At 41.8% G+C, this 72,089-nt stretch overlaps 1 protein-coding gene across 3 annotated transcripts; it reads left to right on the top strand.

The window, feature by feature from the left end:
* Positions 1-42,629: 42,629 nt before the first annotated feature.
* Positions 42,630-66,795, top strand: LOC147443840 (uncharacterized). Of its 3 annotated transcripts, none has more exons than XM_086526643.1 (6): positions 42,632-43,147; positions 43,290-43,387; positions 43,522-43,546; positions 65,470-65,590; positions 65,675-65,809; positions 66,208-66,795. In XM_086526643.1, the coding sequence occupies exons 1-6, from the start codon at positions 42,820-42,822 to the stop codon at positions 66,437-66,439; spliced, it is 939 nt and encodes a 312-aa protein (XP_086382769.1). In that variant the 5' UTR covers positions 42,632-42,819; the 3' UTR covers positions 66,440-66,795. The 3 variants fall into 3 exon arrangements, with proteins under 3 accessions (XP_086382771.1, XP_086382769.1, XP_086382770.1); XM_086526644.1 differs by having other exon boundaries at positions 42,641-43,147; positions 66,229-66,795; XM_086526645.1 differs by lacking the exons at positions 43,290-43,387; positions 43,522-43,546 and having other exon boundaries at positions 42,630-43,147.
* The last annotated feature ends 5,294 nt before the right edge of the window (positions 66,796-72,089 follow it).

Raw genomic sequence — 72,089 nt, 5'->3', positions numbered from 1 at the left:
TGGGTTATAAAAACCCAGTGTATTTCCGTCGCTAACAGCGTCACAAGAGCACACAACCTCTTGTAGTGCAAGCGACGCATTGCGCAATCCTTCGATTTATGATTAGATGGAACCTCAAGGCCAAGGTACTTGAAGCTATCTACCACTTCAAGTTGCCCATTGTTTGTATACAATGCATGGATTTTCGTCATTGAGGGTCTTTACAAGCATCTCCTTGGTTTTGGATACATTCATGATCAGCCCGATATGTATGCAAAAGCGTTCCAAGATGCTCATAAGCTTTTGTGCATCTTCTAAAGTATGTGCCAAGAGCACTATATCATCTGCATAGAGCAAAGCATGATCACTGCATTTATGGTCTTAACCTCTTTTATGCCTTCTTGCTACATAAAATCAAGAACCATGCATTCCAATTCATCAAAGAGTAGCCCAAAGAGGGTTGGGGAAAGTGGGCATCCTTGTTTGATACCAATGGTGCTTGCAAAAAATTCTGAAATTCCATCTCCCATACGTAGTCGACATACCACTTTTTGGTACATGCAAAAGACTGTGTGCATAAATTCTATCGGCACTTGAAGGCTTTGCCTACGTCTCCAAAGATTTCCTCGCGGTACCATGTCAAAAGATTTCTTGAAATCCACAAAGTAACAATACAACTTTTTTCCTTTCAATTGAGACGCTTTCATAAGAACTCGAAGAGTGACAAGGTGATCAATAGTGCTATGATGCTTTCAAAAAACCTGCTCGGTCAAGTGCACGTTTGCCATTCTTTTCAGTCCATTCACTTATCTTCATCTCCATGATAACTTTGCCATCAAAGAGCCAACCATTATAGTGCGATAGTTGTTCACATTGTTTACATCTCCTCTTTTGTGCAAAGGTTTGATCCAATTTGTACTCCAATCGTGAGGCATGCCATTATGAAGTGCAAGGTTAAATATATCGCGTATCCAATACCGTGTTTTCTCCCTTGTTCATTTAATCATTTCAGCCTTGACACCTTGAAGGTCCCCTACCCTACGAGTAGCAAGTTTCTCAAGCGCGCGGCATACATCTTCAATGGTAAAGAAGGAAGGCATAAACGGAAGGGAGCTACAACACTCCATACTATCAACATTAGGTTGCTCATAGAGGTTCTTGTAATGCATATATATATCCTCAAGATTAAGTCACCAAAGCTCTCACCAAAGATACACATTTGCCTTTTAGATTTTGCCAAAACTTGCCACATGCATGTGCTTTCTTTTGTGCTAAAAGAAGTTGTTTTTTGACTTCCCACCTTCTCCTCTTTTTTTGGACAAGTGCTTTGTATGTGTGTGTAAACTTCCTTGTCTTTGATTACATCCAAACTTAGCAAGTGTTTTTGGGCTTGACTACATTCCATGCCAAACCATTTCTTCTTGGTGCTACCCTTCGTAGACCTTTTGCAAGACATGTGTTTCACTGAAAAGCATTCCTTCGCACAAGAGAAAAATACTTCTTTGAAAAATTTCTACTTGCTTTCTAATGTTGGGCTCTCTTGATGCTCTGTCATTCTTAACATTTGGTCCACCATATCAACACATATAAGTGTTTGTTTGAAGTCTAGACATAGGTACAAATGATTCACATCATGATTAGAGGCTACATGGTCGGGTCTTTTACCGCACTTGAGGTCAATACATAACATCCTATGATCCGATTCTAGATTCCATTCACCAAGTGTAAAGCTTTGTATGCATTCTAGAGTGGCTTCCGAAAACAACATATAGTCAATCATGCTATCACCATTGCGCTTTCTACATGTAAAGTCATTGGTGCCTTGCCATAAAGACACACCATTTGCAATGAGCATTTCGATACTATTGCACATATGTAGAAGTGACTTTCCATAGTGATCCAATTTTTTTGCATCATTAGAACTTCGATTATACATGTATGAGTCATCCATTCTTCTTGAAACATGCGGCATGTCAACTTGTTGTGTATTGTGTTGTAACGTATTTGTGTGAGCATTCATGTTTCCAAAGACAATGACTTCACCGTGGTCCTTGTAATGAGCAATGTCTTCCTCTAGTTCAACAAAGGGCTGATCTCTATCCATATCCAAGCAAGCATAAAAGTTGGAGTCATAGTGAGGAATGTAGCAAACAGCCTCAAACATGAGTTGACCATTTGGTGGGCCAATTTTCAGCCATAAGTAGTGTTTATACTTATCATCTTTGACAATGAAAATATCTTTCAAACCCTTTTTTATCATACATGCTACGCCTCCTTGGCCTCTACGTTGCTTTGCATTTTTGGCCCACATCAAAGAATGCACATTGTATTTGTCAAATCCAAGAATTTGTTGCGCATCATGCTCCCATGTTTCGACAAGAAGTATCACATCGGAGTCATTGGTAAGCTCATCAATGCCAATTCCCGCATTCCATGGATACCCATTACAATTCCCAAAGCTTATTTGCAAGCGTGAGTTGGTCTCATAGATCATGTGTCCCTATTTGTTGGGTGGACTTGCATCCTCCTCAAGTGACTTTTCTTCTTTACATGACACATTATCCTTCTTGCTTCTTTCCTCATATGCTTTGCATGTGCATTTTGTTGCATGAGAGTGCGATGCTCATGTACATTACAACCCGTTCCTTTGAGATAGATCCAGCTATTGTCAAGGATGATCTTTCTCTTTACCTCATTAGCCATGGTACAGACAATAAGTTTTTCTCCCGAGCGAGGGACTCCTTGTTTTCCAACTTGATGTGCACCATAAGCCATGATTCTAGACATGCCAAAGTATATAGCGAAAAACTCTTCAATATCAACCGCAAGAGATTGAGGTGTTTCCATGCTTTCCTCCTCGATTCCACGAATGACGATATTCTTTGAGCCGTTGTTATAGACCATGTGGTTGGATTAGCATACAAATAGAATTTGCATTATTCTCCATGATGAGTGTGGATTTTCCACCCTTGCGAGTTTTGTCCGACATTGCCTTCAAGTCAGCAAGGAAAACGCAAAGTTTTGACAATTTGTTCAATTCTGAGATGCTATCACAGCAAAGCCTTCCATTAATTAGAATTTTTTTGTCTTTACATCAATGCGTAGAGGGTGTCGTGGTCTTCGATTGAGGCTATAGATCACCTAAATCGGAGTTTGGATGAAGAAGTTATGATGAAAAGAGAGAGAGAGAGAGAGAGAGAGAGAGAGAGAGAGAGAGAGAGAGAGAGAGAGAAGGGGGGGGGGGAGATATATATATATATATATATGAGATGGAAGAGAGAGAAAGAGATAGATAGAGAGAGGAGGGGAGGAAGGGACAGAGAGAGAGAGAGAGAGAGAGAGAGAGAGAGAGAGAGAGAGAGAGAAAGCTCGCTCCAAAAAGCTGATTTTGGAGCAAATCAAGCTTTTTTTTTTTGCTCGATTGAGAAAAAATCTTGAAAAAACTCCCTTCCAAAAGCTCCCTTGGAAACTCAACTTGAAACCTATCCATCCTTGATTTCCATGCAACCAGCTTCTAATATGATCTGAGGTACCTGATCTAGTGATGATTTAAAACTAGTCTTAGCATGATTAATGACAGAGCCACTGGCCAAACATAATGTATCCAAACATACTCAAATGTGCTCCACTGAATCTCTGTAATTGGACATTAAGGAATTAGTATCATCTGCAAATTTTTACAAAATTAAATCTTTAGTTGCACCAGGGATCTTGATGCCTTTCATGAGACCCTTTTTTGCACTAGCCAACCCAAAGAGTTAGAACATATGGCATATAGGAGAGGGGCAATTGGACAGTCCTGCCTAATTGATCTCCTTAAGGGAAAGACATCTGAGAGGGCCCCATTAATAGACACTCTTGCACAAGCATTTCCAAATAGTAGTTGTATGTATTTAATGAAGTTCCTACCAAAGCCAATGTCGAATAGGGATTGGAAGATGAAGTGCCATTCCATCCTGTCATAAGCCTTATCAAAATCAATCTTAAAAAACATAAACTCCTGCTCACTGATCTGAACAAAGTCAATGGCCTCCCAAAATGTAATGATAGCATCAAGTATAAATCTTCCTTTAATGAACCCTTTCTGCTTTGGTAAGATTATGTGATGCATAAAGGGACTTAATCTTCTAGCTAGAGACAAAGAGAACACTTTATATGCAGTAGTTAGACAGGAGATAGGCCTCCAGTTCCCTGGTCGTCTTTATTGTCCCTTTTGTGTATGAGCCTAATAACACCAGTATTCATAGAGGTAGTCAGAGCTCCTACTCTAATGGTCTCATTCCATATGGACAAGAGATAGGTAGCCATGAAGTCTTTATACAACTTAAAAAATTCATTTGGGATACCATCAATACCAAGTGATTTACCATCTTTTAGAGAGGTAATACTAGCATCTTTTAATTCCCCCTTTGAGAGGGGATGTTCCATCAATTTAGTACAGGCACACTTTTCTTTTTTATTTTGGCAATAGTGGCTTTGGTAGTAGTATGGACAACCCCCTTTTGGGAGGGGAAGAAAAAATATCCAAAAAAAAAAAATCTTAGCTACATTCATATTTTGTTGGTGAGAACTCACTATGCGTACTTCCTTATTTTTAGAAAGGAAATAAAATCCTTAACCTTCTTTTTCTTAAGACGGTTGAACATGTATTTAAAAGGTTTATCGATTCTACTAGCCCAAAAGTATTTTGTCCAATGGATTAAGACCTTAGCAGCTAAGAGCTCTTCTTCTCTAAGCTTGGCTTTTAGATTCACTAATTGGGGGGTGGGAGGACTTCCAACGACCAGGCATCCTTCTATATCATCTATTTGTCTCCTTATCATCATCCTTTTGCTATTTCTAATGTCTCTAGCTTTCCCTTTATACTCTGTTAGCAACTTTTGAGTTTGTTTAACATCTTGATCCCAAGATTTAAAAGTCGAAGAATCATTATTATTAGAAGACGAAGCAAAGATCTCTTTAACTTTCTCTTTGACAACTCCTAAAGACAACAGAGACTGATCCAAATGAGGCCATCTTGCTTTGTACATACATACTTCCTTTTAGAGTTCAAACACAATAGGAGCGTGATCACAAAACAGAAGAGAGTTTTCCTTATTACAACTTACCTGCCAGTAATCTTGGAGAAGGCCATAGCTCATGTTGTTGGAATGTGGGTTGCAAGGAAACACACATAGCTCGGAGAAGATGAAGAAAGCTCAAGGCACACAACAGAGAGTATATTACTTAGTGTATAATGGAAAGATAAGATAGCCCTAGAGTGATGGGCGTATATATAATGCACGGGGCAAAAAACCTCCTAGTGAGGGAAAAAACCTCAGCTGTCCTAAGTGTGTTCACACACATCACTACCATATGTATATGGTAGCAAATCCCCCCTAGGAGTGATGTGTGAATGAGAGTTGGCACATAGAGTATAGAGAAGTGCCATGCCCTGAGGATATGGTCAGTCCACAAAGGGGAGTAAGCCTAAAGCTTTGTGAAAAGCTTCAAACTTTTGATGAGACAATGCCTTGTGAAAAGATTTGCAATGTTGTCTTGTGTTGGCACATAAGCCAAGTTGATCTCTCCTATTGAGAGCCTCTCCCTAACATAGTGGTAATGCACCTCAATGTGCTTCGTGCGAGCATGAAAAATGGGTTCCTCGCAACTAACAATGCACTTTGATTGTACCATTGTCGTTGATCCTAAGTCGATAAATAGTACTTTGGCATGGAATAGAAGCCTTGCTTTGCGGTAAGTCTGTCAAAGCACTTTGCTTTGCACAGCAGAGAAATCTTTTTCAAATGATAGGTTAAAGAGAGAAAAACAAGTAGAACTTGAAATTGGCTAACCTTGTCGCCCCTCTAAGATCAGTTGCCTTTGCTCGAATCTTGCTCATAGCTACGTTGATAAATTTAGAGCTGTCAGATGTACCCTGCATGCCCTTGTGTCTTCGTTCATACCAATAAGAAAAAATTAGGTAGACATGTTGCCAAGTTTCCCCAAGTTTTTTTGCTAATATCATATTCCAAACTTTGGAAGCTTCTATGCAATATGCCCTAAAGTGGCATAAGTTCATCAACAAAAAGATGAGACAAAATAAAGCATGAGTGATCATAGATAACATGTGCTCATGTTGACACATAGATGTCAAAGAAAAATAAAATGGACCTTGTCGAGTTGTATATCTTATTGAAAAAAGGCATAAAGTACCTTAAAATGCCCAATGCAATCTTTGCTTGCCAAGCTCTCTTGGAGAAAAAACTACAACTTTAGGAAGTGCAACATTGTAAACTTACTTAAGTCACTGCGTTTGGCATTGGAAGGCATATTACAACAATTGATCAAGTCAAGCACATAAAAACTTTGTCAAGAAACATGCCCATCGGCCCTAGAAAATATCTTGCACTCATGATCAAAAATAGCAATAGGCCTTGCCTTTGCATCAAAATTTTAACTTTCAGAAACCCATCCATAGAATCCTGTGAAATAAAATCATATACGGATTAAGAAACCCACATAAATGAAATGGCATACCTGATGACCATGTTGTTACTGGAGTAATCAACAAAATGCCTCGCATATCATCATAATATTGATTCCCTTAACTTGAATTCTTTACCGGCTTCAATCAAATTGCTTGCAAATGCAATCTCCTTACTACAATCATGAGGAAACCACTCCAACTCATTTCCCTCGTCGGTGTAGCCTTGCTAAATGTCACTTATTTTTGCCAAAATGGCCATGCTAACACAACTTACTTGAGAGCCTTGTTGAATTTGTGAAATGTCAATGACCTTGCCGATCCTATCAAACTAGACATGGGCTAACATCACCAACCTTGCTTCACTGGCCCATGCATGCTCTATATTCTCCCCCACTTATGTGCAAGTTGCAGTCATGGAGTTGTGGAGTTCTATAATTTTAAAAAATTTAGACATCCTGCATGCCTTGCATATAATTTTTTTTTCATGCCTTGCATCATTTCCCCACAAGCTAGACTCAAGGCAGCTGCTGTGTACCTTGTAGCTTGCATGGGATTCAACTCTTAGCAGGGGAGGGTGCGGGTGCGGGTGCGGGTGCTCAAAATAGGGTGCCCTTTTAGCTATATATTCAAGAGTGTGAAAGGCCAAGCTTCACCATGGCTCGGCAGTGTGAAGGTATCACACATGAAGAGAAAAAAGCTCACACCTGCCTATATGGTCTATTTTTTCCATGCGTACAAAAGCAAAGTGTTTTGCTCATGCCGAGGCAACCCAGTTTGGTACCATTTATACCTCAAACTATGCAAGTTCCTACTCTATCCTCCTTGTGTGCGCGTGGTTGCTCCCATGGCTAACGGCTATTGAATCATCCTCCTTGATTGAAGGGGTCATGTCCATGTTGTAGCATCGAGAGGAGGATCTCCTCCTCATGGAGCTTTCCCCAGAGAGAGAGAGAGAGAGAGAGAGAGAGAGAGAGAGAGAGAGGTTCACTATGTGTAAAACTACCATATCACGTGCGGTCAAGACATGTTTGTAAAACCTCTTATCTATGAATTTTGTTAAGAATATAATGTACCCTTTTCTTTTAAAATCTGTAAGTTTTTTTCAAATTTGAAGAAATAATGCCCTTTTGTATATATATTTGTGTAAGTTTCAAGAACTTTAAATACCCTTCTGTTGAACTTACGTGATAGGTTACATTTTTATTAGGTGACCTACCCGAGAGATAGATAGATAGATAGATAGTTCTATAATCATCCTCGAAGGTCAAATATGACCTATGGGACCAAATGAACATGTCACGTGGTGTGAGTGGAGGTCATAAGTGACTCTCGATGCTAAAAAATGGTTGAAATGAGTGTCGCAATAGAGAGTCCACATCGTGGTTGGGAGAGGAAGGTATGTAGGGAGAGCTCGTGGCTGAATATATGGGGAATTATCATGGAGAGAGAGAGAGAGAGAGAGAGAGAGAGAGAGAGAGAGAGAGATTGAATTATCATCCACGGAGGTCATATATGATCCATCGGACCAAAAACACAACATTACAACAATTCCTTCTCCGTGCGGGCTGATACATATCAGTTAAGGATTGAGGGTCCATCAAGAGGGTAGAGGAGAGAAAAGGAGAGAACAAAAACCTAAGAAGGGTCAGCTGAGGGGAGAGCCGGTTTGGGATGTCAAAGTCCTGGATGATTGCTTTGCCACCTCGATAGACTTCCCATTTGCCTTGCTTACGTGCTTAATGCATCTTCTTGAGCTTGTTCGCTTTACTCTTGAGTTGATTCATGGTCAATTCTTCAGCAATCCAAAGCTTTTTTCCCTTGAGAAGTAGAGATTGACATAGCAGCTTCATATGCTCATCTTTGAGGCCAAGAGATTCTTGTAGCCGGAATTCTTGTAGGGCCGCATGTATCTTGGTGTCAATCTTCTTATGTGTTGCTTCATGTGATTCTTTCTGCACTGCCATGACAGTTTTAGTGAGTGAGGCTTGGACTGAGTGTGCTTTCGCAAGCAGAGATTGGCTCTCTACTTCCTTCGCATCTTCAAGCTTGCATAAATGTTCTTTGAGTCTCTCATTCTCCCCAACGAGTCTTGAATATGAGCCTCAAGGGCTGTGATTCGTGCTTCTTGGCGGGCGGCAGGGTCTTTCCTTGGTGTTGCTGCCACCACAAGAAATCTCTTGCATGCAATAGGGTACCAAAAGACAACATCATGCTACAAAAGGAAATTCCTGTTGAAACACACAATGGTGCGTGAGATCAAGGGCTTATTTTGATTTAAATTTTTGGAGTGGAAGCATTAAGTCATGCTCTATGTAGGCGGGATAACAGAGAATGAAGTTTTTGACGAGCAGAGATGAGGCTTAGGTTTTGATGGGTTGAGAGATAGGGGGAGAGAGAGAGTCTCTTGAACCAAATCAAACTTGTACGCTGACGAACAAGTCGTAGTAGGGTCAGTCACAGGTCGCAAAAGAGTCATACTTGGCATGGGGCAGGGCTCGTGTATTAACGCCCCCCACTAGGCTGCCCTCACCCAGGGGAGACACACAGAGTATGAGGGCTAGATTTCAACCAGCAGAGACAATGCTAGGTTTCAACGAGCACAGAGAGAGAGAGAGAGAGAGAGAGAGAGAGAGAGAGAGAGAGAGAGAGAGAGAGAGAGAGAGAGAGAGAGAGAGAGAGAGAGATCATGTAGCCATGCTTCTCTAAGCCAGTTCTTCTCCTCCTCCATGGCTGCCCTACTCCACCTTGCTCTGATACCAATATGAGGAATGAGGAACTACAACATGCTTGTCTCTGATCAACCTTGCCCTAAATAGAGCCTTGGTCCCTATTTTATGAAGGAACTGTGCAGGAGAGAAGAGGAAGGAGAAGAGCACATGACACAGATATAGGTGGGGAGACTCAATCAGTGAGCAGCCCCCTATACACTTATGCTATGTATAAGGTATACAAGTCAATGGGCGCCTAGACTCTGGGTGGCCGGGCAAGGCACAGGCGCCTATACCCCAACAACCTCCCACTTAAAGGCGATTGTGCCTTTAAGCAAGGGAACCTAGTCTAAAGACTACAAAAGGCGAGAGAAAATCGCTCTCAACCGATGCCCACTGGCTGGCTGTGATCGTGTGCATCTGGCTGTCCTGCTCCCGTGTAAGTCCATACACCACCAGACGTACCGCACACGTACTACAAGTATGTACGCAATACCTGCATATCTCCCTCGTGCACTATGCCATCATCAGTCAACAAACGACTAACAACCCCAACTGCAAATGCTCCCACTGTAGCTACGATATCCAGTCTCAAGATCAGCATCTCATACATGAGACCATCGAATTGCTAGCGGGCCCTGCTAGCTCTACGGAGCATGCATCAACATATATATCTCTGGCAATAGGCATCTCTGACTAACAAGGCATGTCAGCCACATTCATCTCCTGACTGTCCGCAAAAGACGCATCAACCTATCGTGCAACCTCATAGCAAACCAGCTGCTCTAGGTGTCTGCTGGAAGACCTTTCTTCCACAACTATATCCCCGTGCTCACTGTCGAGCATAGAAAGGAATGATTGCATAATCGCTGACGTCTCAGCCTCTTCTACAATCATCCACTGCAAACATGACCACTCAATCTGTTGTGACTCACTAGAGCTCTCATGCTCTAACTCCTTATGCATAGACTCTTGCACAACTTCCTCCTGTCGTGACTCACTAGAGCAAGACCGCTCTAGCCTGTCTATCCTGCATAGAAGTATCTCGCACAACTGACTCTCTGCTTTGCTCAGTCACTAGCAAAGCATGCATGTTTGACTCTGTCACCTCTCTATGTGACTGCTCAAGTTGTGCCCCAACTGTGTGCACAACGAGCTCACTACTCCGCACTCCATGCAAAGCACCCTGCAACCCATGAGCAAAAGAGATTGTCCGGGTCTCTCGCTCTCTGCATGGCTGTAACAAGATTGAGACTTGACCATCTCGCACCAGTACTACGTGCAATATACCATGTGCCAAATCTAGCACCTCTCGCAATCACTAGCGAACCCAAATGCAATGCAAAAGATCGCTCAAGCAGTGATACCCGACATCCACTATCCCTGAGCTGACCAACAGAGATCAAACTCATCATCAAATCTGGCACATGACGCACAACTCTGAGCACGTACGATGCACCACTCGGTAATGACAGTCTCACATCTCCTGAACCAGCAATCTCATGCAGTGACCCATCTGCCAATCGCACACTACCATGCACTCTGCTAGAATAGCTACTGAGCCGGTCACGATACGGAGTGACATGAAAAGTAGCGTCCCTGTCTAGAACCCACTGCAAAAGAAGTGCACTATCCTCATACGTCAAAAAATCAGGAGTAATACAGGAAGCAAATGTGACCTCACTGTCACTAGGGTACTAAGACATTGTATCTGATCCTGCAACTCTCAAGTCAATGGAGCCTATAGCATCTACTGCATCCTTGAGACTAGCCTGTCTCATGTGCTGTCTCATACGACGAAAGCATCGCCGTCTAATGTGCCCTGTGTGACCACAATGCCAACATCTCAAGTGTCGACACGAACGAGAACGCCGTCTCTCATGAGTCATTGTCCCAGACTCGAAAGTCTCACACATATTGACTACTATAAGTGAATGTCACAAATAACCAAGAGCTGTAACTCTACTCTAGGTACGGTAGCATTGAAATGCACTCAACTAATTTAAAAGAAGCAACCTGCAACGAGAAAATTCTCTCAAAAAAAAGAGCTCACCAGCACTACAATGCTCATGCGAATCCACGCATAAAATCTCTCGCAGTAGTGTAACCACACTGTGCTCCACAAATGGCAATGATGCAAATCCCAAATGCCAAGTGTACGAGGCTCCTATAGAGAAAACCAATCTCCTGTATGGCTGTAAAATATGGCTGCAAATCAGCCCCAAAATTCGGCTCTTTAACAATTGCATAAACAAGTCACAAACGTGTCCCAGATCAGCCTACAACTGAGCCATACATGGACACCGCAAAGAGGAAACAATGGCTGAAAATTCAGCACCCAAATAAGCCCTCAAACCTGCCTGCAAACTTGTAAACCTGTAGCTGAAACCTGTTGAAAAACCTCAAGCCATTAGTGCTCGAATCCGGCTACCTAGCTCGTAGCCACACAAGCATACATCACAATATTCACTCCTGTGAGTGTGCCAAGATAACTGTACGCCTGTCAAACCGTGAGATAATCACCAAGCCCACACTGTGCGGTATCGATGCATACACACGCACAAATCTCCCACATGCAGAGAACACCGCACGCAAACTTTGAGTGTAACCAACACTGTCAAAGCCAAAACTGAGTGCCAATCGCAATCACAACCTGGATCGCATCAACTTATGCACATAAAACTCCTGGGAAAATTTCACCAGAGTTTCGACGCACAATGGCTATCAACACAAAATAACCATTGTCCTGCAAGCTCAATATAATGAGCAATCAATGCGCATCAAGCTACACTCAACATACATGCATAAGCTCTGCAAACCTGTGTCCAACAAATGCTCACAAAGACTACCACAGGTGACCATACATATCATCCACAACCAACCTCTGCACTTGCTCACAAGGTCTATTGCTCACCACATAAGCATACATAGAGCATTACCCGCTCAAAGACCATGTATGCAAGCCACAACACTGCAGAAGAACCACTCAACTGCAACTGGCAACACCTGTGGGAGTACTAGACTCAACCTGTACCTGGGAGTCAAACCTGATCTTGTAACACCTGCAAATGCTCACAATCGAGCAAATCAAACCAATTCACCTCTTGCTTGCCAATCTACACAAGACGGGTTTCTTTGCGGCTGAAAGCTATCTTCTGATGTAGTGCTCAGAACAAAATTCTGAGGGCATAAACAACTTCGAAAGGGGGGTAAAACCCTGGGCCGCCTATTGGAAATGCTCCCGAAACGCCGTGTGTGACTTTCCAAGCTCCGGATCTCGAATCTGCCTGAAAAGTGCGCGTGCGTGCGATTACGCAAAAACGCACTGAACTTGGCTCTGATACCAATTGAAGGAACTGTGCAGGAGAGAAGAGGAAGGAGAAGAGCACACGACACAATATGGGTGGGGAGACTCAATCCGTGAGCAACCCCCTATACACTTATGCTATGTATAAGGTATACAAGTCAATGGGCGCCCAGACTCTGGGCGGCTGGGCAAGGCACAGGCACCTATACCCCAACATTTTAGGAGCCCCCTAAATTGTGCATACGTAGATTGGGTGGTGCTCACCTGAGTGCTACCTTAGGCCTGGCAACGATGCTAGCTTTGTCTCCAGAATACCCATATTCTAGCACCTTGTCATCTTTAATCGCAGATAAGTCCATTGCCATTTCTTTTTCTGCCTACTTTCTCTTTGTCCTGATGAAATTTGCACCTTTTGGTAATGTTTGTCTGATATCATCTAACTCGACTGTGAACTTTTGAATGCGTTCACATACCTTGACATAAAGTTTTTCCTACTCATTGTTGGTGTGTAAAGGCCGTGTGGCCGGCTTCCTAGGCACCCCCTAACCCCACTAACTCTTACTAACCATTTCTCTAATGTATACATACACAAATAACTAGATGATTCATTAGGTGTGTTCGCATCGAAATAAGATTGAGCAAAATATTGGAAACTACATATGCCATTTCAATACTTCTCAAATGAAAAAAATGATTATTTGATGCTATTAATTATGTCTAAGATATTTACTCGAGAGAGAGAAAATGAATCACACAAAGATAGAGAGAGAGAGAGAGAGTTTTCATCAAAGCGTGTGAATTTTTTTACTTGAGAGTGTGTTTGGGATACTGATTGTCGTGGTTCAAAGATGTACCTTGCAGAAATGGGATACCAATCGTAGTGCTTTAGAGGGGTACCTCACAAAAAACCACAAGGAGGGTTAGAGTTTGTCAAGCTCAATGTTCATGATCAAACAAGATGTCTATGTTATTAATTTTTTGTTGTTCCATTTTTATGTTTTAAAAAAAAAAAAGAAAACATGCAAGTCTCCTTGCATGGGGGAGTTTGCATAGTCCTCCCCAATATTTATAATACGAGGGAAAAATGCCATTTCCACGACAGCATGCAATTTTCAATGCGTTCATTAACTGCGTTCTCACTGTCATAAGTCAAAAAATGATAATGCTTACTCACCATACAATTTAATGTCTTCCGTCGATGCACTTCCTTGCATCAAGGATGTTGGCCATCTCCTACACTTAGCCTGCTACAAGAGAAGACATCCCAGGGAGAATGCCCTTCAAGAAGTTTTCGTGCTATTGTGAGGACACCACATTTGGTATACATATCGATCAAACCACCACCAACAATGACATTGTACTCCCAACAACCCCTGACTTAGTATAAGAGGTTATGTAAAAACAAATCAAGAGCTTTCTTGCAACAAGCATATTGGGCATATCTTGCAACCAACATGTTGCAGGTGATGACATTCTAGAGAGAATGCCAATCAAGAACTTTTCATCTTTTCATGCTTTTGTGATAGTACCACATTTGGCATACATATCAACCAAGCACTACCAAGCATGACATCCTTCACCAATAACGCAAGACCATGTATCTTCTCACTAATTCTCTCACCCATGTCAATGGCTTGCATAAGGTCATTAAACTTCAAGGTGCAAGCGTAGGTGAATTCATTTGGAGAAAAGCCTTCTATTTGCATCTGCTTCTAGAGCTACCCCGACGCAATGAAGTTGGACATATCCAGCAATCAATGCAGTTGAGGTGATACATTCTAGGAGGGAAGCCCATCAAGAGAATTTTTTGCTTTAGTGGGAGCACTACATTTGACATACAGGTAAACCAAAGCACCACCAAGTACAGTATTTCTTCACCAACAATCCCTTATCAACAATCTCAGTTGAGAAACCCTCACTTTGCATTTGTCTAAAGCAGCCTAGGGCTATAAGAACACTCCAAGAGACTTTGTCTCACAAGAATCCCTCACTTCGCATCTGGTAAAAGTAGACCATATCTTTTTTGCCATATATCTTGCAATCAACAACCCCTAACTAGCAAGCACATCATGAATTCTAATACCCATGTACTGAGCACAACATCTTTTTTCAACAAACTCTGATTAACAATATAATTGTGATTTTTTGTGCCCATCAACGTCTTGCGTAGACATGCCTTCAAGATGCATGCATAGGTGATTGCATCTACTAAAAAGAGACTAGAGCTTTCTCTTGTGGGGAAAATCCAGCAATCAATGCACTTCAAGATTCCACACTTCGTATAGGAAGCTGAAAATTGCCTTTCTGGCAATGATCCTGTTGTGTGTATCCTGTGACTAGTGCATTCCAATGCTTTGCATCCACTAAAAATAGCCTAGAGCTTTCTAGCCCTGCTCTTGTTGCACACATCCCGCAATCAATGCATTCAAAGAGGCGACATTCTGGGCAAGGAGCTCCTCAAGCACTTTTTGTACTTTCTCAAGTGCACCACATCTGGCATACATATCGACCAAGGCATTGCCAAACATGACATCTTTTTTTGTCAACAGCCCCTAACCAACAATATCAACCTGAATTTTTGTGTCCTTATCAACATCTTGTGTAGAGCTACATGCCTTCAAGATGCACACGTACGTGATTGCATCTGGTGGAAATAATCTAGAGCTTTATCGTGTGGCAAATCCTACAATCAATGCAATCCAAGAGTGCTGAAAACAGCCTAGAGCCACATGCCTTCAAGGTGCAAGTATAGGTGATTGGCAAGGAGCTCCTCAAGCACTTTTGGTGCTTTCTCAAGCGCACAACATCTGGCATACATATCGACCAAGGCATTGCCAAACACGACATCTTTTTTTGTCAACATCCCTAACCAACAATATCAACCTGAATTTTTGTGTCCTTATCAGCATCTTGTGTAGAGCTACATGCCTTCAAGATACACGCGTACGTGATTGCATCTACTGGAAATAGTCTAGAGCTTTATGATGTGGAAATCCTACAATCAATGCAATCCAAAAGTGCTGAAAACAGCCTAGAGCCACATGCCTTCAAGGTGCAACTATAGGTGATTGCATCTAGAGAGAGTCCTTTGCTTCACTTCTGGTGAAAACAACACAAAGCTTTCTTGCCACAACCGTGATGGCTATATGTTGCAATCAACAAAACACGCCCATCAAGAACTTCTCGTGGATTCGTGAGGAGGATGTCACATTTGGCATAAACACTCACCAATGTGCACCTTATATAAATATATGTATTTTTGATACAATCCACTATTGTGAAGCTCAAACTCTATCCTATGTCTGACTTGAGACAAATCCTTAATCCTTCTTATAAGCACATGCTTTAAGTCTGATCTCAAAATAAAACTCGCTGCTTCCTTGCCACAGTAATGTTGGGCATACCTTGCAATCAACATGTTCCAAGGGATGACATTGCAGATAGGAAACCCATCAAGACTTCTCATGATTTCATGAGGATACCACATTTGGCATACATACTCACTAATGTGCTCTCAGAATATTATGTGAGACTCAATGCAAATTTGGGGAAAACCCTTGTGGGGACAATTTCAGTTCAAGATCTTGTAGCTTCAACTATATCTATCTGCTTTACAAATGCTCAGTATCTCCAAACACAAATAATCGAGTCTCCCCACTTGCATTAATCGAGCAGCCAAGTCTTGGTTGATTCCGAGCACCATTCTCGATTCTCATGCATTCTATGTTTTGTGTCTCCTCTTGCATGCCAAAAGCTGCATAAATGTTACTCATTAACACATATGTTGTAGCATTTTAATTATATTGCATGCTCAAAGGTCCATCATCTAAGATCGAGGATCCCCCATTCTTGACAGACACCAAGAAGGGCTACCTAAACTTGAGGAGAATATCATATGATGGAATTGTCTCGATTACACTCATATCTTTGTGACTTGCCTGACTAAAAAGATCATTAAGCATGTACTCTTTGTCCTGTATAATGCCAAATATTTCCGTCATGCTATCCACGTCATTCCAAAAACCACAGTGATAACATGCATTGAGCATCTAGAAAGAGCCCTTCCCTTTGTATTTGATGAAAAAAGCAGAAAGCTTCCTTGCCACAACCATGTTGGGCATATCCTGTAATCAAAGCGTTCTACAAGATGATATTTCACAGAGGATGCTCATCAAGAACTTTTTGTGGTTTCTTGAGGTCACAAAATTTGGCATACATATCAATAAAGCACTGCCAAGCATCCCATCTTGAATCCTCTCACCCATGTGGAGATCTTGCGTACAACCATAGACCTTCAAGGTGCAAGCATAGGTGAATGAATTTGAAGACAAGCTCTCCCTTCGCATTTGGTTAAACTAGCCAAGCGCTTCCATGCCACATCTATCTTAGGTGTATCCTGTAATCAACATATTCACCAAGATAAATGATTTAATGAGGGCACCATATTTAGCTTACATATTGACCAAATCACCACGAAGAATAACATCTTTCTTCAATTTCCACGGACTAGAAACCTCATCGTGAATTCTCTCACCCATATCAATGTCTTGCGTAAGGCCAGCTAATTGCATCTGAAGTGAGGCTTGTCCTTTGCATGTACTGAAAGGCCCTCCCTTTGCATTTGATTGAACCAACCAAGAGCTTCCATGCCACAACTATCTTGGGTTTTTTTTCCAATCAACACATTCATCAAGAAAAATGCTTTAGTGAGGGCACCATATTTAGCTTACATATTGACCAAAGCACCATGAAGAATGACATCTTTCTTCAATTGCCCCAGACTAGAAATCTCATCGTGAATTCTCTCACCCATATCAATGTCTTGCATACAGCCATCTCATTGTGTTTCAACTGAGGCTTTTCCTTAACATATATTGAAAAAAACAATGAGTTTCCTTATCACAACCATGTTGGGCATATCTAGAAATCAATGTGTTCAAATTTTAGATAGAAAGATTATCAAGAAATTTTGGTGTTTTTGTAAGGGCACCTCATTTGGTACACATCAACCAAAGCATCACCAAGCACAACATGGTTTTCCAACAACCCCTGACTAGCAATCTCATCATGAATTCTCTCATTCATATGAAGGTCATGTATAAGGCCACATGTCTCCAAGGTGCAACGAAAGGTGAATGCATCTATGGGTCCTTCGAGGTGCAAGCATATGTGAATTCATGTGGAGAGAGGTCTTCCCTTCACTACTACAACTTTCAAGAACTTTAGTGCTTTTGTAAGGGCAACCATTCTTGGACAAAAAGATAAAGACGACAGCCATGTTGGGAATATCCATTAATCTCCGTGTTCCATAAGACGACATTTTTGGACATCAATCTTGACAACTTTTAGTGCTTTCAAAAGGGCACCACATTCAGCATACATTTTGATTGAAGCATTCCAAAGCACAACATATTTTTCCAACCGCCCCATACTAGCTATCTCTTTGTGGATGTACTTACGCATGTGAAGGTCTTACGTGAGACCGTAGGCCTTCATGCTGCAAACATAGGTGACTATATTTGGAGAAGGCCTTTGCTGCTTTCCTACCCACAACCATGTTGGGCATACATTGCCATCAATGCACTCTAGTATTTTGGATAGGATGCCCATCAAGAACCTTTTGTAGCAGACCAAAGTTCCTTGCCACAACCATGTTGGGCATATCCTGCAATCAACACACTCCAACATTTTGGACATAATGCCTATCAAAGAGATTTGGACATCGAGCAAAGCAATTCCATAAGTGATTGCATTTGGACAACTGGAAAGAGGCCTTCATGTTGCTTTCGGTGAGAACATCAAAGTGCTTCCTAGCAACAACCATGTTGGGCTTATCTACAAGAGCGATGAAATTCGGACATGAAGTATATCAAGAACTTCTCATGCTTTTGTGAGTTTGCCTTGGCTAGGGTGCTTGCACGTAGTGGTGACCCTGACAACAACAAAACAATAGCGGGCTGTTTTTAGCATGCCAAGATGGGCCACTACCATTGAAAATGCCAACCACGTGGATAAAGGAGGTGAGAGATTTTTGAATATGAGTGTATCGCTAACAAAGTAAAGAATTCCACACATACTGCCTCCTTCTAGTGTGTTGAATTTCCCTAAGACAATGTCTCTCTCCTCTCCTCTTCTTCTTATCCATTCATGCATGCACACATGCATGGGGATCCATCCCCATAATTGGTATCAGAGCCTTGTCGACGATATCCTGAGCCGGATTCGTGCTCCCCATCACTGTGTGTGCAACCCCCCTTGCATCCTTCAATGGGATCTTTGAGAGAATGAATATCTACACGTAAGCATGAACCAAGTAGTAAGGGGGATCTCTGTGGAGTGGGAGCAATGAGCATCTTGAAGCAAGTGAGCATTGATTGGGTGACAATTGAGCAAGCATCAAAATTGAGTTATAGATCTACAATGAGCAGAGCTTCAAGAGCATTAAAGGTAGGACAACAACTACAAAGCTTGGAAACTTTGCAGATGAATGGAGTGCAGTCGAGTCGAACAAGGGCTCTCTCTCATATATATATATATCTATGTGTGTGTGTATCCTCTCTCTCTCTCTCTCTCTCTCTCTCTCTCTCTCTCTCTCTCTCTCTCTCTCTCTCTCTCTCTCTCTCTCTCTCTCTCTCTCTCTCTCTCTCTCTCTCTCTCTCTCTCTCTCTCTCTCTCTCTCTCTCTCCATTCTATTACACAACCTCCCCTCTAGTGTTAGAAAAAAACCGGGGTCCAGTAACCGGGTTAAATCCTAAAATCCCAGTTAGATTTTGACCAAGAAAACTGGGAAAATTTTAACAAGTTTTAGTGTAATTACCGGTAGAAGCTTCAAATTTTAACCTAAAAATCGGGAGAATCCTTATTTTCTTTGGTTAGGAAAAATTACCAAAAAATACCCCTCAAATTTCAAAAATTCCCCAAATTTTGTTGTTTTTATTTTTGTTGGATTGTTCAAGATCTTCTAATCTTTATTCCTTTTTTAGTGTTTAGCATGTAATTTGTCACAAATACCTCGCAAAAGAAGGCAATTATGTCTAAAAATAATGAATCAATTCATCTCCAAAGCCTACCAGATCAACTCAAATTCTAGTTTTAGCATCTTGTATGATAGACAATCAGTCTTCTTATGGAAGATACAATTTTTTTTTTTGGAGAAACTTACTCTCACAACCAGGGGTATTTTGGGAATTATGGAAAATTTGAAGGGCGGTATTTTGGTCATTTTCCCAAAAATGTATTTTTATAGCCCTCCGAGTCCTCTCTCTCTCTCTCTCTCTCTCTCATGTTTAAGTGGGCGCTAGCGCTCTGGCTCTCTGTGGAAGATCCCTTTGGGGCCCTCAACCGCCTGGATGTACGCCACAATTCGGCCTCCACAGAGGTTCAACCTTTGCCTACCGCAGAGGTTCAGGTGTGGCTTGCGGCAGGGGGCCTGGCCTTGCAATGCATGGCAACTATTGTTATTCATTGTATGAAAAACATTGGAATTCCTACATGAGAAAATTTCTAAATCTTCGTGTGACACTCAACCCTACACACATTTCTGGAAAGCATTTGATCACAATACCAAAAATCATAATCTCTCACCCAATAGAAACTCACATAGTATTATTGATCACGGTGCTTCAAATAGCACTCAAAACGGATAAGGTTGCACCCAAATATTTGAAGAAAACAATAAAGAAATTCAATGACTGTTTCGCTTCTCATAGACAAGAGATTACAAGAGGAAACACCCTAAAAAGGATGGATTAAAGCATGAGATAGCTCCAATTCCAACACTACAAATTTACTTTAAATTCCTCACTCACTCACTCACTCAAGTTAAACTGGCAGTATTAGAAGCAAAAAATGGTGAAAATAAGGCCTATATATAGGTGTTCCTTTCCCTAATATTTTCCAACAGGTTCGTACTCTCTTTGTTAGTTGCTTGTAGTCTAGGATGAAGTCCTTGAACACTGCTCTCAGCCTGCTCGAATAAGTTTGTTGAATGCATTGAATCATGTTAATCTATGTTCGTCTTGCATTCTTATGCTTTGCATGGACGTTTTTGAGCGAGCTAAGTACCGCTGTTAATCTATGTTTGTCTTGCCTGCTTATGCTATACATGGACGTTTTTTAGCGAGCTAAGTACCGTTGTTTATTCCGCACATTTATGGTGTCTTTTTGTCTTTTCCTTTTTTGCTAATCATTAAGTATATGGTTCCTTCTCCTCAATGGCATTTTGTTTGTCCTAGTTCATCGAGGGACTTGGTTTGAATTTACAATATGCATGCATTAATTACTTCATGTTTGCAAAAGTCAGTAATGATCATATAACATGTATCCGTTGTTTGACATTCTGCAGTAACATAGATATTCTTGTTGATCTTCTAGTTCTCCTTGACTTCACTTTATACCTTTCTTTTTCTCCATGAAGCTTGCATGTGTCAGATTGTCATTTAGTCATTGAATTTAGTTTTTGTCCTCTATGAATGTATTTTACCTCCTCCCTTCATGCTTGAATAGTTTGTGTGCATTCATTCTACATGAAGCATGCATGCTTGGATGCACAAATCAAGTAATCATCTGTGATTTATGTTTGTTTCAAGCCGTACATTGCCTATGTTATCATGGGTGTTCCTTAAATCGAGTTATACAAGTGGATTATGCTGAGTTGAACGCTTACAATATGTTGGAAGCAGGTTAGGCTTAAATCGTGTACTTTTGATGATTCCATTTGTTGAGAGCAGGGGGGTTGATTTAGCTTGTCCAATTCTATCTCAAGTGTTTAACTACCACCCTTCTTTGACCAGGAGGTGGCTTGGAATGAAGGGACACACACACACACACACACACACACTCTTATGGCTAGTTCTGGCATGATTGAAACTTCCTTAATATATATTTTGCTGGGACTGTTGGCCGGGGGTGCCCTTGGTGTATTATCGACTTGGATTTTTTTTTTGGGGCCTTATGGTATCTAAACCTTGGTGTAAAAATGGGTGTACCTTTTGCCCTGCTGGGATAAGCTTTGAACATTGGGGAAATGAAGGCTTGAATTCACTAAAAGGTGGCACCTAACCCTTGTAGTTAATAGGGGTTATGTGATTGTGGCGGGATTCATGGCTCGCATAACCTTTCATTCTCCGCTTTAACCCATGGTGGCTCCCTCCTGGAAGGTCTATGCTACTGTTCTATCTCATCCCCCTTTTCTCTCTCGCTCTCTCCCCCTTCTCTATACAAGGCGACGCTGGTAACCTCTACTTCTTAAGAATGGGCCCATTGTACTATGCCAGTGGTAGGCTTCCACTTGCTCGAACGTGCCCCCTCTCTCTCCCCCCCCCCCCCCCCCTTCTCTCTCTCTGTACCTGGCAGCGCTGATGCTCCAGTCACCTAATGAGGTCGGGCCCGCTTTACAACCATGAAGGAGGTGCTACCTACTCCAAACCCTATAAAGTGAGCTTTTCTAGCTCACTTAGCATTGGTAGTGTATGTGTGTGTACTTGGGTGTATAAGTCTGCATATTAGGACTATGTACGACCTTTCCTACTAAGAGGTAGTGTTAAGTATTGGATCTATGGAAAAGGGCAAGGAGAAGCAAGCCATTGTGGAGATGGCTGCTCTGACTCAATCTCAGGTGAATTTTGGCATTAAAATGGACTCGTGTCCATCTGTATGATGGTTTGTTATTCTTTGGTTGGTTTTCTCATGCATATGCTAGTAGAGGTACTTGTATGGCAACTTATGCTAAATCTTTTCAGTATTTACTGTTGTCCGAATGATAAGGTTTGATTCACTTGAAGTTATGGTGCTATTCCTCATACTTAGATTGTAGTGTCACTTATATTGAGCCTTTTACATGTATGGCTTGGTTGGTTTATTCACCCTTAGGAAAGCTTTCAATTTATTGTTGAAACATTAAGGTAGAAACTTTTGTATCTGCGGCCTTGGTTTGTGATTTCCTTTCATAAGTGCAGGATTTTTTGTCGATACACATCTTTGGTCCTATCTTTGGCTTGGGTGGTTTTAACATAGAAGGGGGACTACAACCTGTAATGTTGGGTGTTTGGTGCCCTATAAAAGCTTAAAAATAGGAGTGAATGTCTTCTTAACACTTGGTGAAGGAACCTATATGGTAATGGGTTGACCTACCTAATTGGTGAGTAACTTCGGCCTGACATAGATATGCACCAGTCATAGGTATGGTTTTTTTAATATTTCCTCTTGCAATACTGGAGGTTGTTACCTTGGACCTTTGTTTAGGTTAAAATATGATGAGTGATGTCATTAACACTTAGCGAAGGAACCTACTTGATGAGGTTGACCCTCTGGTGGATTGAAAACCGCTACCTGCTGTTAGTTTGTGTGTTTTGAATAAAATGCCGCAGTAGTTATTCCACTATTGATATGTTTCTGGGTTGGATGCCGCGCTCACTATGCTTGCTCTAATAAGGTCGATTCCGTCTGAGTATGGTGGTCTCTTGAAAAACTGCTCAACTTGGCAGCCCTTGGTTCGAACTTCGTGTTTGGTTGTGAGCTTACTATTCTTGCTCTATTAGGACTTTGATGTATGAGGACTGTGTTCCCTTGGAAAGCTGCTCAATTTGGCCGTATATAGTTTGAGCTAATGGGATTTGAGCTTTCCATTCTTGCTCAATTAAGGTCTAGGCTGGCTTAGGTTTGCAATCCTGTGTATTAGTGCTCTACTTGGACGTACATGGTTAAATGTTTGGTTGAGGACTAGGTTTTATTAACTATGGACAGATATGGTTGAGGGTTGGATTATGGTAGATAATGACAATCAGCTACCCATGGAACTATAAGTGGTTGCTTACTACATCAAGGGTATGGGCCATGGTGGCTAGTTTTCCTAGTTGTGGATGATATTCAGTACCACCGAATATTCCTGTTATATGTTGCTTGGACTTAGGATAGTGTCTCTTACACCTACTACCGTATATGTGCTTCAACTCTGTCTAGCAAAGTGAAGAACTTACTTGTTAACACCTTTTTTTGAAACAGGTGACTCCAAAGTATAGATTGACTGCACGTATAAGCATTGTCCACTGACCCTGAAAAATTAGCAGCAATTAATGCCAAACTCTATAAAGTCAAGAAAAAGGGATATGTGGCACACTTCGGGGCTAAATTGCCTCATAAAACTCATCTCCGTCCTTATCTTATGAGAGCTTGCAAAGTAAAAGGATCTCTGAATGTGTTTTTCCTTGTAAATGATACCCTCTCTGAATAATTGAGTAGCTTCACTTTTTTTTTTTAATTATCTTCGAAAGCATTTTAGTTGGGTGACATCTATAACATGTGGGATACCCATGCATTACCTGTATATAGTGCCAATGCTAATTGAAAGTTGTGTTCTTTCCATGGGTGCAAGTGAGGGTTACCTTCTCAACTATGGTTTTCAAAGTTCCCTGGCTTGAAGATGGCGGACTTATATTTCCTTAGGCTCTTAATTCTCTTATGTGTATAAATTCTGTTCTGTACTATGAATGGAAGTTATACCACCTTTTCATTGACATAGTTTCCAGTGTCTTTTGTAATTTGAAAGGATTCTCTTGGTGTTTATGTTATAATGGTTACTAGAACACACACACACACACACAACGAGAGAGAAAAAAAGCTCTTTCCAAAAAGCTAGCTCCCAAAATTGAGGTTTCGAGGGAGCTTTGGAGCGAGATTTTTTTTTTGGATTGCTCAGTTGAGCAAAAATCGGAAAAAATCTCCCTCCAAACCTCAACTCGTGGCTCTTGTGCTTCTTTTGCTACTCATATTGTACCTATGGCCTTTTGAATCTGCATACAAAACTTTATCTCCACTGTCGCCATAGAGCCGTAAAATATTCTCTGTTGCACTTGTGTTTATGTTGCCACTACTGCTGGCTGGCTCTGGTACACTTGGATTGAATCCTAGTAGATTCTATTGTTGCATGGTCAAATTTCTCCTTCTCATGTTGAAAAAATTGCTTATGCCAAAACAATTCTGGCACTTGAATGCTTTCCAAGCTCACAAGAGTTGGGCAACTCTAGCTTGAATGCGTTAGGATTGACTGCAATCCTTTGAAATGATGAAAAACTAGGGCTCTAAATAGCTTGATTTCCAATCACATGTGCCCTTGGTCGTTCGATAGTAAATCCAAATCACAATGCATTAAGCTCCAATATGCAATGGTAGTACTTGAAAAGTTGTAGCTTGCGTGATCACTCTTAGCTCCTTTGGGGTCCTTTGTTTGAACTATGGTACAACTTCCCAAATGGGGCTAGAATAAGGATATTCTTGCTAGCTGAAGAGATTACGATCCAACTTTGAAGGTTTTCCAATTTTCAGTATCACTTTTGCAAAAGTAGCCAAAGGACCTATTTGCAATCTTCGATTCCTAAAAACCCAATTTTTAGTAGCAAACAATGTACAAATGATTCCAAATTTATCATGCTATCTGTGTGATAGGTTTGCTAACCCTAGTGACCAAAAATTATGAAATTCCAACTCCCTCGCCATCAGGAGATAATAATCACGATTCTTATCTACCGTGGCAAAAAAGTATCTTTTTTCACTTTTGTTGATTTCCCATGGTTGAATGTGTATCCAATAAGCTCAGAAACAATTTTCAACAAATTTGGACAAGTTCAACACAAATTTTTATCAGTTTTATTGATCTGCAGACTTTGGTATAAAACAATTGTCAATCTCAATCAAAACCATCCAAATCACTTGAAATTTGGCTTATGCAATCTATTACTATCATAGATCAAAGTCGCTTGAAAAAAAGTTTGAAAATCTTATGTTTTGGAGGAGGATATAATAATAGCGATTATTATCTTTTGACCCAAAATGAAGGATTTTTTTTTCAAGTTTCTTGTCATACACTAGTTGTACATACTATGAATAGAATACGTCACTTGACAAGTTTCACAAGATTTTGATCACTAGAAAAAATCGCAATTAATAGCTTACCAAAAAAGTGATTAATAGCTCAGTGACCCAAAATGAAGATTTTTTTTCAAGTTTCTTGACCCACACTAGTGGTACACACTATGAATAGATCACTTGAAGGGTTTCATAAGATTTGGATCAATTTTCAAGTTTCTACCTCAGTTTTTGTAACAATTGAAGATCTTTAGTGGAGATTTGGCACAAATGACACTTGATGGCTCCAAAATGATACCAAATTTGAAACATAAGTTCAATACACCATGGTTTATCATTAGGCATGCTCAATAGTTGAAATTTTTTTGATTTTGAAGACCAAGATAATAATCACAATTAATAGCTATTGCTCCAAAAAATCAAGATTTTCAACTTTTGTTGGTTCCCACTAGTCTAGTGTGTGTTCAATGAGCTCTAAATTAGTTCTTAACAAATTTGGACAAGTTTAGCTCACTTTACTCAACAGTTTTTGTGTCTGGCAATTTTTGATGCAATTTCAATGAGTATTCAAGTGAAGAATGTTCCAAATCAATTGAAACTTCACACCTGGACTTTATTACTATTTGAGATCCAATCCCTTTTGATATCTTTTCAAAAAGTTGAGTTTTCAAGGCAGGAGATAATAATCTAGATTATTTTCTTTCATATCAAAATGAAGGAATTTTTTCACTTTTTGAACTTGCATAAGATGTTAAACAAGTCACTTGTCAAGTTTCATGAAGTTTGGGTTAGTTTTTAAGTCTTCTAGGCCAAATTTTGTGTCTGCTCCTAGACTTCAATGAAATCTAGTTGTAACTGTCAACTTACAAGTCCAAATGACTTTGAACTTGAATCAGTGTCTCAATACACTATGGTCTAACATGTGATGTTGTCAAATGATGAAAATTTTGCTATTTTGAAGACCAAGATAATAATCACCGATTAATAGCCAGGTGCCCATTTTGTAACTTTTTTAACCTTTTTGACTCACACAATTTAAAGAAGGTATTTTAAGACCTGTCAAGAAGTTTCATCAAGTTCTATTCAATTTTGAGTGTTCTTATCCACAATTGTTTGTCTATTCAGAGCGAAAGTTGTTTTGTCTTAGTTTTGCACTCAAATGGACTCACAATCTTTTGAGCCAAAAGTGTTAGCATATTAGCCAAACAAGATGTCCATGTGAAAAAAGTTCAATTTCAAGCCTCGGGAAAAATTGCGATTAATATCTCTTGGCCTGCATGCATTTTCTGAACTTTTGATGTCATTTAGATCTTATGCATCCTATTACAAGAACTTTTGACCTGAAAAATTAAATTCACAAGCATAAACCACCAGCAAGATATTAATCTATGTTTTGAACAAACTTTGAAAGTTTCTCCTAGAGTTGGTTTTTGATTTACCAATGGGTTACTACAGCTTATCCAAGCTCCATGATGATCAAAAATGTTGTTTTTTATCTTTTGAGCTCACCTCATCAGTCTCGTACCTGTAAACTCTGAAATTTTGCAAAACACTTCACTTATGACAATTTAAAGGATGAGATGGATAAAAAATCTTTCTCAACCTCTACTTATCCTAATCCTAATCAAATCAGCAAAAGGTAGTGGAAAGTGTCCACCAACACTGTTTTTCTTTGTTTTTTTCTTGAAAAGTGCATCAATTCTCGGATTCTGACATAGTCGAAGTTATTAACCTCTCAAAAACAACCTAATCTAAACCTAAAGGTTCTTGGCAAACATGAATACTCCCAAGAAACCTCTACATAGCCGAAGTAGACACACCTCAATCGTGCAGTTTCTTAAAGCTAGCTTTAGTACTCCAAGCAAACTCAGAGGAAGTTTTGGGAAAAACTACTCATAACTAGGGTTTTCCCTAGTTTAGGTACCTTGTCCCTAGCAACGGCGCCAAAATGTTGGGCCCTTTGCTTGCCAAGCCAACTATTTTATTGTAGAGATAGCAAGAACCATGGACATAAATGTCATACCAGGGGACGAAGTCAACTCGACTAGTGCATGGAGGTTACGAGAGGTTTTTGATCTCTCAAAAAACACACTCAATCCCTCTGTAACTCAAAACCACACTCAACTACATGTCAGGCAACAAATATTAACTACGATGCCGCAAGAAAATCTCATCAATTCACCAAGCAAACAAAGTCCAAACAAAACAAAACTTATAGGATAGGTAGACAACATCTAAGGACACGTGCCCATGCCTTCAAATCCCCCTTTTGACCACTTTCCAAAATCGTAATCAATAGCAGCAGGGCACATTTTACCTTATGTTTTTAGTGCAAAATGCACCCTAGAGCTTAGCAATGATGCCCCAACACCAGTCCTATGCATAAAATGTAGTTTTCTTATGTAAAGCTTGAGTTATGAGCAAATTTAGAAGGAGGTGAGCTGCAACAAAAACACAGTTTTACTATGAGAGAAGCACAATGTCGCAAAGAGCTTTCACCTGTCAAGGCGATGAACCAGAAGGCACTTCAAACAAACACTTTACCAGTGATTTATGAGCTTGAGAAGAGAAGAGGAGAGTACAGAGTGCTCTACAGAGACGTTGTAACGCTTATTCTCCAAAACTTACAAAGCCCTTACAAAAGTTGGCTTCTAATATCTGGATGCCCAAGGCCTTTAGGACTCCACAACTTTGTGTATCTGCAGCCTTATGTATGCTAATTGACATGTTCTTTACAACTTAGAACTCTCATCAAGCCCGTAACACATTACAAGTATTACAATGGCTTGAAATAAATCAAGGAATTACAATACATGGCCATTTTGGGAAAATTTTAAAATGTGTTAACTCCAATCTTCAGTGCTTCTTTGTATTCGTCTTTGATGTGCACTCGTAGGGCTTGGGCCTTTAGTAGATTCTTTTAACTGATGTCGGCTCTGTTAACACAACCCTCCCCTTGGGCTTAGGGCTATGACAAACACATTCATTCATTCATATGCCACATAAGCTCTATGCCATTCAGACTCTATGCCATAAAAGTCTTATCGTTCATTCACTCATGTGCCACAAAGGCTCTAAGAAAACTCCCCTTAAATGGGAGATGTATCATAGTTGTGTCTTCAGTAGCTCCTTCATCTTTGAATGATTCTTCTTCCTTTGATACTTGGTCTTCATTTTCATTTCCTCCCCTTGAATAGGTGCATGCCCTTGTCATCATCTTCATAGTCTTTGTCGTGGTTGTTCTTCATGTCATCTTCATTGGTCATTGATGTCTTCATTCTCCTTATCTTCAGGTCGATTGCCTTCATTGTCTTGATGATCTTCATCTGTCTTATTCTCCTTTCTTTGAGTGATGAGTTCTCCTATGTATTTGAATCTCCTTTTGCATTGCTTGATCTTCTCCATAGATAGCTTGCTTATAGCTTGGTTTAAGGTCTTTATATATGTGTGCTCAAGACTCTTATTAATGCCACAAGATGGAGGGGGGCCCTTGGAGATTCTCCATTGGTGGTGTAAGACACTCGCTGCAAAATGCCTTGAAGGCTCAAGGTTGCAAGTTTTAGGGATTGCAAACTGTGGGAAAGTCTTCTCTATAGGGCCGAAGAAAGCTTGCAGGTGTGGAGCCTTGCAAGTTATGGGAAAGAAGCCTTGGTTGGGGTGAACCCGAGTTGTATGATGAATCTAATAAAAAAGAAGGTGCACGAGAATCCTCCCTAGCAGACTCATGACAGGACCCAAAGGTCCTTTGAATTACAACTCGCATATGCAGCTCTATTAAAAACCTTCGTGTGGGTAGAACCTCTCATGGATCACTTCTACTTTTAAAACCCATTGTATGGTTCTTGAAATCCACCCGTGGAACCCTTCCTAAAAATGGGATCGAGCCCAGACCCTCAAATCCAACAATAGCTTACCCAAATTAGGCCAGCCAACAATGCTCACGGGTTTGCTTATTAAGAACTCTAAATATAGACAATAAGAGCAAACTCTAGCAAACCATCACACACACAAAAACTCGGCACACACCCTTTCTTAACAAAAATGGGGAGTAGAAATGAGGGGGATCTCGGGCTTGGATTGCAAAGGTTGAGCTTGAATAGATCTCAAAGAGCACTATCCATGCACGAGGTTAATGCAATGAGAACAGGCTTATGCAAGGTAATTGATGATGAAGATAATGCACAAATCAAAACTTTTGAGTGCTCAAGTGGTCATTAGAGAGTGGGTTTATTAAGAATGCTAATTCAACAAGGAGATTAATAGGCCTAGGGTTAGAACCATCGACTCAAATACCACTTGATGGGATTAGGGGAGATGAGAGAGAGAATCATTCATGGTAGTGGCATGCTAATTAACACTTAATCACACAAGAATTACACAAGAGAATTTGAATAGAGTGTAGAAAAAAAATGCTTCTCTTATTGCTTGAAAATGACTAAAAGAAGGCTCTTTATATAGAGCTAGGCTAGGTTTCTTCTTTGACATCATTGATCACCTCATACAAAGCTTCCAAATCATCCAAGACCACTTGCAAACTCATATCCTCACTTTAAGGGGGTTATCCTAGGCATGTTAGGGTAAGTTCAGCTTGTGGCACCACTATGGGAAAGCTCTCTAGCCACCTAGGAAAGGATAATTGATGACATGGTTCAATAGCCAATGATTGTAAAGCACCAAGCCTATCTAGAGGCTAATTTCTAATCACTCAATTGGACTTTGACTCTTATCAATTGTGTCTATACTCTCTCTCTATTATCTTGGATTTGGCATAACCTAACCCTAATCACCATCTCTCTGACCCTAACCCTAAAACCATGGTTAAGCTAAGGCCTCACCCTCCATAGCCTAATGCTAATCATTGGTGATTAGGGAGTAACATTTTGCAACCACTAACCCATCACATAACTCCTCCAAAATGCTTTTACTATGTCTAGGATGACACCTCATGGGGTACACTATGACTTGGGCTACTTTTGGCCATGCTACACATGCCTTAGGCCACCTAGGATGTCCAGTAGACAAGAGGAAATTCTCATGGATACAAACCATCATACTTCCAAGGGAAGGCTCACAAAGAAGGATGGGATCATAAGCCGAAGTCCATTCCCAACAACAAGGAGCGTTGTGGAAGAAGTCGTAGAAGAAGACTCCCTTTTCTGTGAGCACTCTTCTAGCGCTAGTCTTGTACATAAGCTCTCCAGATCAATGCATGAAAAACATCAAAGATGCCCATTGTGCACCCCACTGACTATCAATCTTCATTGTTGGAGGGATAAATATCTACAAAAGCAAAAGGTAAGATAATGATCTCAGAATAGAATTCACAAAAGAAAATGTTATCAAGTTTAGTAAACGCACAATTAGGTCTATAGGATGAAACCCCAATGATACCTCTTGCAACCGTAGCTCAGAGTGCATATATGCATGCTCAATGAGCACTTCCTTTACCGACTTCCACATCTGAGAGAGGCGAAAGTCTTTCACACGTCCTTTGTAGCTATTGACGAATTAGTTACCCGTCCGCTTTCTTCTTCTTGTCTGCAGAAGAACCCAACTATCATTGTAGTGAATATCCATTGTAGTGAATATCCATCAACCGTGGTCTAGGTCAAAGCTATTGAATATTTCCACTGACTTGATAGATGTAGATGGTCAAAGAGGTTGTATGCTCTCCATTGCTATTTTCTCTACTGGCTTTGTGACAGAACATATAGAAGACGAGGAAAAGTGGCAATGTAGTTTAGAAAACAAAGAAAATGTCGGGAAGAGAGTTGCACCTTTGGTGTATGTAAACTTTCCTACTTAGAAAAGTGCACCCGCATTCAATGTGATTTATGCCACATTCGATCTTCCTTTGTCCAGGCAGAAGGATGATTCGCGCAAATTGTGGCATATCTTTTATTCCAAGATTTTTAAAGCAATCAAAAAATCATTTCTAAAAATGCAAAAATTTGACATAGAAATGAAATAAATTGCAACTATTGTTATGATAGGCCAAAATCTATTGGTTGGATTGCTCTCTCTAGTACCAAAAGGACCAAACTTGAGTCCAAACTTCCACTAATGAATCCCAAGTCTAGAAGTGATGGAACATGGATTGCGATCCATTTTCCCCATCTGAGATTTTGGGTAGAGAATTTTTTAGCCTGTAGTAGAGACCTTTGTAAGCAATACTCCCCAAAGCAACGTTGTCAAAGATTCCAAAAAACAGGTGAAAAGGGCCAAAAATACTTTCAAGCAAAAATCAAAAGTCAAACCTAGGGTTTGACTTTTAACTAATTTACCTAGGTCCAAATCACACAAAAAACATATATCTAGTGTTGGGGTACAAAGGGCAAGTTGTGTGCTAAGTTTCATTACATTTTTCCACTAAGGTACATGGATCATGATCCATATATCCATATCATAGATTGAGACTAAAATTGTACAATAGCTAGAGCTAGTCACAAGAAGCATATCCGTCTTTCCAAAATTGAATTTGGACTTCATTTAAGGATTTTGCGAGCTTAAATAGGTTTTGTGTCAAAAGCGTGATTTTGTTGGTCAGTTCATATTTTTTACTCATAGAGTGGATGTGAGCTCATAGACACCGGGTGTTTGTTGTATAGATTGCAAGGGCTGATTATTGCAGGTTGAAGTGATTTTGAGTCAAGGATTTAGGAGAAACCTAAGAGGTAACATGTCAAGGTTTTGCAAGTGTGCTTTTTCTTGATTTATATGAGATCAAGAAAATTATACCAAAGTAGAAACCCTACCGCAGGGTACCAAATTAGCATTATTTATAATGAAGAGAGTGTGAATCAGGGACCATTGCCTCCCTTAGGGCCATCCCATAGGAAAGTTTTTCTGATAATTCATCAAAAAGATCCTATGCCTATATGGCTAAGGGCTATAAAAGTATGAGTTTTAAGGAGGGAACAAACATGGGAGCAGGACCATCCCAACCAGCACCAACCATGAAACTATTGTACTTGAAATATCACTTTGAAAATGACTAGAGTGCAAATTTTACAAAGACGGTATGAGAGAGAGAGAGATTTTATGATTGAGCTCATGGGGACTCCTACTCAGCAAAGACACACTTGCCTTTCAAATTTCCAAGAAATTGTTATTCTCTTAATATTATCATGTACTTTTAAAAGAGTAGCTAACATTTTTTCCCACACAAAACATGAAAAATGCCTTAAAATGGGTCAAATGTCTAACAAAAAACCAACCCTAACATTGGCATCTCAAATGGGGAGAGAGATTTCCAATTGACGGGCCTTTTATCAGTTTGATTCTTTTTATTTTTGAGAGTTAAACCATGTGCCACCCTAAAAAATCTATAAATTTTCACACACACACATATGTATATATACACTAACTAATGTCAAACATCTATCCCTAGAAAAAAAGGTGAAGGTTGGTCTGTTTGTGAGTCGACTTCATTCTGTATCGCTTTGGGGACATGCATGCAAATGATGGGGTTGTTACACGTCATTGGTCATGAGAGAGAGAGAGAGAGAGATTGTTCCATCAAGTTCATGGGGACTCCTACTCACTAAGGGGACCCTTGCCAATTTCCAAGAAATTATTATTTTCTTGGAATTATAGTGTATTTTTGAGAGAGTGGCTAACATTTTCTCCTATAGAAAACAAAAAAATACCTTAAAATGGGTAAAATGTACGTAAAAATCAGCCGTGACACTAGCATCCCAAATGAGAAGAGAGATTGCCTAGCTGACAGGCCTTTTACCTGTTCAAATATATTTTATCCCCTTCTATTTTTAGGAGTTAGACTATGTGCCACCCTTTAAAATTCATAAATTCTCTCAATTATGACGAGCCTAAGTATATATATATATATATATATATATATATATATATATATATATATATATATATATATATATATATAAGAGTAAGACACAGAGAGAGAGAGAGAGACTCACTACCCGGTGCCAACTTCTAAAGTTCTGAGTTATTATGTGTGTGTGTGTGTGTGTGTGTGTGTGTGAGAGAGAGAGAGAGAGAGAGAGAGAGAGCTCTACAAAAATTGACGCGAGAAGGATCGTATGTGGGTGTATTTTCATCCTTCGAGCCAGCAGCGGTGTTTAGAGAGAGAGAGAGAGAGAGAGAGAGAGAGAATAAGAGGTTGATTCCAAGACGAGGGGTGGAGGAAAGCGTTGAAGGCGAGAAAAATCAAAGCGGAAGACAAGCGAACCCAAGGTGGGGTGTGCCAATCCGAAGAATCCAAAGCAAGGGAATAGGTGGGAGAAAGGCAAGCAAACCCACGTCGGTGTGTGCACAAATCCAAAGTGGAACAAGCAAATCCAAGGTAGCAAAGGCGGAACGAGGAGAAAAATCTTGATGATAAGTGAAGGTTTTTACCCTGAATTTCTCTAGGATTTGTGCTAAGATTGGGTTTTTTTCTCGTCTTCGAGGTATAATTTATGGCTAAGTTTCAAAATTGATTGGTAGGATTACACTAAACCTAAGTTTACTTTGAGCATTCACATACAATACAATGCTTTTTTCACAAAAGTTTAAAACCGACATATAGGAAAATTTACAGCAAATCAGACGAGCAAAATCAATGTGAAATACAAGTGTTTTTGCTAGGGAACCCAAGGCGGCATGCACGAATCCGATGTGACGAGAAAATTTGAGATGGCAAAAAGGGGGAGCGAACCCAAGACAGCATGCACGAATCTGAAGTGGCACGAGCAAAACCGAGGTGGCAAAGGCAAGAGGCAGAGAAAATTTACACTAAATTTCTTTAGGCTTTGTGTTAAACTTGGTTTTTTTTCTTGCCTTCAAGTTAGAATTTTGTTGCTAAATTTATATTAACTTCAAAAGAATACAATCCTGTCACGTTAATATAAATTCTCTCACTCACAATTGTGAGTGTTGAAAAATTAAAGGCAATTTTTCTATGTTTCATCAATGATTTTTCCCTAAAATTTGTAGGTTTTCTCATCTTCAAAACTAGAATTTAGAGGTGGATTTCAAATTTTCATATGTGAGAATACACAAAACTTGTGTTTTTCTTTCGAGCAATCTGATAGCCACTCATATACACAATGCTTCTGCTGAGACACTTGGTAAACATGCATATGAAAAATTTTAGACGCAATCTACTTCTACTATATGAGCATTGGAAGCTTTGTATTTGAAAACAAATCCGAGGTTTAACGTTGAACACAAGCAAAACCGAGACAGAAGGTGAGTGAACCCAAGGCGGCGTGACCGAATCCAAAGCAACACGAGGAATCCGAGGTGGGAGGGCAAATTTAGATGTGAATCTCAAAATTTATATGTGGAATTCTGGTAAAATCAAGATTTCTTCTCACCTTCTATTAGCATTTAGAGGTAAATCTCAAAATTTGTACGTAGGATTACACTAAATCTAGATTTTCTTTGAGCATTCAGATACAACTTCTATACTATATATAGTGGAGCTTAAAATTTTTGAGGAAGGCCCAGAGCATCCACATAAACTATTAGGTGACCTTATTTTGCTTTCATTTCTATAACATTTGAAGGTGCCGATGGTGCATAAGTGTACATGAACAAATAGTGTACACGTACTAACCTACTTATGCATCGTTATGATATGATGAACACTATTCATCTATAGAGAAACATAGACGGAAGGGCCAATCACATTCTTGATATTAAAAGAAAGTCAACTCATCTCTTTGAAACTTGAAGCTCTCTTGCTACATTGGAAACTATGAGCCCTAATAATTTTTTCACAACTCCACTCTTAGACATGAAAAGTTTTATGATTACACATTGTACCACTTATGGGAACTCATATTTAGAAACTTGCTTACTTACTCAGTTTGTACTTTTTCATTTGGTGGCACTTCTATCAACCCTAGGTAGACCAAGGGGAAAACGTCCTTCCTACTATATAGTAGGTTATGATGTGCACTATTGCCATGCCTTGCTCTCACAAGAAAGAAGCAAGGATAGAAGCAAGTAAGAGAGTGGAGTCAAAACATTGAATCCAATTGTGTTCCCGTTGTTGAAACCAATTCTATTGAACCCATTCCATTGTTGAAACCAATTTTGTTTCCATTGTTGAAACCAATTCTATAGAATCCAATCCATTTTCAAACAAAGTTTTATGATCACATTGGAATTCTCTTAGCTTTCAATTTTTTCACACCATGCTAACTTATCTAAGCTATATAATCAAGCTTTGTAGCATTGCTAGACCCAGACACACAAAAAGGAGGACTCTCTCTCTCTCTCTCTCTCTAACCTAATAGAGGTTTATTTAACAAGGGCTAACAACTCACAAAAAATAATTTCTTTGAGCCTAGCTCCCAAGCTTGGTATTAAAAAATGATTTGCAGCTAAATATTCATATTTGTTAGAATTTATCAAGAGGTTGTGTCATGCATCACTTTTAAAAATACAACAGACTATACATGTAGAATAGAGTATTGATGGTGTTCCACTGGGAGGAAAAAATAGCTCTATGAGAATAGTGGCCATGTTTCTTTGGTCACAGCAACGCGCGGGTCACATACTAGTATAGCATAGAAATGACAAGATGAGAGTACAATGTACTTGGCCCACAAAAGTAACTTGTTGATTCATTTTTTTTTCCAAGAAGAACTACGTTAATTAGTCACATGGCCATTGATGGAAAGATAACTCCATCTATACTAAGGATAAAGGGGGAGGGAATTCCGGTTCCCCCTCCCTGCCACGCATCAGAACCTCCCTCAAACAGTGGGTGTGGCCTGCAGATCCGGGAGCACAATGACGTAGAGAGAGAGAGACGGGCGAAGCCCACCGGCTATACTAGTGACTACTTAAGGACTCATGAGGGATTCCTAACATGTAAACCAATGGGAACATTGTCGCAAAGGTGGGTGACCTCTTAAGACAATGGATCAAACTCCATCAAAGGACCATAAAAAATCACCTTACAACAAAGATATAAGAGGTCACAACATAGCTTGAATAAAAGGGCTTAGACTGACAACTGTTTTAGTAAATAACCTTATGAGAACATGCTTTGACAAATTAAATATTCCCTTGGAAGATGGGATACAAACGTCACCGTGGGAGGTAAAATAACGTCCTTCCCTTAATAATAACAACATGATAGGCCAATAATTATTGGTAGGAAATTCAGCTTCAATCTTTCTTTAACAGTAATGATTTTGAACAAAACTTACATGAAAAGAAAACACTTATCAAACTTTCAACATATCCAATGTTAACCTCATCATGGATCCCTAATATTTTAATATAATATAAAGCTAATTAAAGGTTGTCCTTGTTTCGACGATGTCCACTAATTGGCCCCTTCACCTTAGCGGCATTAGGCTCCTTGATATAAAGCTAATTAAAGGTTGTCCTTGTTTCGACGGTGTCCACTAATTGGCTCCTTTACCTTAGCGGCATTAGGCCCCTCATCTAGAAAAATGAAAAACCTTTCAAAAGCATCTAGAATGCAAAAGTGAAGGTAAAGAGAATTGGAAATGGAAGGCCTCACGACAATGGAAAGTCAAAAGATTTTTTACATTGTACTAGTACAGCCAGCGGTAAGCCTCTCTCTCTCTCTCTCTCTCTCTCTCTCTCTCTCTTTGCGTCACTATACTCCCGGAGTTGCAAGCCACACCCGCCGGTTGAAGGAGGATCGGACGTTCCCTCCCTCTTTATCCTTAGTATAGATATAAAGATGTCGATGCAATGTGCATATGTCTCTCAACATTTTACTCTTTCTTTCTTTACCTCCCCTAGCATTTTCTACTCTTTAGAGTTTCCTTGGCATTGTGTATGCAATGTCTCTTGCATCAATAATTTTTTTGGGTAAAATATAGATGCCTCAATAAGAATTAAGAAAGCATACCCCAAAGGACATCACTATAGGACTCATAACACATTTTTAGTCTCTTTAACTAGGTTGATAAACACCAATGCATAAGAAGATTTAGAAATTTTCTCATGTAGGAAAATGGAGTCTTTTTCAATGTTTTTTATGCAATGCATAACATCATGAGCTTCTGCTCGGGAGTCACCACATACCTAGCTAGGTACGATTGGGGGCAGGGGACCACCGGCCCCCCCATCGGACCAACGGTCCTCTGTCCCCAATCATACCTAACTAGGTATGTGATGCCTCCCTCACAGAAGCTCATGATGTTGAGGTAAGTCACAATGTGAGAATTTGCCCAAAACTACTTGTGATGATTGTGCACCAAATTATGAGAAACAATCTTGGATTTCTAAACTAGAATACAACAAAACATTTCTATGAAAACACCAATACATTACTGAGTAAGAATGGAATGTAACTGTAGGAATTATGCATAGTACTTAATTGTGCTTTGTCATAAGGGGCTAGACTAAGACAACACACAAGGAAATCAATCAACACATGAACGAGGTAAACTAGAGGGATACAATAAGAATAGGGGGACATTCCACAATTACTTAATGAGCATGGTGATTGATTAATGAGATATTTATCACAATAAGAAGCACATACAAATACATAGGGACAATGCACACTCACTCCAAGCGGGAGTGATTATGTGCACACTAACATGCAAAATAAGATCTTAAAGTGACATACACATAGACAAAAGCACAATGTTCTTCAACAACTTAGAAAGGTATCCCTAAAGTAGGTGCGACTATAGACAAAAGATCCATTGAGCGCTTCAAGGTTAAGGATCTTCCTAATTGAAAGGTAGCCTAGGAGAAAAGTATTCAAACACACATAAACCTAGCCCAATGGCCTCAATCTTGAACAAATAAAAAAGAATGGCTGTTTAGTGGATAACTAAGAATATAAAGTTTTTTTAGAAAGCCATATTCATTGAGGTATGGAGGCAAAAATTGTATGCCATGTACTAAAGCTAGTTTTTCACCACATACATCTCTAGCAAATTTAAAAAAACAAAAAATTCTTAGGTTGTATAAAAGTTTATTCTATGTTTCATATAATTTGAAACTTATATTCTTATGCCAACCTATTGGCTCTACTGTTTTTGTTTTTCATTAAATAGAATCTCCAAAAGATCCCTTAGGATCTCCAATTAGCATGTCCATGCACGTCATCATCTAAAACCAACCTTAATGAGTAACATTTGAACTCATCACATAGATACTATGAAACTCAAGTTAAACCACTAGGCTATACACCTTGCATGCCCTTAAGCCTCCCTTAAGCACTAAAAAAAACAAATATGCCCTCCCCCCCCCCCCCCCCACCCCCCTCCCTCTTTACCCTATCCCCACCCTACCCTTCCCTTTTCCTTTCTTCCCCTCCTCCCCCCCCCCCCCCCCCCCCCCCCCCCCACCAAAACTAATTAATTAATGCCTTTGTGAAAAAGTTGTTTCGGGGACCTACTTGATGCACACATTCTATGTTTGACTTTATCTTTTTTTTTTATATATAGCACTACAAGCATGAATGCTCGTGATGATACAAAGCACTCCGTGAGCACCATCCTAGTCAATTAGCCACATTCAAACCCATGACTCAAGTCACAGGAGACAAATGCTCAACCAACCAAGCTAGCTCCTTTAAAACATGTGATCTGATTGTGGTACATAATACTTCTTATGGGTATGACATCAAGCCCCAAACCTATAGAAACATTGATTGAAGAATCTCTCAAATTGTATAAAACAAATTATCGCGCTTCTTTTTGAGATGAATGCACCAATTTACTGAAAAACTTGAAAACTAGTAAAATGGGTCTTCTATTAGTATTTCACTAGGATAAAGGAGCCAACAACAAGTAGTAATGAATCGGAGGTCCAAAACAAGGACAACCTTAAGTGGGATCTAATTTATCATACAAATCTTAGGGATTCATGACGGGGATAGCCTTTGATGTGACTACAACTTGACATGAGCTTTGAGAGTCGAGACATCATTTTCATACAAAATGGATAATTGTAATTTGTAGTAAGAGGTTGAGTCATTTTAGATTGAATTTTTCTTTTTCGGCTTCTACATTTTAGCTATCCTTAAGTTGGCCCCTTTACTCGTAGCGTTAATGTTGTGCTTGTGTCTCGTTTTTAATCTCCTTTGACCATCTTTCTTTTGTATTTTCCTTGTCTCATTGGCGTCCTATAACGATGATGGCGGTGGCCTACAAAATTATAGCTAAAGTAATAGCCCTCAGACTAGCCCCTTTTTTAACCAAGATCATCTCTCCCCATCAACATGGGTTCATAAAAGGAAGGTCCATTTATGATAACATCTTGGCAGCAATGGTGGACATCGAATACGCAACTGTCACAAAGCAGGAGTACATTTTGTTGCAGTTGGACTTGGACACGGCTTATGACAGAATAACATGGACATATATAGAAGCCGTCATGGAAGCTCTGGGCTTTGGGCATCGCCTATGTCGGTTGGTACGCGTACTGGGGGATTGAGCCAGTCAGAGCTCCTATTCAACGATAGAATTGTGGGCTCTTTTGAGGTCAAAAGGTCTATTAAGCATTGATGCCCTCTGGCCCCCTTACTTTTCGCCATAGGATCACATCCTTTAATCACGATGCTCGAAGCTAGTGCGGAACGAGGGGAGTTGCAAGGCCTTGTTTGCAAGGAAATAGCCAACTCCTAGCAAAATTTTTTGCAGACTATTCTCTCCTCTTCTTGAAGGCGTGCCCCCCGGTCATCAGAAAAGCTCTGGAGATTGTACAAATATTCTCAACAGCTTCGGGGTCTCAGTGCAATATAGAGAAGTCAAGGCTGATCTCCCTATCGAAAAATGACTCGTTTGACCCTTCTGTCTGGTGGGGGGAGATTGTCACAAAAGGGAATATATTCAGACATCTGGGAGCCCCCTTGGGGGTGGACATGACGCACGAGCAAAGATTTGAGTCGGTGCTTGAAAAAATCAAAACAAAAATGAGTAGGTGGGAGTATGCTCTTCTCCCATTCCCAAGTCGGATAAAAGTAATGAATGCCTTTATGATTCCTTACATTGCCTTCACTAACTCGCTTCTCAAGATGGCTAAGTGTCACTGGAAAGAGTTCTTAAAACCAATAAAAAGGTTTTTATGGAAAAACAACACGAAATCCTCCACGCCATGGCAATGGGCCGGTTGGGAATCAGTTGCTCAACCGGTGAATCAAGGAGGCCTCGGAATTTTCAACCATGTGGCCCATGCAGAAGCTTGTTGTGCCAAGTTTGTTGTTTCCCTAGCTAAACAGGATCAAGTTTGGGCAATCATGGTCAGTGATATGATAGAAGCTACTAAACTTGGCTCGGATGGTGGAAAGTGGAGAGGGGTGGAGGTTCATGACAAACTGTTAGCCCCGGAGTGGTCTACCTTAAGAATGGGGGGCAGCTTAGGAGAATTGATAAGAAAATGCAAGAGAGCAGCAGGAGTCTTAAAGTGGGGGGAAGAAGTCAGATACTTCAAGAACTCCATTTTGCATTGGTCCCCCTGGCTGTCCAAAGTTGTAGATCCGCCACAAACTCCCTATTGGATTGAGACGGCCAGGAAACTGAATAATAAGGGTCTGGAGTGACTTAGGCACTTTTGGGACAGTGGCAACAAGAGTTGGAAAACCATTGACCTTTTGGTTACTCAGTACCAACTCAATAGCTTGGAGGTCTTGCTTGTCCACAAAGTGATGAAGGAGCTTGACAATTTAGTGATGCCAATCTGTGATTCGATGTTTGATTGGAATGCCTGGAAATGGCCTGGATGCAGTCTCTTAGAATAACCCCATCCTAAAAGCATTTATCAGACAATGATGCATTAGAAGAATTGGTCTAGCCCCCTAAACAAGTTGTGGAAAAAGCAATGGCCGGAGGAAAGGTGGGAAAAAGTAATGGAGGACATATGGAAGCCAAAGGTTCCGCAACACATGAAGGTCTTTCTATGGAAGGTAATTTGGGGTGCTCTACTGACAGGGGTGAAGATTTAGGAGAGAGGGATTGGGTCAGATCGATGCTTGGGGTGCAGGATGGCTAGAGAAGATCTGGCCCACCTATTCATGGACTACCCAACTATTAAAGGCCTCGCAGGGAAAATATGCAAGTGGGTCCAAAGAACATGGAAAATTAGTTTTTTCAAGATTGACCTATTCCTTGGAGGCAAGAATCAGGAAGTCTTGCCCTCCTCGTCAACACTCAAATCGTCAGATACTTCTTCTTACATAATGTATGGCAGACAAGGAACCACCGTGTGTTTGAAGGAGTTTCGGAGGTGGCAAGCTTCACTGCAATTACTCAAGAAACCAAAGTGCTAATATGGATGCTCGGGCACAAGCAACACTCGGAGGATTGGTCTAGGACTACTTGTGCCTTGTTGTCAGCAGATGGAATGCCTAGGACAGGGGAAAATCTTGGCCATCAGTAAATAAAAGATCTCAAAAGGACAACTTTATGGACCTTGTGTATCGAGGAGGAGGCGGTGGGTTGGTGGGGGTGGTTGCCCTAATAGCCGATGTAATTATAGTCCCTGGATGATGTCATGGCTCAGCAAGAGCATGACAGGGCTATTCAATATAATTCACTCACAATTGTGAGTTTTGCTAAAAAAATAAAATTTTAAAAAATAGAGCAGCTTTAATTGTTTCCAAAAGCTGCTCCTATGCATAACAAAGACATCCCTAACCCATTGAAAACATTTTGACAAGCACCATTTGCAAAACTTTAATGATTGTTGCGACATTAGTGGCCATATCCATATGGCCACAATTTCAAACAAGGCCGACACTAACGTGCAGACGGCGGCATTGCCTGTTGTGTGTGTGTGTGTGTGTGTTGAGAGAGAGAGAGAGAGAGAGAGAGAGAGAGAGAGAGAGAGCTCTTAATTGCGTTGATCAGCTGAGCAAAGAGGAGAGAGAGAGAGAGAGAGAGAGAGAGAGAGAGAGAGCTCTTGACTGCTTTGAACGACAAAGAGAGAAAAATAATCTATTTTTACTAAGAAATCTAAAAAATAACCTAAAAAACTTTAAAAAAACCTAAAAATGTGTACACAATTTGATAGGCACCACACCTATATCACTACCTGTAATAAGTAGGCAATGGCAACAAACCTCTTGATTATGTGATATTGTGGAACTTGAAAGACACACACTCTCTCTCTCTCTCTCTCTCTCGCGTCGGCTAGATCTTTATGGTCTCTTGGGATAGTTTCCTACGACGTTAAAACTCTCTTCTTCTTCTTCTTCTTCTTCTCTCACCCACAACAATATGATCTTGGGATACTTCCACACAAAAATTCACACACAATGTGCTTATGTCCGGAGTCCGGACTCTCTCTCTCTCTCTCTCTCTCTCTCTCGTGCACGTACCCGAGTTCCCTCTCACTCGAGTTTTCTAGTCTTGTCACTACCTAGACTGCGCCGGCACTTTTAGTCGGTCCATTCCACAGGGGATTGTTTGGCGGACAAACGCAGCTACATTCCTTCGCTCTTGCTGATAGTTTAATCAAGCAAGTATCTTGGCATCTGCAGCAATTTTGGTGGCATCTGAAAAGGCTTGCAGCCTGTGTTTGCGGCAATGCCACTGCAGAGGATAGTGGCCCTGCCCTCCAACACAGGAAGCACGTTCTTCAAGGGTTTTACTGGTTCTGATGATCGCTCGCCTTCTCCCACCTCCCACAAGATTTTGGCGGTCTCTGCCCATGAGGGCCTCAACAAAGCCCTAAAGAAGTTCTCAAGTGCTCGAAAAGAGCTCTATCTCAAGGATGACAAGGCTATTGTAAGATCGCAGGTTGATGAAGTTACTGCTGTGAATATAGCGGCTGAAAGTCTTAGCCATCGAGAGTACAACTGCACGCGTGCATTGCAACCCAAATTGCTGCGGGTGGCGGTTGATGTGGATGAAGGTATGATCATTTTCCACTATTTGGTTATATAACTGAGGCTGTTGCTTTACGTTGTGAAATACATGAGTGACGTTTGCTTTCTGTTGGTGTGTAGCACTTCCTTATCCACAAACTCCTTCTTTTGATTTCTGTGTTCTTGTAGTTCTCGGAAGTTTTCTTTCTAGTTTGAATCGATTCATTGCAGAGCAGCACTTTATGCACTATGACTTGTCAGAATACCATGTTTATGATTTCATGAAGGTGAGAACTTTTTGAGCATTTGTTTGGGTCAGATAGTTAAACATGAAGTGAAGTATTATCTCTAGTTATCTGTAATAGGTTGCTGGTAGACAAAGGCTTTGGTTAGTACTGATTGGTAACTATGTATTTTACAGATTTGGGGCTGCTCTCAAGCTGAAGGTTTGTGTCACATATTTTAGAAATCTCTTTTACTGACATCACCAAGAGCTTTTTACTGCATTTAGTTGAAAGCGGATCGAAATGCTCATGGACAATCTCATTTGGGAGATCTCACATTCTTGATTGATAAGCTTGTCCCAGTTCAATGCTGCAATTATTGGTGTCTGTATTTGAGCATTGCATAAATGTCTAAACCGAGTGAAAGTATTTTAAGAGTATTATTGATTCAAGCTAGATGCTTTGACTACCAAGTATACCAGAAGTTGAACTTTACTGCTTATAACTTTGCTGAGGCAAGACTTGTTAATTAATAAAGAGCATCAAGGATACTACCTAGCTGCATGGTTGGCGGCAACATAGGGGCTATTGTTAAGAGTTTGGCATCACTGTGGGTTTGTCGAGTTGGCCTCAGTGTAATCACTTCCGGTGATGGGTCGGACCGAAACACAAAGATAACTGTAAACTACACACTTGGCACTTCAAAAACACTTGAATAAAAGAGAGAAGATGGCATGGCATGGCGAGTTCAGCCAAGATGTGTCAGCCCCAAAGACTGGCGTCCCATTCAGCATTTCTTTATTTTTGATTCGCAAAGGTACAACTCCCAAGGGTCCAACTCTCTCTGAAACTCTGTGTCCAGATGCTCTCCAAAGGAATGGCCTGTGGGCACTTATAAAGAGTACAAGGGATGCCAAAAGTAGAGCCCCAAAAGCATTTAACATGAAAAGCATAAAGTCTAAAAGCTTCTGCACCAAAAAGCTAGCACTAAAATCTGTCCAAAACAGCCAGCACATATGCGGAATTCCGTATAGCTTGCCACGTCATCAACCAACACAGTTTGCGGAAATTCTGTACAGTAGCCACGTGTCATGTTCAGCATGAAACGCGGGGGTCAATATTGCTGCCACGTGTCATTGTTTCATGTGTGTGCCCTTTATTGGGCCCCTTGACAGAGCTTCCTAAGTTGGAGTCTCTTTTGTTTCTTTCGTTTCTCTAGACGTTAGGCCCCTTGGTCAGAATTTGCAAAACAAAGTGAATTTAGCCCAAGATCCGAAGGGCACTTAGATGTCCTAGTACCATGCAGATGATTACAGATGCAAATGCCACATAGAGAATTGTTCATGGCATAGAAGATTTTGGCTTTGACCAAGAGATTGGCATGGACGACCTTTCTAGGGAGAGCGAGTCTGGGACTGGCCATACGAATGCATGATCAGATGTGTGTCTGACCTCGACGTAGAAACCCTATGTCACAAGATGAGCACCATGTGCCAATAGAAAAGGACTTTTAGCACTTCAATAACAACTGAACTGAAAGAGAGACGACACGCGACACGGAGTGGCGGAATTCCACCCTAGAGAGTATTGGCCTTGGCGTCCCTTTCGGTATTTCTTTATATTGCATCATCAAAGTACAAGCCGGTACTCCACGCTCTGCACCTTCTCCCAGAAGTGTGTCAGAGAATGAGCCCATGGCCTCATATTTAAAGGCCATAGGCCCAAAAGCAGTTTACATGAAAAGCCTTAAACTCAAAAGCATCTGGTGCAAAAGCATCTTGTCCAAAAAGTTGTTAGCACAAATTACGGAAATTCGTATAGTGCCACGTCAGCACCAATCAACACAAATCACGTCTCTTCACTTAGGGTTTAGGCCCCTCAGTCGGGATCTTCACAATGGCTCCGTTCTTCAGTGGGTTGACACGTCAGCAGCTTGTGACACCCTAATCCTAAAACCCGTCACACTCGTATCTCCCACGGATAAGTGAGGGAGTGAGTTGTTTTGTGGCTGTTCCTGACAAGAGTGAAGAGGATTTTCCATTCTCATGAGCATGTTTGAGCCTAGGGAGTGGCTCTCTGTTTCTATGTAGTCTCTTGCTCGTGTTTGAGCATTTTTTTCCCAGTCCTGCTTGTGCCCTAGTGTGTTTGACAGTCTGTGTTATAATTTTCCTATTTATTTGCCCTACTTTCCATGTCGTGGGCTAAGGGGGTTGAGCGGTTCAAGAAGGTTGTTTCAAAATGTACGTACAAATTTGATTCGTATCGTACGGCTGTTTTGTATGGGTCCGTACAATACGCATCGATCCGTAGAAGGCATTTTTTTTGGGGAGATAAGCGTAGTGAGAGGGTTTTCGATGCATTTCACACACTTTTGGACGTGTAGATTTTTAGGCGAAAAGAGAGAAACAGCCTGTAGATTTATCCGGAAGTACTAGCACCCAAAAAAAATATAGGTGGGCATCATACACGGGATGCACTTATTGGCGAATTTGGTGGTTCATCTACCAAGGTTCAAGAGGAGCAACCCTTTGCTGTTTTTAGTAGAAAGAGGGCTCGAGTTGCCTTGAGGAGGAGGATGAAGGCGATATGCATGCACCGAGGCAAAGCACCTTGTCTTTGCGTGTGAACTCTCTTTCTTGGGTGAAGGAGCGTCAAAAGGTGGCTTGCACTGTTATTGACTGCAACATCTCCTTCAATGTTTTGAGGATTGAGCAGTGGAAGAGGATGGCAGGGCTATAGCTGATGTTGGCCATACAAATTCATGGTCAGGGGTGGAGTATGACAAGATGCGCACTACAATGCTTGATGAGCAGAAGGCTTTGATAGAGAAGGCCTTGGTCTCGGTCAAGGCAAGTTGGGAGCAGTTTGGGTGCACCATCATATCAAATGGCTGGAGTGATGTTCGTAGGCGACACATCATTAATATTCTTGTGTTGTCTTGTCTTGGCACATACTTCTTACGGGTTGTGGATGCAGGGAAGGCCGGAGATCGCATCACTGGTGAGTTTATCTTTGGGCACATCAAGTCTAAGAAAGCTATTGAGGAGATTGAGCCAAAGAATGTGGTAGAGTTTATGACTGACAATGCCTCAAATTGTAAGCTTATGGGTGAAATGGTCGAGGCAGCTTAGCCTCCGATTTCTTAGACTGCGCATTGTCTTGATTTACTCATGGAGGATATACGCAAGTTGCCTTGGGTATTGCCTATTGTTACAGATGCCACTAAGATGTCCACCTTTTTTTGAAAAAAATATAAAGTTTTAGCTATCTTTAGGAGCCACAGTACACTCAACATGGTGCGGCCCTCCAAGACCATGTTTGCTTATATGTATTTAGTGTTGCAAGACTTTTCAAATTGAGGGATCCACTTCTTCATATAGTCGTGGACCCAAAGTGGAGATTGATGCACCACTCGCAGACGGGGCCCACTAAGTGCATACAGTGGATAGAGGTTCAGAGTTTGACAGTGGCATTGCAGTCAGTGTATGTGTTTCTACGAGTCACAAACATGGAGGGCTCTGCATTTGGCTTAGTCTTATCATCTCTTCATGGAGATGAAGAGACACATTACAGAGTGCAAGTCTTTGACACAGGATTAGTAAGTACTTGTCTTTTGAAAATGATAATTGGTTTCATTGCAAGTCGTTTTGTTGTCATTTCAATTTGCGGCTTGACCTAACTCAACTTTGTTTCATTGCTGAAATTTATAGGCAAGATGACATCTTGGCCATTGTAGAAAGACGATGGACCTTTATGAGCCCTCCCATGAATGGGAGGGCTGCATTGCTTCATCCTTTCTTCAAGACGCCAAAGCTTTTTCATGAGAGGAGTCTGTTGAAGCTGAAGGATGATTACATCAATATGATGTACGACATGGATGAGCAGCTGGAAATTGATGCAGAGATGATCGACTTCATGAACAATCTAGGACTATCCTGTGCTAGAGCTGTGGTTGAGAGGCACAAGGCTACCAAGTTTCCTCTTACACGGTGGCAGAATTATGAAGACAAGGTCTTCCAAAGCTTACGCATCTGACTTTACGAGTACTTTCACAGGTAATTGAAATTTGAAGATCTTGAGACTTGTAGTATTTATACTTATTATTGCCATATGTTAAATCAAGTATGAAATCTCATTACCATAGGATTGCTCGGTTGGTGGATGTGAGTGCAATTGGAGCGCTTATTCCTTGATACATACAAAGATCTGCAATCATCTTAGCATTGCTCAACTAGCGAAGTTAAGTCTGTTAAGTCTATTGCTGTAAGGTGTAGCAGAAGTGAATGTTGAACTTTGCTCAAGATGAGTGCTCCGAATTGTGCTCAAGGTTTCTTTTACTTACGGAAGGGAGAGCCTTCCGTTCCTTTAGTGAGAGAGTGCAAATGATCACAAACAAAGTTGTAAACATTGTGAATGAAGGTGCTGAGATTGAGAGATAGAGAGAAGAATACGACACCAGAATGTTGCCAAACCCTACTCCGAAGGCCCCACTCTCTATGGCGAGAGCGGTCTACTATTGATTGCACGAATCTCTACAATGCAATGGACTTGTCGACGATGTTGACGACGATGAGATGAGCTGAAATCTGAAAACGCTAAGGGTTGAAATGTGCAAATCTTGTATTTGCTGAATTCTGACTCTATGTCGATGACGACGATGCGACGACAACGTGCTGAAAACGCAATGCTGAAATCTGCGTTTTCCGGGCTGAACCTGCAAACTTTGGCTGATCTAACTGTGTAGCGAGGATTTGCTACGGGAAGGTGAGATCTGCGAGGTTACGCTGAAAATTGAAAACGTTGATCTATATGCTGTTTCTGTTGCGGAGAAACTGTAAAACGCCGAGGCTGAGTTTCTATTCAAAAATGCTAGGCTGATTTGGAGTCCTGTTGCAAAAACGCTAGGTGATCTGCTGAGTGCTGCTGTCGCTAGATTGACCTGCAAGTTGCAAAACGTTGGGCTGATCTGCACTTGAGAAAAACGCTGGTTCTAATGGCTGAAAATGCTAGGTTGACTGCCGGAGGGGTTTTGCCGAGAAGGTGCACTGTCAAACACAAGGTTCGTGCTGCCTCTTCTGCTTGAAAGTGCTAGCGCTCGGTTTTCTTATATATTGGCTTGGCTAAATTGCCCTACCCAGTTTCTCAACAAAGTCACTTATTAACAATAAGTGGAAAATGGCTAGAATAGGGAAAATAGGTCTATGCACTGTAAAAATGCTCGTGATGGGTTCTGACTGTAATCTGATGATCATGCTATGTGCAACCAGAGGATATGCATCTACTCTAAGTGGCTGGTCATGCACGGTATGTGAACAGACTCACAAAAGTGCCGGAACACTTCCTAAGCTAGGCTAACTGAACTGAACTGAACCCATGTCATGAAGTAGCTTGTCCACGTACACATAGGGTTAGATGTGCACGTGACATCCCCTCCTTTTCAAAGTGAGGTACTGGTACCGAACTGTATGGCGTCGAGGGAGATCGCCAACGGCGTCTGGAATCCTGCGAAAGACTCTTTGCCGGCCCACTTTGATGCGTGGGTCGTGGGATACTTGAACTTCATAAAGGTCTGCAACGCTTGCTTCTATGGGCCGCGGCGAAAGCAACACAATCATTTGTAGACGTCTCCCGACGTGATTCAAATCTGATGATATCCACTCTTCAAATCAATCCTGCTAAAGCACGAGGATCCCTGTAATCTGTCGAGTATATCATCGATCCTTGGAATCGGAAATCTGTTCTTGATTGTCACGATTGTGACTATGTTGCAATATTACATCTACTCTGTGGGGGAGCAGGAGAGAGAGCCCACTTGCTACTCTATGCAATGAGAGTGAAGGAGAAGAGGAGAGTGGCGCAGAAGAAGCACACGCAGAGAAGAACGTGAGAGAGAGTGAGAGAGCTCGTAGAATTTTGGGAGAAAAGCCACGCTATGTATTATTTGGGCTTCACCTTTGAGTATATGAGTAAGTGACTAGGGGGCCATTCACACTTGGGCCCCCTCACTTATAAGTTAAAAAGACTTATAAGTTAATAAGTACAAGGCACTTAGGCCTTTATTCCCTAACAACCTCCCAACTAAAGGCAATGTACCTTGGGAGATCAAAGAATCAGCTAACCAGCTAACTATGATACATCAGCTGATCATGCACTTACTCATCCAACACCCATCATCTGACGGCAATATGCAAACCGCTCTGCTGGAAGACTCTTGGTCAAAAGATCTGCAGGATTGTCATCTGTGTGTACCTTGACAAGTGTAATGCTCTTGTCATCAAGCACACTCCTGATAAAATGATGCTTCACCTCTATGTGCTTTGTCTTGGCATGAAAAACAGGATTCCTTGCAAGCATAATAGCACTCTGACTATCACAGTGTAGCACAGGAACCGGTGACTTGATGCCAAGCTCTTCTACCAAACGCATGAGCCACAAAGCTTCTTTGCATGCCTCAGTGGCAGCCACATACTCAGCCTCAGTGGTAGACAAAGCAACACATTTTTGCAGTCTAGAAATCCAAGAAACTGCACCTCTTGTGAATGTAAACACATATCCAGAGGTAGACTTCCTGCAATCTGGATGTCCAGCAAAATCTGCATCTGTAAAGCCATGCACAGATGTTTCACTCTTCCCAAAACAAATGCACAAGTCTTTAGTGCCTTTCAAGTATCTCAAGATACACTTCACTGCTTCCCAATGCTTTTTGCCAGGATTGCTCATGTACCTGCTTACCACTCCCACCGCAAATGCAATGTCCGGACGTGTAGCAACCATAGCATACATCAAACTGCCAACGGCTGATGCATAAGGAATCTTGGCCATTTCAGCCCGCATATCATCTGTGTTTGGGCAGTCATGTGCAGTCAGTTTTACATATGGAGGCAGCGGAGTACCAAGTGCCTTTCCCCCATCCATATGAAAACGATGTAGCACCTTATTAACATAATCTTGTTGAGATAGATACAGACGCCTGTTGAGTCTATCTCGAGAGATACGCATGCCCAAAATATGATTAGCATTGCCAAGATCCTTCATGTCAAAGCGATTCTTTAAGCTTTGCTGTAATGCATCCAACTCCGTGACATTTTTACCCGCAATAAGCATGTCATCAACATACAAAATCAGCAATAGAAGAGATCCATCACTGGCCGTTTTGATATACAAACAGTGATCAGAATTACTTCTTTTGTATCCTTGAGACCTCATGAATGTATCAAACTTGTGATACCATGCACGGGGAGACTGTTTCAAACCATACAAGCTCTTTAAGAGTCTACATACTTTCTTCTCTTGCCCCTTTGACACAAAACCTTCTGGCTGCATCATATAGATCATCTCAAGCAAATCGCCATGCAAAAACGCTGTTTTGACATCCATTTGCTTTAACTCCATATCTTCAGAAGCAACCAGGCCTAAAACAAGACGTAATGTGGCAAGCTTTACAACAGGAGAAAAAATCTCATCAAAATCAACACCATGCTTTTGCTTGTACCCTTTAGCAACCAAACGTGCCTTGTACTTAGAAGAAGCATCAGATGTGACCTTGGTTTTGTAAACCCATTTACATGGCAGAGCCTTATGCCCTTTAGGCAAATCAACCAAGTCCCATGTATGGTTTTTCTCCAAAGACTGCATTTCCGAAACCATTGCTTTGAACCATTTCTTACTGTCTTCACGTTGCATAGCCTCTTTATAGCAAGACGGCTCACCACAATCAGTAAGCATGACATAGTCCAAAGACGGTTCATATCTATCGGGGGGCCTTGTCACCCGAGTAGATCTACGCACCCAATGATCCATAACAGGTGGATTTTCAGCCTGTAAACCATCAAAAACAGCAGGCTGTTCAGCGGGTTGCATCGCAACAACGGGCGGTCTAGGAGCATCAACCTGTTCCCCTACATGTGGTGCATCAATGGCAACTTGTTGGGGCTGATTTTCAGCACCATTTTCAGCATGTAAAGGCTGCTGAACATTGGGCCTTCTTGGCTGTCCATATGTAACATCTTCACGAAAAACAACCCGGCGCACTTCCTCGACCTTTGTGGGCTGTTTGTGCATGCAATTCTCATTGAAGATGACATCATTGCTGCGTATGATTTTCCGTAATGCGGGATCCCATAATCTATACCCCATTTCACCATCCTCACCATATCCTAGGAAAATGCATTTATGAGACTTTGGTTCTAGTTTGGTGCGCAGTTCACTCCGGATGTGAACATAGGCCTCACAACCAAACACTCTTAAATGTGCATATGAGGGTGGCTTGCCAGACCACACCTCCTCAGGCACCTTTCCACCCAAAGCCTTGCTAGGTGAGCGATTAATAAAGTGAGTAGCTGTTTGCACAGCTTCTGCCCAAAAACCATGAGGTAATGCAGCATGTGACAGCATACTCCGAACTTTCTCTTGGATAGTCCGGTTCAACCTCTCTGCAACTCCATTCTGAGAGGGATTAAAAGGAGCCGTGAGCTCTCTTTTAATACCTTTAGTAGCACAAAAGTCAATAAATGCTTTTGATACATACTCCCCCCCATTGTCTGAGCGCAAAGACCTAAGCTTCTTGTTAGTTTGATTCTCAACAAACGCAAGAAACTTCTTGAAAGTATCCAAAACATCGCTTTTAGCACGTATTGGATACACCCACACCTTACGTGTAGCATCATCGATAAACGAGACAAAATATTTCTTTCCCCCTAAGGACAACTGTGGCATTTCACATACATCGGAATGCACTAAGTCTAACCTGTCAGACTTCAAAGAAAGAGACCTTTTGTGCGGTGTTTGACTGTGCTTACCATAAATACAGTGCTCACAATGAGAAAAATCAGCATACCTCAAACACGGCAAATAACCACAACGAGACAGAGTTTCCATTCCTCTTTTACTCATGTGTCCCAACCGGCCATGCCACAAAGAAACACTTGGCTGCTCGGTTACGGCAACAACATGGTCACGCACACTAGATACATGCAAAGGATACAAAGTGTCCGATTTACAACCCTTGGCTACAATCCGAGCCCCTTTACAAATTTTCCACTTGCTATCACCAAAAGTGGTGTGATAGCCTGCATCATCTGGCTGCCCTGTACTAATCAAACTCTTCTTGAGTTGTGGCACATGGCGCACTTTGTGCAAAACAAAAGTCATACCATCAGCAAAAGAAAACTGGACACTGCCAATACCTGCAATGTCACATGCATAGTTGTCTCCCAAATAAACAGTGCCCTGCACCTCACCTGAGTACTGTGTAAACCAATCCCTATGAGGTGTTACATGAAAGGAGGCACCTGAATCAAGAATCCAAGTATGCATGTCCACATCAGAACCCATAGCAAGGGTATGTGCATCCACAGAAGAGGCATTGAGTACATCAGTGCTGCTGTCACTGTCACAACTACTAGCAACATTGATTTCCTCAATCAACACAGTGCTCTTCTTGGCATTTCCCTTGTCCTTTGCATCAGTTTCAGCACCCTTGTTCTTCTCTTTCTTCCACTCATAGCATTCCCGTTTATAATGCCCTTTCTTTCCACAATGATGACACACAACATCTTTCCTACGAGATTTGTTGCGTGCCCTGTCCTTACTGTCAGATTTCTCCCTCTGTTGAGACCTGCCTCTCAAGTGCAATGCATTAGAAGACCCACCTGTGGTGTTCTTCCTGTTCATCTCTTCCATCAAGAGAGAACTCTCTACATCTGCATACTTAAGTGACGCACTTGAGTTACTAAGAGCTGTCCGGAATACATCCCAACTCTCGGGCAATGTGCATAGCAGAAAAGTAGCTTTGAACTCCTCATCAATCGTGAATTTCAGCTCTGTCTGTTGGCTGAAAATAGAATTGAATTCATTGAGGTGCACTGACATGTGCGTGCCCTCCTTCATGCGGAGATCCATAAGCTTCTTAAGCCAATACACTTTACTGGCAGCACTCTGCTGTGCATACAACTCGTCTAAACGCTTCCACATGCCCCATGCTGTCTGCTCATTCTCTACATTGAAGAGTAAATTGTCAGACACCGAAAGCATGATCGTGGAACGAGCCAACTCGTCCACTTCTTCCCATTCTTCAACCTCCATATCAACTGGTTTCACACCCTGTAACTTAATAGGTTTCGCCTGTTTCTTCTGCAACATCACATTATAACATTGCTTCTTCCATATAGCAAAGTTATGGGCACCTTCAAGCTTGCGAATGTGCAACAAATTGCCACTTTCACTGCTAGAAGCCATTCTGAGTGATTGCAAACACTGAAACCCTGTTTTGCCGACCTAAACACGCCCAAATGTGCGCAATCGGGCAAAAAACAGCTTGCTGTTACAGAAAAACAGCGAGCAAATTTCACGCAAAATCACCCCAAAACGGCGTACATTCACTGCCAAACCCTTACCAAAGGTTTCCACAAGGTGTATACATCATTTGCTTGCTGAAATTCCCTGTTTTAGGGCAAAAATCAGACCTGTAAACACCTGTTTTGCTGAATTTTCAGAACCTCGTTGGTGGAAACACCTGTAAGATTGACCTGTGAGACTTGCCCTAATGAAATTGCATCAAATTGACCCCGAAATTGGTCAATTTCAGCAGAAATAGGCTGCTGTTCGCCAGTTTTTGAAACCCTAATTTTGGGGAAACTGTCACCGGAGGTCGATTCTACACGGTGAGAGGATCCCTTCGCGACAGAGTTGATCGAAAACGGTTGAATATCCTTCCCGCAGCGAGCAAGAACAGAATTCTGATCTGTGTTGCGAAAATGGCTCTCTTGGAAACCCTAAAGCTCTGATACCATGTGTGGGGGAGCAGGAGAGAGAGCCCACTTGCTACTCTATGCAATGAGAGTGAAGGAGAAGAGGAGAGTGGCGCAGAAGAAGCACACGCAGAGAAGAACGTGAGAGAGAGAGAGAGAGCTCGTAGAATTTTGGGAGAAAAGCCACGCTATGTATTATTTGCGCTTCACCTTTGAGTATATGAGTAAGTGACTAGGGGACCATTCACACTTGGGCCCCCTCACTTATAAGTTAAAAAGACTTATAAGTTAATAAGTACAAGGCACTTAGGCCTTTATTCCCTAACATACTCCTAGTTGCAGATACGCGAAGTGCCATGCCAAGGAGAATCCCTGCACTTGGATGGTCACACCCCTTCGCCCAAAAGACGTGCCTCTTCGTCAAAAGCCACACTCCTTCGATGACTGGTCACACCCCTTCGCTCTACGGGTGCGACTCTTTGCCCAATGGTTGCAGCTCTTCGCCGAAAGGATGTGTCTTTACGTCTAAAGTCATGTCTCTTCTCCAGGAGACATATCTTTTCATTTATGTCTCTTCGTCTCCTATATAAGGAGCCTATTGTACTCAGTTTCAGACAATCATTCAATCAATCAAACAGTCTTTTCTGAGTCTTTCTTTGAGTTCAATTCAGTTTCTCAAGTCTTAATCATGAGTTTAAGTATAAAGGATTAGTACCTAGAATCCTCACAGTGGTATCAGAGCAAATTTTTCCTGGGACCCTACGATTGTGAGCCTCTCACCCTTGACGCTACACTCTACCCCTTTCCCGGCGTTGTATGGAATCTGAAGAACGGTGGCCTACGCACACATCTCGACATGAGGTAACATAATTTACTTCTGTTCTCATATAAAACATATTACAACCCACCGGAGACAGCAGCATGGCTGTGTGCAAGCGTGATGCTCGTGCTGCTGCATGGGTAAGAGCGAAAGTGTGTGCCTTTTCAAGCTCCAAGGTGTACGTGTTCATCTGAGTACCCCTTCGTGTGAGCACCCTTTGGCGAAAATTCTGAAAAGCTGGCTGAATTGCACCCTTTTGTCGGAGTCAATTTGCATCGCACCCTCTCCCAAGTGGCAGATCTCCCAAGTGGCACATCACCAACGGGCAACATATTTCCCAAGCGGCAACCAATTTTCTACGCGCTGGCAATTTACAATGGCAGCAAGTTTATTTTATGCTGGCAGTTTACGATGGCAACAAGTCACTTTTACGATTATTAAAGTGACCTTATTTAAGTTGGCCGCCCATAACCAAATTTTTAAAGCCTATGTGAACACACTTAATCACTTAAAAGGCCCCAAAATTATTACGTGCGCCAAACCCGAGCCGGAGGTTATCATTCCCGATTCCCCGACTCCAAAACCCGAGCCAATTCCAAGCCGAAATATATTCTAATTTCCGATTGTCCAGAACCAGTATCCGCTCGAGAACCGGTACCCGTTTCTGCGCCTCAGGTCGTGCGGGCCCCACAGGATTACGTATTTACGTCACCCATCATCACGGAACTCAGTTACAAAAGTGAATGGTGTGGAACATCTACAAACGCGCAAGTCTTGTAGTCTCCTACACTTCGAGTACATCCTTGGGTGGTACCCTACTCCCTGACAAAGTGCAGATTGGACGCAGTCAACAACATTATCTTCCTCCAGTCCCTGGTGCGTGTTCACCTTAGTCCCGGATTACACACCTTTGTCGCCGACTCCAGTGGAGACACCTCCCATCGATGAGGTCGAGATCTCTATGTCGACGTCCTAGAGAGAAGATGATCAGCAAGCGCAGATGTTTACCCTTCTCAAAGCCCAAATGGAAGCTATGCAACAGACTTTCTCAGGAAGTCTTGCTTTCATCAACAATTGCTTGGACCAGTTACAGATGCAAAGCTTTGAACCGACCAAATATGAGGTTTTGCAATCCAAATTTTCTCACCCAAAACATGGTTTCTCAGAGACAACTAGACACAAAGTACCTTCATGCGAGCAGCAAAAGTCTCGGCATGAATATTCTTGGAAATGCTATAATTCTAAGCAATTAACTTCTTATTGGAATCATCAGCAACATGAAGCTTCCAACGGATCATCAGCGATATCAAGATGGGCTTACTTAGTGGCACATATATCCGACCCTAGTCGAGTACTCGGTCGTGAATGTTGCGACGTTGGACAAGTTCCCCCTCGCGAGCCATGTCCTACATTTAAGTCTTTCTTATTTGATGGTGGTAAAGTCGAAGATTTGTTGATCCTTTCCTTGTGCAAGAGGATCCTTTAGAGGTCTAAGAGGCAACAACTTCCTCAACCTCTCCCTTGTCAATTAGTAGCCTTAATACGCGGTGTGAGAGCTAAAGATTCAGAAGATTTAAGCTCTTGTGTGACAACGGACAAGCACATAACCCCTTTTATGGCCGTGATACAGGCAGAAAAAGTCACCTCATCACCGCCTTTGCAGAATATTGTCTTTGTCTCTAAACAGATACCAGATGCTATGATGAATGATAATTCTTCAAACTTGAAGACTCCAATCCTTGCCTTCAACGGTGCAAAGAATAAAACAAAACAAAACAAAAAAAAACCGTTGGGTTACAAGGGCAGTTTAGTGAGGTGAGCGATAAGTTACCTGGAGGAGGCAACTCCAAAGGGAAGACCGAAGCAAGTCTCGCAGTCCTTGGGCCTGTGAACAGAGGTACTTGGTCGCTGTCACGCCCATAACTAGTCAACGAAATGGGTCTCTCAAGGGCACGGCTCTAAGAGTGTTGATAATTCTGGTCTCACTTAGTCCAAAGGAACTAGTGACAAAAGCATCTGCCCTAGGAGCCTGGGTGCATAGTCTTGGTCGTTCTTCTTGTGCACTTTTTTGGTGTATGAGGGGAGCAGCCAGGAGTGCCGACTCCTAAAACAAAACAAAACAAATTTGCAGCAGTCACCAGGAGACCGCATGGACCACCTCCGGATGGTGTCCTGTCAGTAGGTAGGGTAATCCAAGATGAGGGGAAAGCCAGACTCAACAGTTTGCGCTGTGAAGGGCCTCTGCGAAGAGGAAAGGCCAGACCAATTTGTCTGTGCCGTCTTGCCTGTATCTCCTGCCTCCAATCCTCCGATGTCAACCAAAACAAAATCCGCGCCAACAATGCCACCAAATCGCAACTCGGTGTGGCTCTCAATGTGAATGAGCTGGGAGTGGCCTATTGCCCATGTTGGGGTTTGTTGTAAGGTTACCGAGGATGAGTGTAAGCAAATTTGAAGGTAGCAATTTAAATGATTAGAACTGTAGAAGAGCAACTGCACTACCATCTAAGCCAAGCTCCAGATGACTCCGGATATAGTCGCGTAATGATGCCTGATCTCCCGCATCTCATGGGTAAACTCTCCAAGAGAGTCCAAGGCACTGAAGTTCCACTCGTCTGTAGATCCAAGCAATGAACCTGTCCAAGAAGAGATCCAAGATACTCTCCCTAAGTGCATGTAGATGCTCCTGTGTAAGCAAGTGATCCGATGTGTCGAGGTCAAGCGGTAAGTGTCTGTCCACCCAAGATGGTGGTGTCTTCCCTGGGAATGTCGGAATCCCATATGCCATGAGCATGGCCATATCTCATGTGAACTCCTCTGATGAGTGCATAGCTGTGTCCATAGCAAACCACAAGTCACCACCCTCTCCGGAGTGTGCAACCGCGGAATGATGGCTTGAATGGATGGATCTCCCAAGGATCGTACGCCCATAGATGATCAAGCCGATGTCGAAGATACCGTGTACTACAGTAGTCACTGAGAGACCGCATGGACCACCACCGGATGGTGTCTTGGCAGGAGGTAAGTTCATCCTCTGTGAAAAACTCAAACCATGTGTCTACTGTCCACCCAAAAGCGCAACTGAAAGGTGATGAAAACGCTGCTGTCCAGCGATTTTCAGCTTGCCCGTATGCTTCCAGCATGGTCCGGAGCAGTGTAGAGGGTGTTGGGAGGGTGGGGAATCAAAGTAACAACCCCAGGCGGGCTGAAAACAGAGAAAAACAGCAGGTGCATATGGTTGAAATCTGGTGGAAATGTAGAGGAATTTCGACAGCAAGGCACCGGATGCCGAGCTGTGTAGGAAAGCAAGATCCGTAGGGTCCAGAAGCTGAGCGCTGCCCCTCCATGTTGAAAACGCTCCCAGAGTAGACACAAATGCTAGATGTGGAAGAGGGGGCGATGAGTCCCCCCCACTGACCATAGACAGAAAACGCCAATGAAAGGCTGTGTACAGATGATATGTGGGTACCCCCCCTGGCTCCATATATAGGTGCCCAAGGAGGGGGTTGAGCAGTGCAAGAAAGTGCTCCATGACCCAGCATAAAAGAAAAGGGATATAAGGGCGCCCGAACAAAATGGGCACGACGATGGGCGGCCGGACGATGCTGTCTGTATGCGTATGCAAAGGGTGGCCATCACGGAGACATAGTAGGATGGACATTTGTACTCTCTGATGAGCCTTTTGTTATAGTGCATAGGCTATCACCTATGGTACTTTGATGTTTTTAGTATTGGTGTGCTATTTCAAATTTCATTTGGCATTTGAGCTTTGATATACTTGTTCTATCATCAATGTCGTCTAAAGTCTTTCGCAGTAGCTACACAATATGTAGTCTTGAAAAACGTTACAAGCACGATGATTTTTTTACAAGAGTATGTATTTTTACATACATAAAAGTTTTTTTGTAGGGAACAACGTACAATACATACATATCCGCCATGTATAGTGATTTGGAACCACCTTGGTGGCTCTATATTGGGCATTTTGGGGGTAGGGGGGTAGGGTACGCTCTTGGAGTTCTTCGAAGGCCCATCAGGGCTAGCCCCCAAGGGTGCCCTAGGGTCGCTTTGCAGGAGGGAGGGCAAGCCTAGCCTGTTGGGCAGCCACACAGGGGCAGCCCTTGTGTTTTGTGCATCTGACAACAGTTTCACTGTGATAGCTTTGGGGCAACAGCTACAAAATAGCTCCAGCTTGCAAATGCATCTCACCTTGCATTTCCAACCCTACCTCAGGGTGATCTCATCATTGGAGGCACTTCCCGCATCATTGGCAGAGTGCCTAGGGCTATCGGTTTGGAGGAGTCTTCAGGCTTGTATCCCTCTCTCTAGGCTTCAATCCTGAAGTTAGGAGGAGGTACAACATTGTCAGGTTCCCAGAGCTTGTCAAGACAGCTGATTATGTTGTGGCTTTGTTAAGAGGTCATGTGAGGAGTATGCAAGAGGTAGTTGTAGCCACCTTTTACCGCGCTAAGTATTTTGGTTGCACAAGAGTTGACCGATTTGGTGTTGAATTGGGCTTGATTGAGAGAGAAACAACTTCGTGGTTTCTTCTATCTATGGTTGATCTGGGTGTGGTGAACTCTCAGAGGAGAGCATGGGAGCACACCCACAGTAAGGCTCCCTATCGTTTGAACAAGACTCAAGAAGAAGAGTTAGGAGCGGCAACTTACGGAGTTGGTGGCCAGAGGCTTCATACGTCCTAGTGCAAGTCCTTTTGTTGCTCCTATTTTATTTGTCCGCATGGTTTGTCTTGTTTGTGTGCTAATTACAAGGCTTTGAACAAGATGATCGTCAAAAACGAGTTTCCGATGCCTCGCATGGAGTATATCCTCGAAAGGCTCAATGGGGCAAGGGTTTTCAGCAAGGTTGATCTCAAAAGTGGATACCATCAGGTAAGGGTATTCAAAGGCGATATCTACAAGACTGCCTTTCGCACAGTGCGAGGGCAATGGTAGTATGTGGTTATGCCTTTTGAATTGACGGGTGTCGTGGGTGCATTCAACCGTCTCATGGTAGGCCGTTTTGGCGAAATAATTGGCGTGTGTTTATATTTCTTAATGATATTCTCATTTTCTTAGCATCGTGGGAACAACATGAAAAGGATGTTGAAAAGGTTTTAGCCTGTTTGGATAAGTGTCAGCTTACATTGCAGTTAAGAAGTCTGAGTTTTTTCTTACTGAAGTTACTCATCTGGGTTATATCATTTCTGCAGAAGCTGTCAAGCTTGATTTCGCAAAGGTAGAACATGTTCGTAATTGGGATCTTTTCTTGGTTTATGTCAAGCATATAGTTCGGAACATAGAGATTTTTGCGCGCATTGCCGCACCCATGACTGATGTTTTGAAAGGGGTGAAAACTCGCCGACAATGCGTTGTTTTGCCCGAGAAAGGCAGCCGTTGAGGCTTTCGCAGCTCTCAAGGTTGCGGTGACAGAATCGCCGTGTCTCATCCCTGCCTCTTGGGACGACCCCTTTGAGGTATAGACGGATGCGAGCAATGTCGCCATAGGTGCTGTGCTTCAGCAGCATGGCCGTCGAGTTGCATTTCTCAGTCGGAAGTTAAATAGTGCCGAAAAGAAATATTCAGTTTTCTGTCTCTTATTCACTCTCTCAAGCATTGAAAGCATTTTCTGTATGGTAGAGAGTTCACAATTCACACAGATCATCAAGCCCTCAAGTGGCTCCAGTCTATGCCTAGTGCACATTGGAGTGATCGCCAAGCACGGTGGCACAATTTTTTGAGCAATTTGGGGCACAATTTTTTGAGCAATTTGGTGGTCTGGTAAAGCTAACCTTGTTGGAGATACGTTGAGTCGCAAAGAACAGATCTTGGCTCTTGAGTCAAGATCCACAGTTTCTATTCAGGGTCTCTCTTTCGACAACGTGAAGAATCAATATGCAGATTCCAAGTTTGGTAAGCAATGGTAGCAGGCTCTTGCTTCCCAAGGGCCCAACAACTATCTCATTCGTGAAGGTTTGTTGTATTTTCTTCACCGTCTATGTGTGTTGCCCTCTCGTGATAGCCATATTGCACGATGCTCATGACTCTCTCACGGGTGGGCAAAACATAGAAAGATTATTTTGTTGGCCTAAAATGCGAAAGGATGTGTTTCGTTATGTCACACAGTGCACCATTTGTCAAAAGGTAAAAGCCCCTAGGGGTAGGTAGCAAGGTCTCTTGATGCTGTTGCTTATTTTTTCAAGATATCTCTATGGATTTTGTGACTAATCTTCCACCTAGTTTGCATGCAAGGAACACACTGTGCTTAACAATCGTTGATCGTTCCAACAATTTTTTGCATGTTAATTCCTTGTAAGGCCATAGTCACTGCACAAGATGTAGCATGGTTGTTCATTAAACATTGGTATCTCCTCTGTGGTTTGCCAAAGTCAATCGTTTCAAATAGGGATGTTAAGTTCACGTCAAATTTTTGGCAAGCTCACTTTGAAAATTTTGGCACAAAGTTAAATTTTTCATCCGCTTTTCATTCACAGTCAGATGGTCAACAGAAATTTACAATTAGTTGGCTTTTGATGTTTTAAAGTCATATGTGCATGATCAACAGTCTCTTTGGGAGGTCTATCTCCCATTGTTCCAAGCAATTTTGAATGACTCTTATTCCTCTGCCATTGGTAGAACTCCGTATGAGGCAACATTTGGCCGTTCGTTCCAGTCGCTTTTGACTTGCTCAATCAATTGCCTGATGCCAAAGCTGAAAGTCATTGGATGAGATTATTGAGAGTGTGAAGCTTCGGCTAAGCAAGGCTCAGGAGTCTTATCCACAGCAGGCTAACAAGCATCGTCAGGATGTTACTATCAAGGAAGGGGATTGGGTCTATTTGAGAATCATGAAGCAACGTCTTAAGCAAGTCGGAAAGAAGTGTCCTTAAGTTGTCTGTCTGAATGTATGGTCCATTTCCTGTCATTAAAAAGATCAATGAGGTTTCTATGAAATTGCAGTTACTTAACTCATGGTCAATGCACAACGTTTTCCATGTATCTTGTTTGAAAGTGTTTTAGGGTACACCTCCAAAGGACATTTCCGAAGAAGAAGAACCCGAAATCATAGATGAAGCCGTAGTCATGGAACCGGAGCAAGTCTTGTTGCATCGGTTTCGCCATGGTTCAAAGAAACAAGTGCGACAATACTTTTTGAAGTTCAAGGATCGAGGAACCCATGAGGTAGTGTGGGTCGATGAAGAAGTTTTTAGATATTATCCAGAATTGTTGGTAGACTACAAGGAAGCAATGCAGCTCGGTACTAGTACCTCACTTTGAAAAGGAGGGGATGTCACGTGCACATCTAACCCTATGTGCATGTGGACAAGCTATCTCAGGCCTAGGGTTCAGGTTAGCCTAGGAAGTGTTCTGGCACCCTTGTGAGCCTGTGGGCAGGCCGTGCATGTCCAGGCACTTACAATAGTTGCATATCCTCTGATTGCACAACCCAATACTACCCAACATGTGCATTGTCCAAGCAGTACACCCAAACTCCATGACAGTTTGGGGGCAGTCAGTTGTAGGCATTTTATTTATTTATCATGCCATATTTTATGAGGTCGTGGGGCTGTTGGGGAGACTGCTCGACCCAGCCTTGTCCAGCAATATAAGCCGGGGGGGGGGGGGGGGGGGGGTGCGCGCGCTCACTACAAGCAGAAGAAGTTCATGCAACTAAAAGTGCATCTTCTCAACAAAACCGGAGGAGAAACTGTCAGTGTTTTCAGCCATCAAGACAGCTAGGGTTTTTGGACATCCTAGGTCAGCTAGCGTTTTCAGATCCCAGCACTTGGTCGCTGTAGATTACTGATCGGGCCTAGTGTCTTTGTAGACCCACCTAGCGTTTTCAGCATTCCGCAGTCCAATCCAGCCATATAGGTTAGCGTTTTCAGTTTCCAGCCCTGAGCCCTTGCAGATTGACCCCTTAGCTTTGCAGATCTCACGTACCCGTAGCATATCCTCACCGTGTCGTCGGATCAGCCAGCGTTTCAGTTTAAGCCTGTTGTTTGCAGATTTCAGCATCTGCGTTTTCAGCGCATCGTCGTCGAGTCGTCGTCATCGCCATCCTCGCCGGCACAATGTCAGCATTCAGCAGCAGATCAGAGTCAGATTTCAGCTTTTCAGCCCTAGCATTTTCAGTTTTCAGCCCGTCCTGGTGGTCGTCATCATTGTTGTCGACATCGTCGGCAAGTCTGTTGCATCTTGACCATTGTACCAGATTTGTGCAATCTATAGCATAGACCTCTCTCGCCATAGAGAGGGCCCTTGGAGGAGGGTTTGAGAACCGTCTGGTGTCGTATACTTTTCTCTCTCTCTCTCTCTCTCTCTCTCTCTCTTTCTCCTCTCATTCTCAACACTTTCATTGACAGTAACATTCAATTTCTTTGTGATCATTGCACTCTCTCTCTAAGAAGAACGAAAGGCCTCATGTTTCCGGGGGTCCCATGGCAGAGGGTCTCGCCCGCACTCTCGGCGAATTCAGTATTCATGATTGTCCGAGCAAGTTCAAAGCATCCAACTACGAGGCATGAGGGGGGTGCAGACCATGTGCTAGGATATCACAAAGGCTTTATCAGCTGATGGCTCATCCCTCGGGCCCCTAGAGGTAGCAACTCCCAGATGGATGGGGGTCTTCATGCGACTGGAGGTCCTCATTGAAGTTCGTGCTTGCTCGGAGTCCGTACACCACATGTTCTTTGAGGTTTAGGGAGAGGGTCGCCTTCACAAAGTCTCTCCATAGGTTACAGAGTGTTGCTTTTAGAGGATACTAGTTGTGGGCATTTGTGGGAGGACTTGTGTCAAAGATCCTGACCAAGCAGATCTCGAGACAAGCCACTGGTAGCCACTGGAACATAGTAACTCTCCTCGGCTGCCTGCAATCCCACAACCGCTCCCAAAAACCTGACAAGAACTCAACTGTAAGACCCTCCTCCTGCCAATGAAGTGTTGCAGCAAGACGAGCCTCTCTCTGTGCTGCCAATATGTGGCGCCCCAGTCGAATTGTGTACTAGAAAAAGGGGATCCCAAGGTGATCGGCTAAAGAGATCAAGAACCACTCTCCAAGGTCCCACTGTACTCGTGTGAGAGGGCAGCTCTCCCAAGTCCAAAGCCAGTTGCACACAGAGCTACAGCAGTTGGGAGCTGGCTAGTACACAATGGCTTCTCGGAAACCTGTGCAACTTATGGCCATTCTTTGGATAGTCAGCGTCACTGTCTGTGGGACTGCCCCATAGCACAACAGGTTTGGCTTCGGGTTCTTCGGCTAATGCCAACTCTTTTCACAACTCAACAATACACTTGGGGTGCTGTAGCCTAGTCTACTCTCACAGGCCCTGCACTCCATTTTGAGTTGGCTTCCACTAGCAGGATGATAGTGATCCAGGGGGGTCGACCTACACTCCAGCTTGCCATAGAGCTTACCTTCCAAGAGTGGTGCAGTAAGAGAGGTGTTTTGGGAGCCATTTGGCGGGCCCGTTGCTTCTGTATCTTCGAGGCTCGCTCTGTCCCACCAGCAGAGAGACTGTTTGCGACTTTTTGGTTGGAGCTGATTCACACTCTCAGGGGTCAGTTCAAGAAACTTCAGGGCAGCTCCGACCGCATGCGGGAGCGCAGAGAGTCTTTCCAGCGACTCTGGCGCCTAGGGCCTTTCTTCACCATGGCCTAGGGTGCGCCTAGATGGCACTACCGGCCACCAATGTGGCTTTTTCCTCCTCCCATTTTGTGATTATCCCTCATTGTACATATTTTGTTTACTCACTGGGAGAGTCTCCCCATGTTTTTTATGTAGCCCTCTCTAGTAGAGGTGGTTTGTAGCCCTATGGGAAGTTTTTAACTAATGGAAGGATATTTTTATTGGAAAACAAAAAAGATATGTACAAGGCTTCTCTTGTTGCCAAAGATTATGCTCAAAAGGAAGGTATTAATTTTGTTGAGGCTTTTGTTTCCATTGTATGATTCACTACTATACGTCTTGTGATTGCACTTGTTGCTCATTATGGATGGCTTGTTTATCACATGGATGTCAAGTTTGCTTTCTTGTATGGTGATTTCCAAGAGGAAGTTTATGTGAAATAGCCCCTTTGTTTTGTTATTGATGATTATGAGGATCATGTGCACTTGTGGAAGAAGACATTATGTGGTCTTAAACAGACACCCAAGTCTTGATATCAAAAGAGGGACAATTATCTCATCGGTGACGTGGCGTACCCAACCTGAGAGGATGAGGCCAAGAGGACAAGGGGTTAAGAGTTAAAAACTCTAACCCAAAAGAACTGCAGAATTTGTGGCCGAGGGGCCACCAACCTAAAGAACATAGCAAGCTGTATGGCATTTTGGTCAGCTTGGAATATCTTCACACAACAGGAGATGAGGCCTTTCGCAATCAAGAGCCTTGATTGCCTACGTTCTAGTGCACGTCCATGAGTCTTCTTTCTTTTGATCTAAGCAGTTCATATGTCACGTAAAGGAGTAAAGCTACAATGCTATGAAACACTTTTTTTTTTTTGTATTAGCATGTTTTGTGGGTTCAATATAATAGATTCATTCCAACAATTGAAGATCTAAATGATTATATGATTGCAGCGAACGACAGAGTACATGCTTTCTTTGAATCAGAGCATTTTAAAGATGGAATAGTTCCAATTGCTGGGGCACATCGATCCCTTGTCCAGTTGGCTGAGTTTTGCGATCTTGTTGTTGTCACGTAAGCTTGTCTCTCTTGAGTCAAATTTGATAAAACTTTAATGCTCTCAGTCCTTTTATAAATGTAAGCTCGGCTTGTGCACAGGTCTAGGCAACACGTGATCCGGCATCAAACGCTTGATTGGATCGATAGACATTACCCTGGGATATTCTCGGATGTATACTTTGGGAACCATTTTGCCCTGGAAGGTGAAGCGCGTCCGAAGTCCGAAATTTGCAGGTTAGGAATCCTCCCTATCTCATTTTGTATAATACTCGAAAAACATGTAATGAAATTGGAGTTTCCTATACCTCACAAGGTTAGTGCATGACAAGATTGATAGAAGTCACCATAAAACCCCTCAACCAGTAACAGATTATAGAAGAGCTTGAACTTCAAGATCGATGTATTAAAGTGTTCTACCAGTGCTGTACTAAATTCTGTAAATGAGCTCATCAGAATCCAGAGTAAGAAAAAGTGGTTTTGCCCATGCGTATATATGCTACTTTTGGGAAGCTGTGCTCTTGTGAGGGTGGTGGGCATATGAACAGTTGTTAAATCCATAGCTTATGAATTCTGTTGCTTATTCCCCCTTTTCTGATGATGGAAATTGTAAGGAGTTTATAATATTTGTTCAGTTGCGTTTTGTGTTTACACAGGTCAATAGGAGCGGAAGTTCTTATTGACGATAATCCACGGTATGCAGTGGAATGTGCACAGCATAACATTGAGGTTCTTTTGTTCGACCATAACAACAAATACCCATGGAGCAAGACCTCAGACGGGCCTGTGCATCCTCTCATCACAAGGGTTCAAAGCTGGGAGGATGTTGAATCGATCCTACTAGCTTGTGCGGATGGGAAGAGATAGGTCTGGTTATTTGAAGAAATGCATCCTGGATGAGGCAGAATCTGTTGTACAGGCAGAAGGACAAGATATGAAGGTTCTGCAGTCAGTATTCAAAGCTGCTGCACTAAGGGTTGCGCCTACCTTCATGTTGGCCCGACTAATTATTCATTCTTTGTGATTGAAAGATGGCGGGAAACGCAGATTTTATTTCCTCTTTCTCTAAATTTTTTGTGGAATTTCTTCAGACTCACAAGAAGTTGTATACTGTCTGGCACTGAAGGCTATGTGGGAAATGCACAAGCCTATGACATCATGGAAGCACTGCATTCGGATTAACAGTGAGACCTTTTATTTACATTCCCAGCATATTCAGTATCTTCTTCGTGCAATATATGGGGATACTCATCCACAAAGTGGGGAGGGGATCTAGCATTGGTGGAATGATTTTATGTCTCTATATTTCCATATTTGGTTAATTTGAAACCTTTTTTAATACACTTGCTGGCATGCATTTAGCTAGTGTGTTTAGAGGCCCCCCCAATAGACCTTTTAAAGGGTCGCCTCCTTTTCGCCAGAAGCAGGCGCCGTCCCATATGTGGCTTTCGTAGTCTACGCTGGCTGATTACAGGCAGGTGGCCAGCCTCCAATAGATGATAAAGGCGTTTGTTAAATGTAGAGGGTGGTTGTGGCACCCCATAGCCCAAAAGGAGCAGTCGTCACCAGCTCTCCAGCATGTAGGCTGATCTCTTACCATTTCTCCAGAATGCAGGCTGACATCAGATATGGGGCACACCATTGAATTTTGCAGGGCCCTCAAAAGCTGCCTTTACAGGGTATATGCTAAGAGGGCTCCTTCTTAGGCCTCTCTATGTGCTGGAGAGCTTTCCAACTGCTTCATTTGGGCCCCATGGCTGCTTGCGTGCACAGCTGAAACTGGCAGTTTACTGCTGCGTTTTCGTTGGGGGGTGCTATGAGGTATGCCTTTCTGACCCACTGCTGTCGGTTTCTTCTCTGCATGTGTCGAAAACAACCTGCTACTCGCAGTGCAGCACCTCCGATGGGACCCTTGACCGCCATAGCCCTTTAGAGGGCTCCCCCATAGGCCCTCTAAAGGTGCCATTGGAGGGCCCCCGTAGCTCATTACAGGTGCCCCATAAGCTGCCCCATGCGTGCATGACACCAAAGCAGAGTGACCAGCTATGAGTGCTGCAATTTTGCTAGGGGGTGCCTTAACCACCCCCTTACATCATTTCAATCACATTTCTGACAGGCTGCAGCAGGTTTCCAGTTACCTCTAGCCGTTAGGAGGACACCCCATACCCCCTTTAAAGGGCCATTCTTGTCGGAGGGCCGTTTTTCTGTTAAAGAGCCCTGCAGTGCAATTCTGTGCGCCCCATGCCCAGCAGGCACCTCCTGTTGAGCCGGTCAATTACTCACGGAACATTGCCAAGTGCTGGTCTATGAGACAGGCTTTAGGAGAGGTTGTGTAACCTTTGACCACATCCACATTACTAGCGTAGAGGGAAGAGCATATGGATGATGAAAACTTGTGTCCTTGTGACTTGAGGCAAAGGGTGGAGATCAAGGTGGTCCTGTACCATGAACTGGTATGGTTTGTTCAGGACATGTTCGACAGTTTTTAGGTCAATGTTGGGGCCATTAGTGTTCTCAAAAAACCAGGGTTAGTGTATTTTTAACTAGCTAAAATTAGAAAATCCTAAGTACATTTTGAGCTTTTATTGAAGAAAACTGGAAAAAATTTACAAGCTTTAGTGAAAATACTTGAACTGCTTCAAATTTTGACCTAAAATTCTTTGCAACTTCAAAAATCGGAGGATAAATGTTCTTGGCAGGCCCTGCAGGCCGTCATGACCGTTTTTGAAGATTGTGGGCAGTCTTTTTCCATGTGTTTGGGCTCTAGGCTTTTTAGCCATGTATCTCAATAAGCTCTTTTTCCTCACGTTTATTCTTCTTTAGGTTAATATAACAAGTCTTGAATTTACTAGCTTCGAGTCTTCAGTTGCAAAGTGACTCATCCTTTAGGTGAGCTCGCAAAACTCTTATCGCAATTTTGAAGAGTATGATATGATGATGTTTCAAGCTTGATTGATCCATCACAGACCACCTATAGGACAACAAATGGGGCAACCGAAATCACAGAAATGGCGTGCTATCGAGGGACAATGGACACTAATCTTGAATGGAAGGATGTATTAGTGCTCATGTTGCACAATGCTTTCTTGGTAGATTTATGAAGTTCATTTAGCTATAAACCTATTTGTGTACCACAAACGTTGCTTAGTAGGATAGAAAATTAGGTAGAGGCAAAATTGTGTCTCGGTTTGGAGTGGCTTGGTTTCCACATAGGTGGAGGGTGTTCACATGGTGCAATCTCAAACTCAACAAACCTCGTTTTGCTTTGTGACTCGAAAGCGTAGTTAGGGGATGGAGACTATTGACAAGAAATTGAATTTCCCATGTGAAAGGTGAATTTACAAGCATCAATTTCTATTGTATGCATTTTATGTTTTTTTATGAAGAGCATAAAATGGAAATGGTTTTCCATTGCTTGAAGAAAAGGAACATGAAATGTTCTTCGATAGAGAGCTTAAAGGTGGGAACAACAAAAAAAGGCAGAAGAAATTTCGGTTCCCACTAGAAGCAAGTGGATCAAGCCCCCAATATTTTGTCCTTCTTTGATACTTTTCCAAAGAGTTAAGATATGTGATTATCATATCTTTTGTTCGTCCATTCACACCTTTGGTAAGTACCACTTGAATCTGTAATTTTTTGAGGAGTATGCAATGCTTGGGAAGACAAATCCCAATTTTTTTTCTTTTGGGCAAGGTATATATATGTTAGGTTGCCTACTATGCGCCCCACTAATTTACAAGTATTAGTAAGGAGATGTCACCTGCACGCAATATTGCCCCAAGTTACCTTCCATACGCACCCTTGCTTTGTTAAACACACCTTATCGCCCATTTATGACGACACAACCCCCCCCTCCTAAAAAAAAAAAAAAAAAAAAAAAAAAACACACACACACCCCAAAACATCTTAAGTTTAGTATGCTTATTAGGTCTCCCCAATCTTGGGAAAATAAGAACCCTTCAAAACATCTTAAGTGCGTAAGTGAACGGCGAGTTTAGGAAATGAAAAGACCTATGAAGGTGGAAAGTCAAAAGATTCAAAACCCCAAGGCTCGGCATGGGCTTGAGGTTTTTTGTAATTTTCTCTATGACGTTCTAATACAATCATTCACAATTGTGAGTTTTGCAAAAACAAAAAGGAAATGAAAAGACCTATGAAGGTGAAAAGTCAAAAGACTTTTTTGTGTCCATATAAAAAGGTGGTGGACTTAACATTGGTGCTTTTTTTTTCTCCTCTCTTCTCTTTAAACTGTCCTGCACTATGTAGGTAGTGGATATTTGTTTTTTGAAGCCATTAGGAATACATTACAAGGACCAATAACATTGTTATAGAAAACAACCCAAAGAGATCTCATATGCAAATAAACTATCCATAGCCAATCAATAAGTGAGAGTTTTAGAATTCCTAGAGCTTAGGAAGAACCAAAATAAGGTTATTAGAATTTCTAGAGCCTACAAAGAACCAAAATTTGAGCCATTGGAGTATGAGCATCACTTTCACTAGTGACAATGAACTAGAGTTAGTTTTATTGAAGCAATCTTCGAGACAACAAAAGATCACTGAAGGAAAACCTTTGAGACAACAAAATATCACCGAAGGAAAAGTTCTCATAGGAATAAAAGGCTAAAATGTGCTAGATAAAAAATTTTATAGGAAAAATTATCAAAATACCCTTGTATATTTTTGAAAATTCCACCTTGTTTTATGGATTGCACAAATATTCACATGCCTTATCTTTTTTTTAATAATATATATCTTTTTTTAAGTGTCTCGAACAAACATTTTCATCTATAAGTTGACAATTAGTATTATTTGTGTCTAACAATAATGAACTTATTGATCTGAGAGCCCACAATGATCACAAATTGTACTCTTAATATTATCTAATGATGAAGAGCCAATATATATTCCTATAAAGAGCTGCAAAACATAATGCCTTGAGAGACGTTTGCAGGATGAATGAAGGGTATTTTGGAAATTTTTATAATATTGACGGGCATTTTGGGAGTTCTATTTGTACTTATAGGTTCTGTTAGTATCTTTTGGTATATTGTCCTTTGGTAATTTCGGTACTTATAAAAACCTTCATAGTAGACCAACTTTAATGTTTATCACAATTGCTAGGTACTTATCAAGCTTCTGACGATCCTTAGGAAGGAGACTAACTTTAATGTCCAGCACAATTGATGGGTGCTCATCAAGCTTCTTAGGATCCTTAGGTATTTTTGGTTCTTGGTAGATAGAAATAATTACTTTTGGTATCGATTAGATTTCTTTTGACACTTTGGTTGAAAAGTTATGATGGTTTTCATAATTTTGGTACTATTTGGTATAGCTTGAAAGCTTTTGGTACTATTTGGTAGGTTAGTTTTGTGAACTATTTAGTAGCTCTACTTTTGGTACTCATTGAAACTGCTTGGTAGTTATATGTACTGATTTAAAGTATTTGGTACTTTTGTTAGTGCCTAGTAGCTTTTTGAAAGTTTTTGTACTGATTGGTAGCTTTTAGAAGTTTTGTTATTGCGTGGTAACCTTTAGTATTGCTTGGTCACTTTTGGTAGTATTGATCTTGTCTAATGGTTTCTTTGGTACACTTCATCAAAGCTTTAGTCCATTCTAGTGGTTTAAGAAATTATGGTACTATTTGAAAGCTTTTGGTGTTGCTTGGTAGCTTTTTGTAGCTCTCAACTATTTGGTAGCTTTTGGTAACTTTGGTATTGCTTGGAACTTGTTGATAGCTTTTGCTTGTTGGATCACCATAGCCAAGGACAGGTAAAAGTGATGAGAATTAGAGGAAGAGAGACTCAATACTTGACTCAAGAAGTGTGTGTTATCATTAAAAGAGGTCTATTACATGTATACAAATCCTTTGCATGCTAACTATAAATTAACCACTTTATTTTTGTGGTCCATATCTACCATGGAATAAGAGTCTCTCTCCATAGAACATGAGGTTTAATGCTAACATTAAAAGACCCCCCACGACATACCTCCACCATCATCTCTAAGAGTTCCATCATCATTGCAATGTGGAGTGAAGCGAGCTTTTGTTTTGAATTGCTTAGTTGAGCAAAAATATGGAAAAACCTCCCTCCATAAGCTGCCTTGAAACCTCAACGCCATTGTGATATCCATCCCCATCGAAGAGAAAGGAGCCTAAACCAAACTACCAAAGGAAACTGAAAAGGCCATTTCACAACCGCCAAAGGATGGTGAGTCTGATAACATTAGAAGTTCTAGGTGAGGGAATGGAATTTGAATTAGTGGTTCTAATTCTCTTTGGTCCTCTTCTTGACTCTGTGGCTAAAGGTTTGGCACTCAATAAGGCATCTTGCAGTGAAGTAGGCCTCATTGCTTCAAGGAGTACATCCAATGGCTTGATTAAACCTTGACCAACACTAGCCACTTTGCTACTCTATAGACATGAGAGGCACATATCGCTGAAGGGCGAGAAAATTAGAGAAGAATACCCCCAAAGGATGGTGAGTCTGATAACATTAGAAGTTCTAGGTGAGGG

The sequence above is a fragment of the Adiantum capillus-veneris genome, chromosome 13 (genome assembly GCF_014529385.1).
Source record: "Adiantum capillus-veneris isolate H3 chromosome 13, ASM1452938v2, whole genome shotgun sequence".
Classification (NCBI taxonomy): Eukaryota; Viridiplantae; Streptophyta; class Polypodiopsida; order Polypodiales; family Pteridaceae; genus Adiantum; species Adiantum capillus-veneris.
This window is presented reverse-complemented; position numbering and strand designations above follow the sequence as displayed.

Excerpts from the sequence above, each read along its gene's own strand:
- LOC147443840 (XM_086526643.1), top strand. The coding sequence starts at position 42,820 with ATGCCACTGCAGAGGATAGTGGCCCTGCCCTCCAACACAGGAAGCACG. Across the intron at positions 43,148-43,289 it reads GGCGGTTGATGTGGATGAAG|TTCTCGGAAGTTTTCTTTCT; the intron begins GTATGATCATTT and ends GTGTTCTTGTAG. Across the intron at positions 43,388-43,521 it reads ATGTTTATGATTTCATGAAG|ATTTGGGGCTGCTCTCAAGC; the intron begins GTGAGAACTTTT and ends TGTATTTTACAG.